The sequence below is a fragment of the Hippocampus bargibanti genome, linkage group LG01 (genome assembly GCF_051943395.1).
Source record: "Hippocampus bargibanti isolate YZ-2025 linkage group LG01, ASM5194339v1, whole genome shotgun sequence".
Classification (NCBI taxonomy): Eukaryota; Metazoa; Chordata; class Actinopteri; order Syngnathiformes; family Syngnathidae; genus Hippocampus; species Hippocampus bargibanti.
The window spans coordinates 7,684,791-7,738,709 of NC_142734.1; the positions used below are offsets into that span (position 1 = coordinate 7,684,791).

The window sequence follows — 53,919 nt, forward strand, 5'->3', positions numbered from 1 at the left end:
AACATGGAGCCTTTTCACCCTTTCGATCCTTTAATCCAGTTTTACTTTAAAATTGGCTTGAAATACAAAGATATAAAATCCGTTCTTGAGATTAAACACGGCTTACTAATAAGTGAAAGACATTTGAAGCGAGTGGTGAACAAAAGTGTACTATTTCGCCGAAAAACGTTCGATGACTTGGGCGTCTTGGTTGACTTTATTCACAACCAGTTGCAGAATTCCGGACAACTATACGGTTACAGGTGGATGTACAGTAAGTGCAGAGAACATGGGCTTCTTGTCAGGAAAGAGGATGTTCGTCTGGTCCTGAAAGAGTTGGATCCGAGAGGAGTGTCTTTAAGGCAAGCAAGACGTCTGAGACGACGAAACTACTTCTCGAAAGGGCCGAATTTTATTTGGCATATGGATTCATATGACAAACTGAAACCGTTTGGAATTTGCATCAATGGGGCTATTGATGGCTTTTCAAGGAAAATAATGTGGCTCGATGCCTACACAACAAGTAGTGACCCGAAGTTAATTGGAGGTTACTACATTAAAGTTGTGCACCGTTTGGGAGGTTGTCCTCGAATCGTTCGAGCTGATTTGGGGACTGAAAATGGTCATGTTAAAGGCTTCCAGCGTTTCCTGGTGCCCATACCGCCAGGCAGCACCCTTGACAGTTACTTGGATGGAGCCAGCACCGCCAATCAAAGAATTGAATATTGGTGGGGGTTTCTTCGCAGCCAATGCATGGAATTCTGGTTATCACTCTTCAAAGACCTCAGAGACAATGGCTTCTTTGATGGTGGATTTCTGGACAAAAGCATCCTGCAATTTTGTTGCATGGGACTTATTCAGGTGAGTTCATATATTCTGTAGCTCCATTTATGAAATATGTATTTTTGTATTTGAGAGGGTGTTGATGGGACACAAAAGCAGGTAAATAATCGGATAGTGGAAAGAAGATAGTGGTCTGTGTGTGTGGGGACATAGGGTGAAGGTGAAATGATCAAGGAAAAGATGAAGGAAAAGTGGGGATGGGCAGAGTAATAAACATGAGTGACGAGTTTAAGGTAGAAAGGAGGGAGCAGGGAGAGAAAAGCAGTCTAATTCTATAATTTCTTGCTCATAAGAGCTGCTATGACTGTGCAACTCTTCCTAAATCTGTCTGTATATCACACCAAATCCAGCAGGCATTTAAACAACTTCTTCCCTCAAGCAATTAACTCTCTAAAAAGTAACCCCAATAGAACTGTATAGTGCCTCCATTTTTTGATGAGACTAGTGCAGCTACAGGAGACAATTTCCTTGTGTGTACTACATACTTGGCAAAAAAAGATGATTCTGATTCTGATATTATTCTCAACAGGATGAGTTGGATGATACTGCCCGTGTTTGGAACAGCCATCTCATCAGGCCCTCAAAGAACATAAATGTCCCCAGTGGTCGGCCCAACGTGATGTATTCTTTACCTGAACTTTATGGCACAAGGGACTTCCTCTCCACAGTTGACAATGAACAAGTTCAACTATGCAAAAGCCAGTGTGTCTTCCGTTTAACTATGCCTTGTGATCCGGATGTATTTGTATTGTGTGCTTCCTTAATGGCCCAGTCTGGTCTGATGCCACCAAAAGAGCCGTATCAGGCTGTGAACTTGTACTTGCACCTCAGAGAGGCCCTTACTGCAATTCTAAATTAGAAGCATGATGTTTTCAGGGGTCAGAGACATTAACCTTTGGTGAAAGCATTTTTGTTTCCGTATACCAGTCATACTGGAATTATATTACATTAAAATTTAAACATGAATTACTCAAAGCAATAACCATATATTTTTTGGTGTGTGTTTGGGTGAAACCATTTTATGGCTCCTCAACTGGTTCGAAGTAACATTTAATGAAGGCTGAATCCGACGACCATTGCCATTTCTTCAACCCTTTGTTCATCATTTCTTTTATCACTTCACTTTAAATGGATTATTGGGATACATTTGAGGACGAATAATATATAGCAATCACAATTTAAATAATTTTTTGTCTGCTGTTTTTGTTACTGTATAAGGAAAGCATATTTGATCAATATGAAATGTTCATTTGTCAAATCATTCTGGGTGTCAATAAATATACTGTCTTGGTTGCTGATTTTAACCACAAATACTTAACCAATGTGGATCTGAATAGTATTCCTGCACCCCAGTACACAATCACTTGCCTGTAAATGATAACATAATTGTCACTCTTCAATTTCGTCAGCAGGTGGTGTCTTGTGTTTAAAAAAAACATGAATTATTTGGAACAAATTTTATTAACATTGACAAATTGGTATGAACAGCAATCACAAACATATAAATGGAATACAATATCAAGTACAAAAAGAATTGCTTTTGTTTGAACAGTGCAAATATTTGCAACATTACATGACATATCAACTTCAAACCTTTAGGTCAAACTGAAAGTGGCACCATATCCGAAACCATTAGAATAAGTGATATGGAAAATTGAATGAATGAATAATAACCATGAAATCAATTGTAGACACAAAAGGAAAATACAACTGTAGACTGCCCTACGCAAGGTTGACCATGACAGATGTTTTACATCTCAAAGTACAAATAATGAAATGCTCCTAAACTGATGTGTGTGCATGTGTGTGTAGACATAAGAGAGTCAATCAATCAATTGCGCACTTTCTCCCACCATGTTGGTGACAGATGAATGAGCTTCACTGCATTCATCCAAATGAGATGTTGGAGTATTTTCTTTTGTGCCAATGTAAAATCTTAACAGTTTCAATTTGTTTTTTTCATAGAGTCTGCCAATTGTTTCATCTAAAGCAATGTGGTTTCTTTTGAAATCACAGACCTCAAAAGTAAAGTCTTCAACAGGTCCTTTGGTTTAGCTTCCATCTGGGAAAAATAGCCCTTTTCCCAGCTCCAAAATTTGAGCGACAGTTGCTGTTTTTTTCCAGGATGGCATACCTTGTTCCTCCACCTTTGCTTGTCCTCACTTGATGGTAATCGTTGCCATAAATCTTCCTTTGAGTCTTTTCTGCAGAAACATTGTTATGTCTTGCCATCCCATCAACATGGTTTTGGAGTACTCCCGAAGTCTCAGCCAGTACACCTTTTTTCCTTGATCTTATTTTGCCTCTTAATTTTTGGAGGAGCAGTTCATTATCACCACTGGACATTTTCTGATGACAAAAGCAAAGGACAGCTATTCGATCACCATAAGAAGTGATATATTTGCCCATTTGCTCTTCGGTCATCATAGCAATTACTGCCATGTCAACCTGCAAAGATAAATTGTGAGAATAAATACTTGACATGTTTATTTAATTATCAATAACTTTTAATACATTTAACATATTCACATGAGTGATGGGACACTACAGTCATCATTATTTGTATTCAGTATTACACGAGAATAGTATATTAGGTAGCGGCAGCCCAATTACTAACTGTAATATCGATTTTAAATTGTGTTAATAACCTCATTATTAAAATAGAATTAACAGTACAGGTAGAGTAGATAGAAATGTTAGCTTCACTTTCACTTTATTGACCTACTACCAATACTACTTCGAAAAAAAATGTCCATGTTTCTCTTGTTTTGCTTATTACATCAGACTTTGTAGCTGTATGCCCACCTTGTCGCTTTTCATACGTGCAATGTCCACGTGAGGGACGTTTCTTGACTGCAAGAAGTGTTCCAAGTCTTCCTCCATGATGCGCCGAGTTGTTGCCTTCTCTCAATAAGCAGCGCGCGCGAGCGTCGACCTGAGCCAAGCTGACCCGGAAGTACAGGAACGCACATTTAAAAAAAAAAAAAGATTGCGAGATCTCGCAATCTTTGCGAGAGAATGCATAGTATTGCGAGGGAATGCAAAGTATTGCGAGGGAACGCAAAGTTTTGCGAGGGAACGCAAAGTATTGCGAGGGAACGCAAAGTTTTGCGAGGGAACGCAAAGTTTTGCGAGGGAACGCAAACTTTTGCGAGGGAACGCAAACTTTTGCGAGGGAACGCAAAGTTTTGCGAGGGAACGCAAAGTTTTGCGAGATCTCGCAAAGTTTTTTTTTTTTTTCTTCGATGTCCCCTTAGGGGCTCCGTAGGTTTTCAACAGACCATGAATCGACATTTATCTCAGCCTTCAAGGACAATACCCCCCCCCCCCTCAAATGACCTCGTTACAGATTACCCTTTGATTGAAATAGCAAGTTTTAACTTCTAATTTCTGTGATGCTACTGTTTTTAACTATATAGTGATCATTCAAATGTGATCGTGTGTTCAACTTTTTTTCCTATCAAACATAAACACAGAAAGTCGCAAAAATGTTGATGGACTCCATTTGATTTATGGCGATTGAGTTATGAACTACGATTTGCTGCCCTCTAACGGTGGAATGATGACAACAATTCAATACAATAATTGAAATACATACGGCAAACCCATCAGTTCCTGTTTGACCTTTGTGAAAGTGTCCCAAATGGAAGAAATAATGCTTAAGATTGAATTTTTAACAATAATATTAGCTGCCTGATAGATAAAATACAACTGGTGAAATGTAGTTGCCCACAATGATAGGAAGTTGGAACAGGATTGAAATGTTTAGTCTGTGGAATACATAGCAAGGTGTGAATATAGAAAACTGAAGAGTGTAAATATCAAATTAGTCAATTGATCACCAGTACCATCCACACTCACACGATGAAACTTGAACTTTGTACATGTCCAATGCGTTGTCAAGAGGTATCTCATGCTCCAGTCATAGAGCAGGCTGACAAGATAGCTGGAGGTGTGTTTGACTTTATTACTCTTCATGTTTGGTTTGATGTTGATGCAGTGTGTGTATCATGGCTTTTGGTGTCTTCTGGCGCCCTGGTGCTGAATTTAGAGCCTGCATACGGAGGTCAAAGGTGAGAGGAGGCCAGGCAAACAGCAGTCGATTTGCACTTCCCTTTATCATGTGCCTGTACATGTGTGTGCGTGTGTGTGTGTGTGTGTCATCTTGCGTCCATGACAGATAATTACTACGCTGCATTTAGACCATTGATTATATGCATAGGAAATCTCCACAGGTGCAGTTTGTTCCCAGGGGTAATGACGGCTGTGACCAAAAGAGCCATGGGAAAAAAATTATGAGATCATCACGTTGTCTGCCATTTCGGGTTCATTTTTATTTTTGGTGCCACTAAAACGTTCTTAACAAAAACTTGGAATGGTGAAATGCACCATTGACAGTACAATACAGATACAATGATACCTCAGCTCACGAGCGTAATTGGTTCCCAAAAAGTGTGTGTAAGGCGAAAAGTTTGTCTGCCGAACATTTATTTCCCATAAGAAACCATGAAAAATTAGAATAATCCGTTCCTAGGTCCCCATAAAACACAATTTTCGACGAAATAAGCCTTAACACTACACAAAATATACCTTATTTTATGTATAATAAATGTGCTTTTGTATTGTAATTAAATAAATAAACTGTACTGTATAATAATGTCGTTTTATTTACTTTTGTGATGGTCGTTGACGTAGTTACCTCTTGATGTTATCCGAGTGAAGTTGCTGCACTTTCTCTGCAATAATACCCTCACTCACACTGTCCCCTGCTGGCTGCTTTTCGTTAATCCTAATCAACAGAAGTTTTTCAAACTCTTCTATTACCTGAGACCATTGTGTAGACAACACAGAAACACCCTTAGCCATACGTAGCAATAGTCGACTTAGCGTATTGGTACTGGGACGCTAATTCACACAAACGCACACCTTGTTCATGTTTTTTAATGATCTTCTTCTGCTTGACCGTAATTTTCTTTTGTGTCCTCTTCGGCTGAACACTAGCCTGTGGTGGCGTTTTTTTCGGTCTCATAATAGCAAAAGTACTACACTCGATAACAAACCATATCTGCACTCAAAGAAAGGGGTGACAAAAACTAGTCCACCAGCCACCGTGGCGCTCTGTGGTTTGGTTCGTCCGCCGAAAAACCAGTTTGTCTGCCAAGATTATATGCTCGTGAATTTAATGTTCGTAGGGCGAAAAGTTCATGAGCTAAAGCGTTCGTAAGCTGAGGTATAACTATATTGATATAAATGGAATATACTGGTGTGCTGAATTTGCTCAATTTTAGGTTAGCAAGTGGTGAGACAAAATAAAACCATCTGGTTTTAGATACATTTATAAGTAAAAAAAAACAAACATATTTTTCTCTTATAAATGATTTTGGTTAATGTCAAGAAAACCTTTGGAAAATATCACAGTCTGTGTTTCATTTTAACTTGTATGTGCTGTTTTTGTTGTTGTTTTTAGTTCGTAATATTATGATTATTTCTTCACCAAAGTGTGGCCACAAAACGACACAGGATGGAATGCATTGTTTAAGAAAAATGGATGTGTGCGATGTGTACTTTAGTGGGTGTGAGTCTGCTCTGAGAAGAAGAATGTTGAAGTTGACTGTCACACCCTAACACCTTCATGCCATTTTTACGACCACACTGGAGAACAGGGCATCTTTCTTCAGCAATTCAATTTGGATCACAGGTTTGCCCTAAATTATTTTCAAGTTCAGATATTCAACTCAGGGCAACAATTGTTACACCCATACGAATAAATCATAATGTAAAAATCATGGTGATGTAGCACACTGGTGTCATAGATCTTACGTAATGTAATTCAGCCTGTAAATATCTCCCACACATGTACTCACTGTCTGCACATGCTTCTATCGTGGTGACGGATTATTAGATTTTCACCATTCAGAATAATTCAGAATAGGAGCGTCAGCGCAAAGCGCCTATAATAATAATAATAATAATAATAATAATATTAATAATAATAATAATAATAATAATAATAATAATAATAATAATAATAATAATACATTCAATTTAGAAGTGTCTTTCAAAACTCTCAAGGACACTTTACAGTCACAGGATAAGAACAAAAATGTTTTTCTGCGGATGAGCAGTGGAAGCCAGACGCACCAGCGTTCACTCAACCCGGAAGTAACGCACACACTTTTAACTCAGAATTCCGACTTTTAACTCAGAATTCCAACCTCTAACTCAGAATTCTGACTTTTAACTCAGAATTCCGACTTTTAACTCATAATTCCGACTTAACTCAGAATTCCGACTTTTAACTCAGAATTCTGGCTTTTAACTCAGAATTCCGACTTTTAACTCAGAATTCTGGCTTTTAACTCAGAATTCCGACTTTTAACTCAGAATTCTGACCTCTAACTCAGAATTCTGACTATTAACTCAGAATTACGACTTTTAACTCAGAATTCCGACATCTACGTCAGAATTCCGACTTTTAACTCAGAATTTCAACTGTTTACTCATAATTCCGCCTTTTAACTCATAATTCCGACTTTCAATTCAGAATTCTGACTTTTAATTCAGAATTCTGACCTTTAACTCAGAATTCCGACTTTCACATTAAACTGCAGGAGGGTGCTCTAGGCCTGTGTTGATAAATCGACAATGAGTCTGATTTTTGAAAATGCTGCATCTTCTACCTCTGGAGTTTGCGGAGAAGTGAAAAAAAGGTTGTAGATTTCATAGGCTTGATTTACTTTTCATGGAATGGAGTGACATTTATTTTTTTGTGGTATACTTTTGAGCATGTTCTTTTTGCTTTAATTATCTGAATATCTCGTAATCTATCTTCTTTCATCTCAAACTGCTTGAAATAACAAAACATATGATTGATGATAATACTAGTGCAGCGTGTTCGACCGGAAACAAATTCCTTGTGTGTTCTACATACTTGGCAATAAAGATGATTCTGATTCTGATTCTGATATGACAAAAGTGGTTAGCTTTGCCTGTGTTTATTATTTGACTGTATGTTAACTGTTTTGGTAAGCTCTTTGTTCCTGCTGCAGCTGTTGTGAAAGCGCTATATACATCAGGATGTATTGTATTGTATTGTATTGTATTGTATTGTATTGTATAATCATAATTGTTTGCTGGTGATATTCGTGCCTACACGCTCCAGCATTTTTCTTCCCTTTTTCTGAACATTACATTACACTGGGAACACAAATTTGTGTCCTGACATCACAATGCAAAATGAAGAGCTTGCATAGCTTGGCAAATCGTGCAGAGAACTGTATGTCGACTTGAGCCGAAAATATTAGCACTTATGTGTCTGCATTGATTGTATTAAGTTAATATACATTGCCCGCACTACATTCAAGCAAAAAAAAAACAAAAAAAAAAAACTAATTGCAATGCATGACCAAAGGCTGCATCAATTGTAGATCAAGCGGACGTTTACGTGAGCGTGGAAAATATTCCTTTCCTACCTGCAGCCCACATTGATTGCCCCTCTGCTGCACTTTATGAGCCAGTCAAATCTCCAACACCGTAGAGTCACACTGAGATGCACCTAACTTGTCCGGGGAACTGTTTCTTGCATGAAACTAGTCAACACACACTTGTTATCATTCTTTTGGAAATGTTTGAAGGCCGACACAAGGGGAGTAAACGCTCACCCCTACGGTGATAATGTACAGGACGTAGAGGTGGCGGTGGGCAGACAAAGACCACAAATGTTGGCGCTATCACCTGCCCTCCCTCACTTTTTTTGCAGCACTGTGCGAAAAAATCTACAGCAGGAGAGGCTATGGCAAGCGGTAGATGAAGAAGAAGGGAGCAGGCTGAGGTAGTCTGCAGTAGTTGGGGCCACTGTCCGGGAGGAGAGTAAACATCAAATGTCACTGAGGTCAAGAGGAGGAATATGGAAGGTAGATGACTGGCTGTGAAGTGCAAAACACAAATTCTAACTCTACTTGACATTTCTTATAAAACAGAACAATGACTGAATACTAAAAAGAAGCCTCAGTCTCATCATACAAAATGAGGTTGTCAACAGTATCGCTGTAAGGATTTTCTCTGGCAGAAGCTCGTTTCCAAATACAGTATATTAAGTTCACCTTTCGTTTAAATTACTGTATTTCCAGTGTATAAGGTGCACCCAAAAGAGGTGCGTCTTTTATGTGAAGTAACATTGCGCCACAACAATTACTGTTAGAAGTAGTGCGTAACCCAGGCATCTACTGTAGCGCCTTATACTGGAATGTGGTGTGCCTTATATTTGGAAAACGTTTATGTATTCATATACAGTAAAGTCTCGTTATATTGATATTCTCGGGAGTCGGAAAAAATATTGATATATCCGGACTATCGACATATCCGATCCTGCGGCATGTAAATTTTCCCTTTGCGTTCATAGAAATAGTATCGTAATAAGCAGTACTATCGATATAAACGATATTGTTTTAACGAGACTTTACTGTATTATATTTCGACGTTTTTTTTTCGTTCATTGAAGGTGCCTTGCATATAGAAAAAGTTTGAAAATACACCATTCATTGGAGTGCGCCTTACACTGCCTTATACAGTGGAACATACGGTATTGGGTCATGAAAAATACTGCATTTGAGCTCACAATTTACTATTGTTTTTTTTTTTTTTTTTTTCAGAAACGGCATGACTTCTGTCCATAAAAAGAAGAAAATTTGTGTTTCTCTTGTTAGTTGCGCTCTCTGTTGGAGAGCCGAATCACTACAAGCAGGCGGGAAAATGGCCCTTAAAGGACAAGCGATGTCTCCGGACAAGTTGTGTCCATAATTTGTAGAATGGCTTCAAATGACTTTACTGAGCGTATTATACAAAGATTCCACCGCATATAGCTATATTTTACGTTTTAAGACTCGCGCTGAATATTTCGGAAGTCTTGTTTTTGAGTTGGTGACGAGTCTTCACCCTACGTCACTGAAGGAACGCCCCTCAGCGAGAAAGGACATACCTTGCATCACCTCAATGCATTTTGCAATACTTTGTTTGGTCTGAAAACTTCGTGTTGATCTGTGTTGATGGCGAAATTTGAAGGAAAACACATAAATAACGCGATGGTGAATCCTTGTGTGTGGCACCGAGCATCTATTTGATATTCACTGACAAAAATTGTAAGGAATTAATCAGCCCGTTTCCACGGAGCTTTCCACGGTGCTTTGTCGCCCTCTTCTACCTCTTCGGTGCATTTCCCCCCTCAAAATGACACGAAATAAATTCTTTCATCGATTGCAAACATGTATGCTTTCTAGTTGCATTAGGTTCATCCTGTCTAGGCGTAGACGCCAAAACATGTCGCCGAAACATGTCAGGTATTTGAACACTGACAATACACTGTCTGTAAGATAAGAATCTGTTTAAAATTAAAAATAGGTATGCTTTCTCTTCAGAACTATTTGAATCATATTCATAACTGGATGAGTAACAAGAAAGCATGTTCTCTGAATCTGAAGCCATTGTTTTGATTCTCGAGCAAGGCAAGACGTCTTGCCGTGACACCGCGAACATGGGGGCGGGACCTTCTGACACTGGCCACTTCCGGTTTCAAATTCAAATTTAGACACTTTACGTCATTTTTATTGTTGTGTTGCATTTGACTAAAAATATACTGCGTATTTTGGGTATTTTAGATGTTATAAAACGTTTTTCTGATGTCAGTTAGGAAACAAAAAAGTGACGTCGGTTGTCCTTTAAAAATGTACAGTTGTCACTGAGAAACATCTTCTCATCCATTGTATGTAGACTGTATTATATTTTTACTTCTCATCATCTGAACACTTTCGGGACAAATATATACAAAATGAAATGCATACATCTACCCAAAAATACCAGAAAAAAAAGTCATCTGCGACCCTTGTGATGAATTGAGTTGGCTGAAGCTCATCTTAACCACGCCCACTCAATCATCAGTGTTAATTGAAAAGTCATGTGAAGTGGCCAAATGTCACCTAGGGGAGTTTGTATGTGTCTCAGTTGGACGTGGGCACCTGAGTTTGGATGAAATCAACTCTTCTTTTGGACAGATGTCCAGCATAGAAGTTCTAATGGGTCGTCTTAACTCTTACGATGTCATGTACAGCAGTAATTTACGGGAGCAAACTTTTGCTGACTGGCCCTTTCGTGAAGATTGCAACTGTACACCTGAAAAGGTAAGATAGCTTATTGTTCTCATGATGTTGTCACTTGAAAAGGAATATCATACCTGTCAACTTATACGTTTTGACTGTATTTCACACGTTTTATCATTTCAAATATTGTACGGTGTACTAGAACGTTTTTACGGAGGAAAAAAAATATGGATCCATATTACAAAGATCATTTTGGCTCAAACCAGCAAAAGTAATCAACTGTATAGAGTATGTATTTTTTTATTGCTGCGTACGGTCGGTTTGATAAAAGCATAACGTGTGCATGCGCTGCAAACTGTATTTCCGCTTGTTAGCGTTTTTTTTTTATATTTTCAAATGTACGCCGTGCTCCAACCTTCATACGGGAATTATAATAATTTATAAGAGCGGCTATTAGCCAAGGTTGACAGAAATTTAACTTGAAAATGCTTCTCGGGAGTTTATGAATCCAATGCAAATTGTGTCTTTCGTTGTTACAGAAGGATTGTATATCTGAGTGACACTGCAGTTTAATATATGTACATGATCAAATTAATTGCAGTAAAAGTACTTTATACATGGTGAAAACCGCATGTGATTTGCTACAGCGCAGGTACCAGATTTGGTTTCACTCCAAGAGGAGTCGAGTGCGGAAGGTCATGTGCCTGTCCACATCTCCTGATTGATGGGCTGGATTCGCATTCTGACACTCGACATGGCATTCAGATTTCATAATTGAAATTTTTATTTCAAAAAATATAATATAATTGAACTGTTACTTGAATTCGTTATGGCATAAGCCTACTTTGCAATTTCATCTCTGACTCATGAGTAGGAACAAAAGTGGAAAAGCAAACAAGCAAAATACCTGCCCTTTTATCATACTCTTATCAAACAGCGTCATCTAGTGGAGGTTTGCCAGAGTTACATAATAAACAACACCTCCGTTAATGTTTTACTATTACGACTGTAGTTTTTTTTTGTGAGCAGATGGCCAAGGCTGGCTTTGTTCACTGCCCCGGCGACAATGAGCCAGATGTGGTTTGCTGCTTCTTCTGTCTGATTGAGCTGGAGGGCTGGGAGCCTGACGATGACCCCTGGTATGTCCTACAGCGAATTCTGATTGGCTCGAGATGTACATACACTTGTCACTTTCGGATCAGTTTTGCAATGCACATTAATATCCGCATGGATTATATCTTCAAATTTTAGCAAGCACCGGACTAAAACATTTCACGTTTCAGTGAAACCTATCATAGCTGATACAAGAGTTAAGGAATCTGTATGGTCACTGTTGAAGGTATTTGATAAGTTTGCAGTTGTTTTATTTAATTTGTAGGAATTCCCTATGATTGACAGTAGGGCATGCTAAATATCCGTAATGGAAAAAAAAATACCACTTCGGCCCCACATAGTCTTTTAATTGAATTTACAAAAAAACACACCAGCTGATATTTTATACAGGTTATCATGCCCATGAAGACGTAAATGGTCATAAAGTTGGGGCTGCTCATTGTTTTACAATTTACATTTTTTAATGCTTTTGAATTACCTGTGTAATGCTTTTCTAAAAGGTCTTTTCAGATCTCAAATGTTTATTTGAATCCCAGGTTTGAGCACATAAAACGCTCACCTAAGTGTGCATTCCTCCACCTGAAGAGACACTTTCCTGAGCTGACATTGGCTGAGATGTTCCACTTGGAGAGTGAGAGACTCAAGATCTTTGTGGTGAGCGATTGTGAGAATTGATGTCTGACTCATCTTAAGGCCGCGCAGTGTTTCACTGACTGCTTTTTACCCCCCAACTGTAGAGAAAAGTTTGCCACAAGAAGATGGAACATATGCGGGAAGCGATGGACAAGGTCCTTGTAGGCTTTCGATCACAATTGGATTGCATATGACCATTTTCCATGATTTGTATTTATTTTTAAGTTTGACTATGTGCTGAATAATGTTTGACATATAAATAAATGTTATATTGTGGTGGTATTTGGTGTGACTACAAAAGATGTTTTTCAGCTTCACATTTACATGTGACAAACAATTGGAGCTCCCTAACTCAACAAATATTTAACAAAACCAATCCTAAATGAAAGCATACATTGAGTCGGTTTGACAATGTAGTCTATATTACCTCCTTTCAAACCCATACTTAGCATATTCGTGAACATGTAGCCATCTTTAACATCCCTTTTCAAAGCTTGACCCTGGACAGATGGTGCAAAACCCCTCCCTTCCAAGACCAACTGTTGCCTAAGTAACATCTGTTACATATGGAAAGACCGCGTACTGAACGGACCCGTCACAGCACTCGCCGAACACTACCGGGAGCACTTAGCATGATGACGCTAACGTTGCAAATGACAAGCATGCTCATGTTAATACAGTTGCTAATCTTCATTGCTATGTTGCAGCTCTCAATTTAGAATGTGGGATTGTCAAATTTTATCAACTTTTTTAAAGCGGTTGTCTTCTGATCAAGCCTGACTGTCGCTCACTGCGGCAGGGTTGACCAAAAAGGATTAAAGCAACACTATATCTCTTCTCTGACCTTCACTTTTCTGGATGGATGTCTAATGTAACACTGGCCACTCAGCCCAGACCAGATGCTTAATTCCCTTTTATCTGCTTTGACATGGGCAAATTTAAAATGTTTTTTTTTTTTTTTTGGGTGGCGGTGGGAGGGATTCCAGTTGACAATTGTTACGGTGGAAGTAAAGTCTGTGTAAACTCTCTCGTACAGGAGTGGTCCATCGATGAAAATGTTTCTTCGGACTCTGCTATGATAGCAGAGTCCGGCACCGCCATGTCTGGACAGTAGGGCCTAAACTACCAGTAAGACTTTAGTTTGCTGATGAAGTTTCTTGTATAAGAAGCCAAACGTACGACACCTTCAAAGAAGTACAGATGACGGCTGAAGAAACCTTTTCATCGATGGTGGAAGTACAGTGAGACCTCAACTTACGAACTTAATTGGTTCCCAGACAGAGTGTGTAAGGTGAAAAGTGTGTATCTAAAAAAAAAAATTCCCATAGGAAACCATTAAAATGGGAATAATCCATTCCCGGGTTTCCATAAAATATACTTTTCAACTAAATAAGCCTTAAAACTACACACAACATACCTTATTCTATGTATAATAAATTGTATTGTAATGAAAGAAATAGACTGCATTGTATCATAAAGTCACTTGGCGTTGGAGGTCAAAGGGAATTGCTGTTTGGAAAGAGAGACGCATTACATGACGACTGTAATTGAAGAAATAAACTGTGCTGTAAAATAAAGTTTTATTTACCTTTTTGATGGTCGATGGCTTATGGAAGAAGAGTCACCTTCCATAAGGACTGTTGGTAACTTAACCTCTGGTGCTGTTCGGTCGTGTGCTTCCGCCGAAGATCACTCCGCCAGCCGTGGTGGGTGTGTATTATGAAAATAGTGCTTATTATAAGGTTTAATTTTCATAAATTTGACGTTTGTAAGACAAAAAGTTTGTAAGTTGAGGTCTCACTGTAAAGTCAAAAAACGATTTCAAGTAGATGCTAAAAAATCGGACTTTTGGGACTGATCACGGAGTTTGGGGGATTATCACTGATATCACTGAGGCAATAAATCGAAGAAACGTGCATGTTTACTCTGTATTGGGCCTCTGCCATTTGCCGAATGATCGGCCCCGGCATGCACATTGCAAAAATAAACAACACTGACACCAGTTTAAATTAAATCAATTGAGGAAAAAAATAATTCTAAGAAATACATACATCCCCACGGAGATTCATGTGGCGGATGAAAAATGCATGCATGGCCAGACAATCAGATGCAAAGGGATTTTGCTAATACTGTATCTACTTTGTTCATCAACCATAAATGCTTGCGAAATGCTTGCCGGCAGTAACCTCAACTTCCTGTCTCCACATATTGCTCCTTTATTGTCACACACCGGAAGCGAGCTATGTTGTACAAGTGATGATGATTAATTTGTCCGCTTTTTAAATGTAAAGAATGTCACCTGTGCCTGCCGTAGTCGGGTCCAGTGTAGCTCTACAAATTCAGCCTCACCTACGTAAACTGTTTTCATTAGCTCCAGTTGCAGTAGGCATGGCTGCAGTGTATTTGTCATGTTTGCTGAGCGCGCGCGCGCTCGTGTGTGTGTACGTGCGCACGCGTACGCGCGGCCACAAGTTCACAGTGACGTTGCATATTCGTGATTATTCCCGAAACCTACGGGGAGGAGATGGTCATTTTCACTTCTGCTCATCGCCTTTACTTTTTTTCGCCACTGTGAACGGGGAAACCACTCGCACACAGGATCTCATTGTTTACAGCCGAGACCGGCTGCTAGCATGGCGAGCTAATGGCGAGCTATCGGCCGCCACACATGATTCTGATTCTCATTAATGTATTTCTGAAAATTAACACATTACTAGAGTTTGTATGGCATAGTATATAGAGCAACGGTGAGCAAATCTTTTTGAATTTTAAGAGGCGGGTCAGGTCGGCACAAGATACAGTAGATATAAAAAATAATGAGAACAGTGAAACAACCGCTAAGATTTTAACCTCATTGTCGTCAAATGAGTGGTTGCTAGCTTTTAGGTGCAAATGTACTGCCGATTGAGGCCCACTAGTATTATCCCTGCGATGTTGATAAAGTCTTTTTTTGAGAATTTGTTGAGTCTCCCCAATGTACTGCTCTTTACAATTTTCATTCTTACATTGTATGGAATAAACTACATTACTTTGTTTTTCATTTGGTAGCCTATCTTTTGGATGCACTAATTTTTGCCTTAACGTGTTTATCGGTTTGAAATAAGTAGGAATTTTATGTTGCCAAAGGACTCTTTGTAATTTTTCAGAAACTCCTGCAATGTATGGTACTGCTACTCCTCTCCTTTTAGAATCTGGAGAATTATTGGTTTCGTTCGCTATTCTTTCTTTCTGACATTTGTTGAATGATCACTGAGGGTACCCACAGTTAGTGAGTGCTCTCCTGATATGTTTTGACTCCTTTTCTCGACCTTCAGTGCTAGTTGGTATTAGTTTAGCAGCTGTGTTATGGCACTGTATGTTTTCTGTAAGTTAATGTGTGGAAAGATAGTGCAACAATATATTTTTGGGTCACTCCATAAGACATTCTATGACTGTTCTGGCCTCAGCCATTCATTCTGGCAGAGCCAGCCTCTCAGCACAGGACGAAGAGATATAGAACTGACTGGTCAGGAGGACCACCTCTGTTCTGGGCTGCTTCCTGGACACTTTGGAAGAGGTGGGCAATGGGAGAATGCTAGCCAAGCTAAAAGCTATAGGATGGAAAGACCCTCAAAGGCCACCATGACACCTCCTTCAGCCATACACTGATGCACCCACGCTGCAAGAAGGAGAGGTACTGCTACCTGTTGTGACGATGGCTGTCAGGCTATTGAATCGTCAAACCTGAAAACCCAAACTCACCCCACTCACCAATTTTTAATCTGCTTACACTTTATAATTTATAGACTTTTGTTTTTTCTATTTCTTCTTTATATAATTTTGCTGCTGTAAATTTCTCTTGTGAGATCAGTACAGTAAAGGGTTTCTGATCTTACAGTATATATTTTTTTTCTTCCATAGAATGGTATTGTGACTTTTTAACCATGGCAATCATATAACTTGGAAAACTATTTTGTACTGAATGGTTGAGGGCATGGACGAGGAATTTCTGCCTCCGGTTCAAAGGCCTTTTGCTCACAGAATGTGTTGCTCACATATAAAATGGGCTACTCTCAGTGCTTTCACGTCGTGATATGAGGCTTTTTTTCCTGTAAATACATAAATTGCAGATCTGAATATCGATTGATCAGGCAAGTTTCATTAGCCGATTATCGATTTTTGCATACACAGCAAAATATCTGCTGATCCAATTCAGGCAATTAGATCTCTGCAGATTCTAATGACAATGCTCTGTGCCCACCTGAGTCTAAACATAATCTGATTAAATGTCACATTTATAGAATATACCAACCAACTAACTAACAACCCGTTTGTATTCATTTCAGGGTGCACCTATAATTTTGCCAACACCTGCTGAAAATGACATCCGTTGCCAGGCGGGCTCAGCTTGCGTACATCACAGAACCAAACCCAGTATACAGGTGAGTTGTGATTGGTTGTATTGTGAGTCCTTGGGCACTGTGACGTATTTTTCTTTTAATTGATAGCAACCATCAAAATGGGTGCCGCCTGAGAGTGATAAAAATGGTTGTCTTATATGGTTAATACTGTATTCTGCAATAGCCCTATCAATCAGAGTACCACGTTTAAACCAGTGGGGGGTGCTTAAAACAAAGGTAAATTTTGACTGGACTTTTAAATGTTGAATTTCCATTGGTCTTATTTCCTTCATATCCTCAACCAATGAACCCACTGTTCTTTGGCCAATGAGTTTGGCTGATGCTGACATGGTCAAGTGAAACAAATACAAGGCTGACGTCTGGACATAGAGGCACCTCATGACAGGAGAATTCCCACGCATGGATCATGCAATATGTTTACAATGATTGTGAATGTGACACTAATCTGTCTGTGAAAATCTATTTTTCATGAGGGTGCCCATGGCGTTATTTGGGGCAGCACAGATGTTGAATGACGGGCTTATCTGGCCATGGGAATACCGCAAACGTGTTAAATCGTTTGGGTCATCACCGATCCTCAGATGCCTGCCTGTTTCAGGTTTGCATTTTTTAAAATTTGGGGGTGAGGAAGGATTCTGTGTGAGGAAAGACTATTTACAATTACTACAGCAAAATATTGTCTCCAGCACCTATTTTGCACAATTCTCCTAGCACACCAAGAAAACTCTCTAAAGCTTGACTGAAATGATTTCTTCTCACGTTACTCACAAATGTACTTCCTGTGTAATATGAACCTGTTTAATTGAATACAAAGCAGTATTATTGTGATGTATGAATGACATCATTACAGGTGAATTTGACCTTCTGACATCTAACGGAAGATCCTGTTCTCAATTACAGTTTTCAAATGACCGATTGATTTCTTTTTCCACTGTTGCTTCTCGAGCTGAGCTAAAAGTTGCTGTGAACCGCGAATACGATTAACCTCCTCCAAAAATAAATAAATAACAAAATAAAACTTGTCCACTCAGCCACATGTATGCGGTTTCTCATCTCATCAAGTGTATCAGCAGCTGTGTTAGATTTGTCATTGACAGCCAGCAGAAGAGGAGATGCCTACAGTAGATGATGTTGTACATGTCCAACGGAATTCACAGTTAAACATGGCTGAAATTACCTGTGACGTGGCGTCATTGAGGAGTGGGAGGTCAGCGAAAACCCACTGTTTTACACAAAACTTCAACCATAGAATCATTCTTCAGAGAATAGCTTGCAAGGCTGATGAACAATGCTGCAAAAAAAAAGAAAACTAAACAACCCAGCGTTCTTGCAAAATGCAAGGACAAAGTATACACGGATAAACAGTAGCTTGTCAATAAATAGACATAGTGTTCCGTTTAGTTGAGTGATTAGCATGCCAACTTCACAGTGCAGAAGTCGCAAGTTCGAGTCCCGCTCCGGCTTCCCTTTGTGGATTTTGCATGCTCTACCCGTGCTTGCGTGAGGTTTCTCCGGGTCCTCCGGTTTCCTTCTACATTCCATAAACATGCTTAGTGGGCTGATTGAACACTCAAAACTTGTCCCTAGGTGTGAGTGTCAGCACGAGTGCTTGTTTGTTTCTGTGTCCCCTTCGATTGACTGGACACCAGTTCAAGGTGTTCCCTGCCTACTGCCCAAAGACAGCGTGGATAGGCTCCAGCACCCACTCATCCACATTGTGATAGCGGATTGGAAAATGAATGAATAAATAGATAAGAAAAAAACATGTCTGATACAGAAAAAACATCACAAAATGAAAAGAAAGAATTCAATAGTTGGAGGCAGGCCCATGAATTATCCGACTGACATGACAATTGAGAAGCCCTTAAATCACAGGTCGGGAACCTATGGCTTTTTTGATGATTGCATCTGGCTTGCCGATAAAACTAAATACATATTCTCGCTTTTTCGCTGTTCATTTCCTGTTTGGGTGGCAGTTGGCAGAAAGCGCAATTTTGATTGGATGATACTGGCCGTTGTCGAAACAGGTAAACACCCCTTTTAAATAAGCCCGACGAGTAAAAAAAATGACAAGCATCGTACACTACACAGGATTCGCCTTTGTGGAGAGATATGGTTCTGATTCTAATGATGAATTAAACAATACCATCGATGAAACAGTCGATTGTCAGTGGCACTTTGACAAGCCGCATGCTAACATTAGCATCAATATACTTCTGCGGGAGACAGCAGAAAGCAAGTGCGGAAGCTAATGATCCGTGTGCAGGCTAGCTAGCAGTACCTTCGCGTATGGACCCGGCAAGTTCACTTTCATTCCGATCATTTAGCTCACAGGTGTCAAAGTCAAGGCCCGCGGGCCAAATCCGGCCCGCCACATCATGTTTTTCGGCCCGCGAAAGCAAATCAAACTAGTTAAAGTCCATGATGATTGCTAGAATCTGAGCCAAAATGTCATATTTTTGGATGTCAACCACAATAAAAGTCATTATTCTTGACTTCAGATTTGAAAACGAGTTATTCATTAATTTGCTGTGTGCTCTATATGTAATATTTGAAGGGATTTAAACATTGTAATGGGTTCCCCAAATTCATAACGGCCCTCGAGAGGAAACCATAACTACAATGTGGCCCGCGGCAAAAAATGACTTTGACACCCCTGATTTAGCTAGATTTTTACCAATCATGAAGAACGGAAAACCATTCGTGTTAATGGTGAGTACTATCACAAAGTTATTTTAAAGGACAACCGACATCACTTTTTTTATTCCTAACTGACATCAGAAAAACGTTTTATAGCGTCTAAAACACGCAGTATGATATTTTTAGTCAAATGCAAAACACCAATAAAAATGACTTAAAGTGTCCAAAAACTACTTCAAATTGAACCCGGAAGTGGCCAGTTTCAGAGGGTCCCGCTCCCTTGTTCCTGGTGTAACGCCAAGACGCAAATAGTTCTGAAGAGGAAAGCATACATGTTTGCAATCGATTAAAGAATTTATTCCGGTCATTTTGATGCATCTGGAGAGAAATGTAGTGACAAACTCTTTAGTATTCACAGTACCGAAAAGAGGCAGAAGAGGGTGACAAAGTTCCGTGGAAATTGTATCCTGGGATGTTTTGTAAGCAAACATCAAATGCACAGTAGAAGTCTTGGCGCAACACACAACAATTCACTATCATGTTATTTATGTGTTTTCCTTCTAATTCCGCCATCAACACGGATCAACCTGAAGTTTTCAGACCAAATAAAGTACCACAAAATGCATTGAGGTGATGCAAGGTATGGCCTTTCTCGGTGAGGGGCGTTCCTTCAGTGACGTAGGGTGAGGACTCGTCACCACCTCAAAAACAAGACTTCCAGAATATTCAGCGCGAGTCTTAAAATGTAAAATATAGCTATAAGCGGTGGAATCTTTGTAAAATACGCTCAGTAGAAGTCATTTGAAGCGATTTTACAAATTATGGACACAACTTGTCCGGAGATGTCGGTTGTCCTTTAAATAATACATTCTGACATTTTGTTGAAAAGTGTCCGCGGCTGCGTGCATGCGTGTTTGCATGCATGTGCGTGCGTGTCTGTGCGTGTGTGTGTGCATGTGTGTGGCTCTCACAAAAATATGTATACAGTAAAGTCTCGTTATATCGATATTCAAGGGAGTCCGAAAAAATATCGATATAACCGGGACTATCGATATATCTGACCCTGTTTGCATGTAATTTTCTCCGTGCGTGCATAGAAATAGTATCGATATAACCGGGACTATCGATATATCCGATATCGGTATAACGAGACTTTACTGTATATATATATTACTTTTATGGCTCTCTTAGTCAAAAAGGTTGCCGACCCCTGCCTTAAATAGTAGTCGTTAGATTAATATTTGGCAGCAGGTGTGCATTCTGGAGGGCAGCCCCCTGCTGGAGACACACAAGAACAAACGTATGACACAAAACCAAGCCAATAGATGCATTTCATTTGGAACAACCCGCAGGTCAGACAACCAAAAAGATGAATAACTCGTTTTTATAATTTCGGTGACAATGTCTTTTAATGTACAGTACCCAAGGAAGATAGATGTTTTTTTTTCTGGTGAGGCCTTTAGTGCCACCTTTGTCTGAGGTATGTCTTTTTGCTTTCAGTGACCACTGCAACCATTTTAATTTCATCTCACTCATCTTATTTTACCACTTCAAATGAAGTACAAGATGAAAGGAACCAGCGCAACATGATTTGATCACCATCATGCACAGTAAGTTCAGACTTTTTTTGCACAATCCTATTTTATGTCATGTCTTGAGTTTATTATTTTACTTTGTTCACTGTTTTGTTAAGTGCTATGGACCAGCTTCAGCTGTTGTGAAAGCACTATATAAATCAGGATATATTGTATATTGTATCTTTTAGAACATTTGAGAAAGTAGTCGGCATCATACAGTACACACTATCGTGGGAACCATTGCTCAACTTTTACATGGGGCACAAAAGCAAATGGTGCACATAAAATTGTGGCAGCTAAGATGGGGTTTTGAGGTTTGACAACAACATTTGAAATAATGAATTGGCCTTAATGAAAGGATTCATACATTATGCAAAATGGAGGCCTCCTATCTCCGATGTTATATTAGGTGAGGTTCAACCTTTAAGAGACACCACACTGCGTGATTTGTATCTGCTTTGTGATTGATGCTTGAAAGACTGCAACTTTTGGAATTAAATTGAAATACCTCTATTTACTTGTGGATTGTTTCCCCTCTGCTCTTCCAAAGCAACAGCATGCAATGTACATTGCACCACTGTGAAAAGAGCCCCCCGTGTCGGCCACAATTCATTAGTAGCCATAAATGTGATTTAATAATACTGGCTGTGCACACATTAAACTGGCAGCGGTTTTAGTTCTTCCTGTTATAATTGATATGCAGTGACAAAAGAACTGCGCAAATGGCTCAGAGTGCCGTTTTTCCTAATTAATCACTCGCGCTAAACAAACGAAACAGTAATAGTGCAGCAGATGGACAAACGGACAGATGTTGCCGGCTGAAAGTTTACAACCTGGGCCTGCCGTCAGGTCCATCTGTTGCTGATGAAGCGGGTTCCTCCCTCTCCCCTCCTCCGCCGCCTGTGTTTTCCTATTCTCCTGCTTCTCTCATCAGCATCTATCACTGCACCCTTCTTCTCCCGAGCGGCCCCATTTAACCTCCCGCCTGACCTGCTTTAACCCTTGCCAGACAATTAGCCGCTTATTGTCACTTGTGAGCACGAGCTCAATTATCTTACAATTTGACACTATCCTTGCGTCTCAATAGATTTTATTGATATGGAGTACAGTACTGTATATATACCAGATGATGGTTCTGCGCTTGAATCCAAATCAAAGCAGCATTATGATCATGCTTTGAAGAATAATTCTTACACTTTATGTTACCATCTTACAAAAGGGTACCATTTTAAAGCTGCGGTTCTCAACCTGGGTTAAGATTTAAATTCAGTTTTCTTCGTTGTCAACATGTGACTGTTGTGATAATATGTCATACAATAAAAATAAGTATAATAAAATGAATGAATGAATACACATACCTTTCTCTTGAAATGGTATTTACTTTTTTCTGTTTTCAATGAATATCTTTTCTTAAATTGTATACATTTATTTTTTACTCATGAATGGTTATTGTGCATATTAACTGGTTACGTTGGGTACCTCTAAAAAGGTTAAGAACGACTGCTCTAAAGTGTTTAAACTGCAATAATTACGTATGCTAAAGCAGCAGTTGCCGAATAACAAATACCTTGCTCTCCAAATGCAACCTTCATCACCAAGATCAGTAGCTGAGTCCGCAGTACCATTGTAAGCCAGTTTAACATGAATTGCATTTTGAACATTCACACTTCACTTACATAATGTTGCAAGAAAAATTCTTGAAGGATAGATTCAACTGTAATAGACTGAAAAGTTAAATAAAAAACAAAATGAAAAAAGAAACAGTTCCTGAAGATACACATCAAAATGCAAGGCAGTACTCCCCTTAAGAGAAAACTGCAATTAATTTGCTTGCCTTTTTGAGTGAAAAAATTCCAATACACCTGCTGCTAGGTCAAACATTATCACAAACCAGCGAAAATACTAAATAATGCAGCACTTCAACTAGTCCATGAAAAAATCAGTCACACGACAGAATTTGCAACGGTCATTTAAAATACATATTGGTAGATATAATAATAGATTACAAACACCAAACCATTTCATTGTTGTGAATATTGTGAAATCTGTTAACACCGAATTCTGCTGACTGCTCACTGCAGTCAGGCAAGTTCCCGAAACACTTCAAATGTGATTCCATTAATCTCCATGGAAAAAAAGAACATTGTATGTCTTTTTGTATGAGCAAATTAGAGTCCCACTTAGAGTTGAGTGTGTTTTTTTTTTGTTTTATCAACTGATGTTGAACTTGACTCCCAAAGGCCTGAACACTGCTGCAGGGAGGGTGTCAGTTCTAGTCTTGTTAGATCTCAGCGCAGCATTTCAACAAATTTCTCCATAACATACTGTTGGACAGGTTGGAAATGTAGGTGGGATTAAATAAAACAGTCAAAAGGTCTGAGTCCTTAATGGCAGCAAATGAGTCTCTTTGTAACCATTGGAAATTTGATAAAATGGCCATGGCACGTGGGGTCTTGTACACCAGAAAATACAGTACAGTGATACCTCGGTTTACAAACTTAATTGGTTCCCAGAAAGTGTGTGTAAGGCGAAAAGTTTGTCTGCCAAACATTTATTTCCCAAAGGAAACCATTAAAAATTAGAATGATCCGTTCCCAGGTCCCCATAAAACATAATTTTCTACTAAATAAGCCTTAAAACTAAACAAAATATACCTTATTTTATGTAGAATAAATGTGCTATTGTGTTGTAATTAAAGAAATAAACTGTACTCTATAATAAAGGCGTTTTATTTACCTTTACTAATAATACACTGTGGTGTATGGGGTGTATGGGAGAGGTAGTACCTTTGAGGGAGATACGGTCGCAGCTGTATTGCTGATGCTTTATAGCTGGTTGATCCCTAACTGGTCCTCACCATCACCCAGCTCCTGTCTATGGCTCCAAGTATCAGAGGTTCTGCGGCCACACCATGGCAAACTGCTTCGACCGGCAGGCTAAACGAGACAAGGGTAACCAGGGGGGCTCCGGAACTCCTGGTGAAGATCTTGGAGAGGAGATAGGCACCACCAAGTTTAATTGCCTACTGAAATGTCATGATGTACAAACAGTCAGGATCACTCATGCCGGATCGGCCGAGGCCCGGAAAAACAACGACCGCGCTACCCACGACGACCGAGAGCGCTGGAGATCTCTGACTGCCCAGACGTCCATCATGGCACCCCTACGGCCTTCTAGGCCATGGGATGAAGTGAAGTGAAGTGAAGTGAATAATACACTTCATTTATAACCGTCGTTGAAAACTCTCAAGGACACTTTACAGTCACAGGATATTTTCTACGGGTGAGCAGCGCCAGCGTTCACTCAACCCGGAAGTAACAAAGTAAAAAAAATATATATATATATATATATATAACATATAATGTGACAACACAAAGATACAGAGAAGACACACAGAAAGTGCTCATTCTTCAGCACTTTCTGTCCCCTCTTTGTGACCTGAAGCAATTCTAGATGGAGGAGAGGATCCTTTGTGATGGTCGTTAATATCGTTGCCTCTTGATTATATCTGAGTGAAGTTGCTGTGCTTTCTCGACGATAATACCCTGACTCACAATGTCCCCTGCTAGCTGCTTTTCATTAATCCAAATCAACAGAAGTCTTTGAACCTCTTCTGTTGCTTCCTTGTAACTTCCTTGTAATAACTTCCTTGTTCTTAAGGATGGTAACAATGGTCGACTTAGCGTACTGGTACTGGGGCGCTAGGTCACACAAACGCACACCTCATTCGTGTTTTCCGATGATCTCCTTCTTCTGCTCAACCGTAATTTTCTTTTGTGTCCTCTTCGGCTTAACGCTAATCTGTGGTGGGGTCTTTTTCGGTCCCATAATAGCAAAAGTACTCCACGCAATAGCAAACCACGTCTGCAGTCAAAGGGGGGGTGGAAAACTAGTCCGCCAGCCACGGTAGCGCTGTTCGACCGTGTGGTTTGGTGTTCATCCGCCAAAAACTAGTCTGCCAGCCACTGTGGCACTGTGTGGTTTGGTTCGTCCGCCGGAAGCTAGTTTGGATTGGATTTGCCTTTATTAGTCTCACAGTGGAGAAATTTGTATGCCAATATTATATTCTCGCGAATTTAATGTTCGTAAATCGAAACGTTTGTGAGCTGAAGCGTTTGTAGACCAAGGTATCACTGTATATCAATGTCTCCGAACAACATCAGTTCATGTGATTGTATTGTGTCACTAAGTAGAGTAAACGATCACCTCGATGAGCTCAAATTTATTTGGGTTCTTAATATGTGAAGCTACTTTTCTGTTTGGGAGTATGTGTAGTGTGGATTGGGTTGGATTGGATTGGATTGGATTTGCCTTTATTAGTCTCGCAGTGTATATAGTGTACGTGTAGTTCATGCAGTGTAAATGTGCTCCACAAATCAAACTGATTTGCTTGATTTATGAGCAACAGGCAACTGGTTACTGCTACGTCTACTTCAAGCACCACAAGATTCAAGCAGATGACGCCTGCCTTCCTGTTTGGGTGTTCTCCCCTTAGCCCTCTCTCCACCCCCCACTCCTTTTTTCAACTTCTCCCACATCGCTTGCACTTGCTCAGCCTCTCAGACACCCTGGCCCTCCTACATTCGTGGTTTTTGTGCCCTAGTCCAAAAGAGACCTCCATCTGTCCCCACACTCGGCCTATTGTGAAGTGCCAAAGCCCGGCAACTTCCACAATGCAGTGGGCGGGCTATGGGGGGGGCTCAGGGTAAACACGACAGCATCCAGATCCCATTAGAAGCTCTTTAACTTCCACACGCTACTGCTGTGGGAGAACCCTGGGTGGAGAAGGCCCACCCCATGTCCTCTTGCACACAATGTCACTTTTTGCATCCACCCAGAGGTAATGAGTCTGCATGTGAGCTTCTTAGGATTATCCACGAGCTGCTCTCAAATATCTTTCCTTTATGAATATGACATAAAACCAAGGGCAAAGTATGCGTTCCTCTTCCAAATTGTAATGTCACCATCATGTCTTCAGTCTTTCGTCCACTGCCTGTGTCGAAAACTTCTCAATTTCGGGGTTATACGCCCTCACATCCCACTTGCGTGCAAGCGTGTGACCCAAGAGGAGGGAGGGGGATCACTGTGTTGGGCCCAGTTTAAAGTCTGAGGGATTACTCGCGCACAGACACTGATTAAAGCCTTCCAGCCTCCTATGGCCCCATTAATACAATCTTAATCACAATGCTTTATCCCTCAATCTAGCTCCTATGGATCAGGGTCTTTTCATTTCAGTGGGCAGCCACTGTTGTTTGGCTCATGGATTAAGTATGCGAGGCACACGCAAACTCAGATATAAGCACAAAAGATGAATAGCAAGCTTTGTGACCAACTTGGCGAAGAGTTGAAATTTGAATGGTTGCTTTTGAAATGTTACAGCTTCAAGTAGAAGATTTGGGAGTTGGGGTAATAAGCGTTTGAGATTTTCATGAACAGTTGATTTAATTTAATTTCATTTGGACTTTTGTTGTTTCATTCCATTAGAAGTCCAAGATGGCACCCGGGTAGGCAGCCGTCAGCAAGTGTTCTCACGAGCCTTGCTTTTTTGTTTGTTGTTGTCGTTTTTATGTTTTGTTTTGTCACTTTGAGTTGTCATGCAGAATGGATACAGATTTTTTTTCAGAATTTTTGGCAATGACATTTAGTAAGGAGGACACTCTGCTGAGCGGTTGCGCCTTTTTGACAGCACTAATATGTCAGCACCGTTTTTGATTGGGCGGAATGTAATGGGCAGCATTTTCACAGCCCCTCTTTGTTCAGCGGAAAGGTCAGTGCTGTTGGACAGTCTTCAGCTGGATGGATGCATGGTTTGAGGAGCCCGCAATGGAAGAAAGGAGCGTCAGTGCAGAGCGCCGGTGCGTTTGTGGAACTGCCGCGGCTTGGAATTGAAGCGGATTTACATGTGACAGGAGATATCAGACACTCTCTTTTTGTCAATGGATGCTACACCTTTGTGTTTGTTTTAGGTTGTAGTAGACGTGCACATTCCACCATGACGTCCCTGATCCATTGGTGAAAAGGATGCCTTGATCCTCTCCTCTTTTATCTAGAACTGCTTCCTATGACAAAGAGGGTGCAGAAAGTGCTTCAGATTGAATGACTGTCTGAGTCTTTTGTGTTGTGTCACATTATTTGTCATTTGGGTTTTTTTTTGGCGGGGGGTGTTTTAACTTCAAGATGGCGCCACAAGAGTGGCTGCCTTGACAGCACGTCCTGTATTTTGTCTTTCTACTTCTTTCTTTCCTTTCCTCTTCCTTTCATCACTTTGCTGCTGTGAAATGTAAATGTCTCCACTTTGAGATGAATAAAGGCTAATCCAATCCAATCCCGTATGTTTTAAGAGTGAGTAGTTTTATTTATTTTTAATGGAGAATTTGCTGAGTTCAAGTTTAAAATAAAAGGATGAAATGTTTGTAATAAAGTTAGGTAAATTACAACTGCTCAACCTTCCCTTGTCTGTACAGACCTACAGGAATACCAAAATCAATACATTTAAAGTGAACCCCAAAAGCTCATGGATGACATTAAACAAAAGAGCCAAAGTGTTTGGTATAATTGCAGTTTCGTTAACATAAAATGTCTTTTTTTTAATTGCATTTTTATTTTGATTTATCCATTCATTTGTATTTGTTCGTTTTGGTGAATCGTAACAACCTTGCTATGAGCAGATATCTGACATGACATGACCCAATCCTTTTCGTAGTCTGAGCCACAGGTTGCCCTCTGCTGTCACCACAGCTGAGGAGCTTTAGAGAAGCTTGCTTTCCCCTCCGATTAGGATGCACAAGTTCAACCTGTATGCGAGGTCACACACGAGGAGTTATTATGTACTAAAGAGAGCATTATATTACATTGTTGGTAATTCAATGCATAGCATCGACATATGATTCATACAAAATGCCATAAGCGAACGACATTAATTGGCACATATGCCAAGTTGTTGGAGGCTTTTGCACAACATATTTGACATTTTTTTTCTTCTACTTGTGGATATGCAAGTGAAAAAAAACATTTGTCTGAAGGCTTCTTGGAAACAAAATGACGCTTATATCGTCTTAACACCTTGGACTTTGTCTCGGTCACCATGGTAATCAAAGATGTTTTGAGCAGTGGCTCATTTGCATGAGATGGCACCGCCCCCTGAAAACCAAGTGGTTTCAAGTGTGCTGTAATTCGTATTCTTTTGTCTAACACTTGGAAATAGTTTTAAATTGTGAACAAATGTCTCTTTGAATAATTGTATTTGGTCAAACGCACGACTGACTCCTCAGTGTTCTAATCTTCTTCTGCTTCTTCTAATGTTCTAATGAACAACTTTTACATACATTGTGACTGTAAAGTGACCTTGAGACTTTTGAAAGGCGCTTATAAATGAAATGTATTATTATTGTTATTATTTATTATTATTATTATTATTATTATTATTATTATTATTATTATTGTGACAAACACATTTGGAAAGGGGTGCATGGATCTTAATGCTATTAATTTTTCTTGTATTTTCATGTACAGCATTTGACATTTGCACATAAAAATCATTGAACCATTTTAAAGTCATCAGTTCCCATATTTTAGTAAAACCAGTGTGCAATTATTATATATTATATAGGTCAGTAACAGTGGTTCAAGTGAGTACAGAGCTAGAGCTACAATGATTATAACTGGATGCTGTTCCACAGGGTTGTGCAAAATCGCAAAGAAACACGATCCAGTTATACAGTGACACCTCAGCTTATGGACGCTTTAGCTCACAAACTTTTCGCTTCACAAACATTAAATTCGCAAGCATATAGTATTGACTAACGAACTAGTTTTCGGCGGATGAACCAAACCACACGGTCGTACAGCGCCACTGTGGCTGACGGACTAGTTTTCACCACCTTTGTTTGAGTGCAGACGTGGTTTCCTATTGAGTGGAGTACCATTTGCAGTTATGGGACCGAAATAGACCCCACCACGGGCTAATGTTAAGCCGAACAGAACACAAAAGAAAATTACGGTCGAGCAGAAGGAGATCAACGAACAATACGAACGAGGTGTGCGTTTGTGTGACTTAGCACCCCAGTACCAGTACGCTAAGTCGACCATTGCTACGTGTAGCTAAAGGTGTTTCTAGGTTGTCTTAGCAACGGTCTCAGGCAATAGAAGAGGTTGAAAAACTTCTGTTGATTTACATTAACAAAAAGCAGCTAGCAGGGGACAGTGTGAGCGAGAGTATTATCGCCGAGAAAGCACGGCAACTTCACTCGGATATCACATAGAGGCAACTACATAAACGACCATCACAAAGGTAAATAAAACGACTTTATTATACAGTACAGTTTATTTCTTCAATTACAATAAATTGGCACATTTATTATGCGTAAAACAAGGTATATTTTCTGTAGTTTTAAGGCTTATTTAGTAGAAACTTATGTTTTATGGGGACTTAAGAACAGATTATTCTCATTTGTAATGGTTTCTTATGGGAAATAAATGTTCGGCAGACGAACCTTTCGCCTTACACACACACTTTCTGGGAACCAATTAAGTTTGTGAGCTGAGGTATCACTGTGTTTGGGTTGCTTATTAGAGAGTAAATGCTAGGGGGAAGGAACAGTTTAAATGCTAGATTTTGGTGCGCATGGATCTGTAGCGCCTGCCTGAGAGGAGTAGCTGGAAGAGGTGGTGGGCAGGGTGCGGAGGGTCCAGTAGGATTTTCCATGCCCTTGTTTTGATTGTTGCAGTGTGCAAGTCCTCGAGAGTGGGAAGGGCGGAGCTATTTATTCATTTCCACTGTCCTAAATGTCCGTTGAAGTCGTATTTTCTCTATTTTTGTGGCGGTCCCGAACCAAACCGTGATGGAAGATCACAGAATGGATTCAATGACTGCCGTGTAGAACGGTCGGAGATGCAGGCCTTGGAGATGCAAACTCATTGTTGCTAAAATCAACTTTCCTATGGGAAGATGATTTCCATGCTCCATGCACATTCTACTGTCAAGGTTTCTTCCAATCGATCTGATCGTGCTGTATATCCGCATTTGAAGGACTAATCCATTCATGCGGCAAAACAGCACAAAGAGGGTGTGCGCCAACTGACTCTCTCAGTACTTTCTCACAGACCAAATATCAGCCCGTGTGTGCAGCTATGTGTCCCTCCTATATGCCAAGACTGACACACAGGAGCCGAGAGGACAAAGTTGTGAATGAAGAGCAAGGACCCCGGTCACCTCTCGTGCCCTCGGCCTCCCTTTCCCCTTCTACGTTTTTCCCTCAGCACACTGCTCCCCTTTTCTCTTCGCCAGCCCGCTCGCATGCTCTCACTCTCCTCTTTCTCCCTTCCCAAATTGGCCCAGCTGTCCATCACCCCCCCCCCCCCTCTCCAACCCGTAGTTCCCCCAGCTGTCTGCTCTCCCCAAACGAGAGAACCCCGCAACAATAGAGGTCACAGGTCAAGAGAAAGAACAGGCTGCACTCACAATAGACCAGTGGCGCCCTGTAAAACAATCATTCCTTTTTCCTCCCGCAGCCTTTCAGTCCTGTTGCCAAACTGGAAAAGACAAACCTTTGGAGAGCAATCTGAAGAGGGGGAACATTCTTTTCGACAACGGCCTTCGAGGCACCTTCCCCGTCAACAGTCACTTGAAGGAACGCAAGTATCAACACTGTCGAACGCAGCGAGCGCGACGCAGCTGCACTCTGCCACCACGTTCTTTGTTCACCTCAAGAGCCATCAAGTGCCTCGCCGTGCTCATTAAAGTCAAAACTCAGCCTTTTGACATTAGAGAAGTGATATAAGTGTGTTCGGAACTCAGCCAGATCATGCACGGCAGGTCTAAAAGTACAAATCAGGATGCTGCAGACTAAAGTCTCTTGACTTTGCGCTCTTTGGGTGCCATTCCGTCCAATATGGAAAAAATATTATATATATATATATATATATATGTGTGTGTGTGTGTGTGTGTGTGTGTGTGTGTGTGTGTGTGTGTGTGTGTGTGTGTGTGTGTGTGTGTGTGTGTGTGTGTTTTTGCAGCTGAATTTTTGCCCCAAAGTGTTTTGGCAGGAGTTAGATGGGAAAATGGGACATGTGCGAGAAATGGCGAAAAAAGCCTGCATGTGCCATATTCACCTGTTCCACTTGCGTTGTTTCCCATGGCCCACAACAGGGTCCCGTGTGACCCTCTACTCACTGCAGAATGAGACAGTCAAGCATATCGGGCACACTCACACATCCTACGGCAGATATCCTGTTTGAACTCCACTAAATACGTATATTAATATATATTTTTAAAGTATGGTGAAATATGAGAAACAGCAATACAACGGGAAAGTCAGGGTGCTGCATTTGTTACCGCCACAAAATGGTGGGTGGTTTGTTTTCAGCTGTAGCAAAATTGTAAATTAGCTTTATTTAGTTTAATAGCAAAAGGATAACATCATATATCAAATGGTCAGACGGTACATTTATGTATCGTACTTGTGAAAATACATTTTCATTTGAAATCCCTTTTTCAGAAGTGAATATATCAGCATTTTTATAAATGGTTGTGAGTGAATTTCATTTGTGGGAGAAGACTCAATCAAAGAAAATTACACGTGGACGAACACAATATTGCTGTGGAAATGCCATGTAAGACAGTATAAGAATATTTATTCAATTAAGTGCGAAACAGTCAAATATGTACAACAATGACACCCCAAATTAGAGAAACCCCAATGAACGAGCACCCCAAAAAATAAATTACTTAAATACCGTATAGCTGCCAGTGACTTTCTAATAACAAACCAAGAAGACAATTAAACAAAACAGAAAACAGTGCTGAGTGAATGCATTGTTTTCTTTTAACAAGACGGTAACCAAATAAATATTAAATACAAATATAAATAAATGCACTGCTTTGCTTATGCCGAGGTGGTCAAGGCCTCAGTGCACAAGTCAAAAAGCATTAAAAGTTGGTTGTTTTGGTACCATTTCTTCTGACTGTAACTTTCAACAGTGCTGATCATCCACAATTCAGCCGTAGAACTAAACCGAATAAATAAAATATAAAAGATGGAAATCTATCAGGTAGATGAATGTAAGTTGATGGGTCTATCTGTGAAAGATGGCAAACCAATGCAGTCTTTATAACCAGGGATGGACAACTGGCAACAATACTCTGAATAGCCCCTTGAATTATTTTCCACCCACCCAACCCCCAGAAAAAAAACCAAAATGAATCTTCCCAAAATCGTGACAAATGAGAATATCCAAGTGATTAAAAAGAATAATTTTTAAGGGGAAAAAATTAAAGGGAATAAAATCCCAAAATTTTAATATGCAGAGTTGAGTGTATTTTTAGGTTGTAATATCACAAGCCACCACAAGATGGCATATGTCTCTTAGTTGTGTTTATATGGGGTCTCTACTATTGTGTGAGTAGGCCTGATCTTTTTGAAAATTCAAAATGAGATGAAGTACACACAAAGGCACTTCATTAATATAAAAAAATGAAGAAAACATTTTTTTTTTACATTTTTGGATTTTTACACACAAGTCCCCAAGGGAAAAAGCTAAGTTTGTCATCATTTGTTGTTGAGTGAGGAGAGATGCAAACATTTTATGAAAGCAGTGATGAATGAAGAGCACATATTTTGCACATTGCCATATTTAGAAAATAGCTTTTTTTGTCGTTAGGAAGTGCGCGGTCTTATGCCTCACCAGGAGCACTGATAAAAAAAATCGGGGCCCCAACCAGCATTGAAATTGCCCATCCCTGCTCTGTACAGTCATTGAAGGCCATGGAGAGACTGCTTTCACAGCAATGGTCCACCTGGGTCTTTTCACACGGCACCCATCTGAGAGGCCAGAAGATGCGAGGAAGTGAAGGAGTCAAAGGCCATGTCCAGGGGCAGCTCATAACGGGACGCCTGAAAGAGCGGATGGCCCTGATGCCCGCCATGTAGGCCGGCACTTGTAGACGCGGCGTAATGCTGGGATGGCAGGTAATGGGTGTGGTGGCCCGTGTGGCCGCTGTAGTTCCTCTCGGAGTCCTGCGGCGAAGGCTCCTGCTTCAGGACAAAGTTTCCACTGATGCTGAGGGGCGGCGTGAGGGGCCCGTCATACGGCGGGGTGCCGCTGCTGCACTCGTTAGGGGAGGGGTTGTCAAACGCCTGGCCCGCCTTGAATCCCTTCATGTGGAGGAGGTGGGATGCCTCCAGGGAGCCGTAAGGGGGGCTGGGGAGGCCCGGGGACGGGTAGCTGAGGGCATGGCCGACCTGACCCCCCGCCCCGCCCAAGCCGGGGCCTCCGCACTTGTCCTCCAGCTTGTTGATGAGTAGCGGAGCGGGTCCCAACTGCACGCAGCCGGCCACCAAGTTGCTGGTGGGCTGCGACAGACCCTTGCAAAGCATTTCCATGAAGCCGTGGCTCTCTGGGGACTGGCCGTTCTCCAAAACCTCCGACAGCGCCCAGATGTAGTTGCGGGCCAGCCGCAGCGTTTCGATCTTGGACAGCTTCTGTGTTTTGGAGTAGCAGGGCATCACTCGACGCAAATTGTCCAGAGCGTCATTCAGCCCATGCATGCGGGAGCGTTCCCTGGCGTTGGCCTTCATGCGGCGGGCGCGGAACCTCTCCTGGCGAGCTTTGGTCATCTTCTTCTTCTTGGGGCCCCTTCTTTTAGGAGCCATTTCTCCATTCGGCCCGCTCACTTCCTCCTCCTCCTCTTCTTCTTCTTCTTCCATGTCCTCACTGCCCAGCTCAGAGCAGGAGTGTCGGCCCGCCTCCATCAGAACGTGGTGCCCCCTCATCTCGGGGCTTTCCTCGCTATCCTGCGAGCTGCCGTCATCCTCCAGCCAGGTGAGGGAGCTCACCAGGTCGCTCATCTCGCCACTCTTTCTAAATGGCTTGGTCATCATTTTTACTCTGAGCAAAGACAGAAAAGTACACGCAATTAGTCTGTGAATCCACAACAACTTGGAATCACAATCAGAATATCTGCTTGGGTCCTTATTTCAGCACCACGCTGTGAACAGCTCTTTCATCTCTCGAAACGGCTGTCTGCGAATCACTCCAATTCCCGTTTTGAGAGGTTTTTGCATTGTAGTATGTTGAGATTAGTGTGGAAAGATGTGCTTTAAAAGCAGGAGGACATGTTTTTGCTGGGGTCGGCGAAGGGACGCTGTTAATCTGGGACACGACAGGATTTAGCCAGCAAATAACACCCAATGATTAAACGGGACAACATGAAAATCAACACGCCTCGACACATGTTGACCACTGTCTCAAAAACTCTATGTCAAGAATATATTTTGGTAGAATTTTTCTGCCAATGTATTTTGATTTTTGTCGCTGATTGACTACTTAGCATGTAATACAGTAAAGTCTCGTTATATCGATATCGGATATATCGATAGTCACGGTTATATCGATACCATTTCTATGCACGCACGGAGAAAATTACATGCAAACAGGGTCGGATATATCGATAGTCCCAGTTATATCGATATTTTTTCGGACTCCCTTGAATATCGATATAACGAGACTTTACTGTATTCAGTATTTTTTCTTCTCATTCCTTAATGCCAATATTACAGAAATTTGTTGCAATGGCTTTTGATTGGAATCCTCCAGATAATAACACACTAATGTGTAAAAATGAGACCGATTACTGAAACTCAATTGATACTGCAGATATTTACAATGACATTTTACACTTTGTTGATGACCTTTTATGGATTGCTGTAGGTAAATTATGTTATCCCTAAAATATTCACTGCACTCTTTCAGTATTTTAAGATCAAACTTGGTGGTTAAACAGAATTAAAAGGAACTCACCTGTTTGGATTCACGCTGTTCAGGTCAAGCAAAAATAGAAGAAATAAAAAAGAAAAGTCCAACTTTAGCGCGTTTGACTCGTGCGTGTGCTTGGCACTGTCCCAAACTTAGCGGGTCGTGGGGGAGCATGTAGACTTTGTCCCAAAATGACTCGAGCGGGATGAGATTTGTTGCCCTAAATCCCATAAGTCCCTCCCTCCGACGCCACACCCTCATCCCAATGAAACGCGTGGCAGTCTGGGGGCTAGGAGTTTGACAATATTGAGGAGAAGAGTGTGTGAGAGAGAATGATGAGAGAGAGAGAGAGGGAGAGAGAGAGAGAGAGAGAGAGGGGGGGGGTGTAGTTACAGGGGAGAGTGAAAAAGAGAAGAGAACTTGAGAGAGAGAGATTGAGAGAGAAAGCGTGAGAGACAGACAGAGAGAGAGAGAGAAATTGAAAGAGATAGACAGAGAGAAATGGAGAGAGAGAGAGAGAGAGAGAGAGAGAGAGAGAGAGAGAGAGAGAGAGAGAGAGAGAGAGAGAGAGAGAGAGAGAGAGAGAGAGAGAGAGAGAGAGAGAGAGAGACGCACAGACGGAAAGACAGAGATTGAGAGAGAGAGGCAGAGGCAGAGAATGAGAGGCAGTGAGAGAGAGAAATTGAAAGAGATTGAGGCAGAAAGAGAGAGAGAGAGAGAGAGAGACAGACAGACAGAGATGGAGAGAGACAGTGACACAGAGAGAGGGAGACAGAGAGAGAGAGAAAGAGATAGACGGAGAGAAATTGAGAGAGAGAGAGAGAGAGAGAGAGAGAGAGAGAGAGAGAGAGAGAGAGAGAGAGAGAGAGAGAGAGAGAGAGAGAGAGAGAGAGAGAGAGAGAGAGAGAGAGAGAGAGAGAGAGAGAGAGAGAGAGAGAGAGAGAGAGAGAGAGAGAGAGAGAGAGAGAGAGAGAGAGCACGTACACCACTGATATCTGTTTTAAATGCGAAGGACACGAAGAAAACACACAGAATTACCATGAGCAACTCACAAACTGCCGAACGTGACAATTAGTAGGAAACCAACTCGTGCAAGCAACATGCACGTCAACAGGAGAGAGAGAAATATTAACCGGTATTTATGTAACCTCGGTTGTTCAAAATATTGTTTGGGTGGAAATTCGAATTGGAAAACGAATTATTCCAAACACAAATAAGATATAAATTGCATTTAAAAATGCATTCCGTTTTTACGTATGAGAAATTGCCACTCCATTTTCATTACATATCTGCATGCGTTTAATACGCGACAATTTTTTTTGAATCAAATTATAATTTCAAGGCATTGTGTTAAGACTAATTTGTGATAAAGAGTTAACGGGGTACAAATTGCTTTCAGTGGCGTGGTGTATCGCTTAAGCATTTTTAATCGATTGTCTATCTCATCATTAGTCGGGTGGATTAGGAATTTTCCACTTCATTAGGCACACTGTGCGCGGCTGCTTGTGGCCGAGCGAGGAGACGCTCCTCCACGCGTGTGCATTTAAGTGCTTGTGACAGCTTGATGCGGGGAGAGCAGGTGTGTGCGTCATTTGCCTCGTCCTTGGATTGTTTTCTTCCACGTACAGTTTGGCAACACAAATAGCCCATATTTATTGTAGCCTTTTTTCTCCGTGTGTGTGTATGCGTGTGTGTGTTAAGACTTTTTGGGGGATGTTGAAATTAGGTCATTTTGATGATTGGATTTTTCCGAATTTGATACCGAATGTGCAAATGGTGTCCTTGACAGTTTTGAAAGGCCCTTATAAATGAAATGTATTATTATTATTATTATTAATTAATTGACACGTAGCCCGCCCAATCTGAGTGGCCCCTCGATTAATTAAAAAAAGTATATTATGAACATATTTCCCATCTAACATCCCTGACACTCTGACGAAGGCGGAAGTAGTCGCCGAAACATGTCAGCTATTTGAACACCTACACTGTCTGTAAGTAAAGAATCTGCTTAAAATTATATATTTCCCATCTACTTCGGCTCCACGGATATATCTAGCCACAGATTGTTTTTTTTTAATGTCTATAAATGTAGTAATTTAAAAGTGTGTGTGCGCGCGTGTGTGTGTGTGTGCGCGCGTGTGTGTGTGCGTGCGTGATCGCGTGTGTGCGTGTGTGTGTATATATATATATACTTTTTTAACCAATAGTGCTGAATTTTGTCATTGTAGTCGATATTTAAAAGGGTTTCTTTGGACATATTTCTGTCTTTTTTCTATTGCTATATTTTGTTCAGCATTTCGCAACAAAGATAACGAGCTACAAAACAGTTGTGGGTTTCATTAAACCTCAATTTAAAGATTCGAGTAAAACAAAATAATTAGTTTCTACACAGTCACCATAAAGGAAAACTGTTTTTATATTGAAGTTTTTCCCAACATGAATTGCAAATTAACATAAGTTGTGGGTTGAAGAGTGCAGTGGCACGAATGAACAATTATGGTACCCGCTATTATTTAAATTGTCCATCGAAGTGTCATAAAATGATTGCACTTTGAGAATTTGCGTTTGAAAGGTTGCATAGTTTCGCTTAAAAAAAGCACCGCAAGCTTATATGGCGTGACAGTAAAGCAGCATGTTGTTTTTTACACTCTCCATATTGAAGAGTTTTCACAGTTTGTGGTGGCACAATAAAGGCCCAGCGGCCTAGTGCGTGGCGAGCCTCAGCCCAGTGGGGGTCCACATTGTCCTCTCGGGGGTCTCGCGCCTCGCACGTGCCCCCATATTGATCGCTTTGTGTGCGAGTGGAGAGTAGAGGGGGTGGGAGTGCGGGGATCTCAACTTTGCCAACTGCGCGCTGCAGGGCCCCGCGCACGCGAGAAGTTTGTACTGGGATAACTTGAAGAGGGTCACGTGACTCGCGGCCATGTAGAGGGGCAGCTCGGCTCATCTAACGAACGATTTATTGAACGGAGCCTGACAGATGGCTGGCTTTGGTTGAGCTGCGGATTGGGGGAGGGGGTTGGTCGGGGCAATCTGTTGCTTGGATGCTCACGCGTCACTCGCTTGTCCGCGGATGATGTCTCGTGCTCAAGCAGTATTTAGACATCCGCTAACGGCCCCAAGCGCGCTGGCCAGTGCGCCGGCCATGGAGGCATGTGGACAAAGGGGGACGCCATTTGTGCACGTGTATCTCTGTGTGAGTGAATGTGTGTGCGCGCGTGTGCGTTTGAGCGTGTGTGTGTGTGTGTGCGCGCGCGCGTGTGTGTGTGCGTGTGTGTCAGAATCAGAATCAGAAATCCTTTACAAAAGAACAAAAGATAAAACAACGTTTTCTATGCCCCATATAAAATGTCAGGTGACTGAAATGTACAACTCTACAAAAAAGTTTCATAAAAAGAACTGTACAAACACACATACACAGTGCAAAGTATAAAAATATATCAAAGTATAAAAAGCATATTTGATATATGTAACTGTGTTGACTTCAATATAAAGTGGCTGTGCTATATTTACAATACATCGGTCCAGGGTTTATTTTTTTATTTTTTTCACATGTGTTCTACCGGAAACAAATTCCTTGTGTGTTCTACATACTTGGCAATAAAGATGATTCTGATTCTGATAAAACCTTGAGGTACGTATTTCATTCAATCCTTTTCCCATGCACCAAAATGAATGGAAATGCACATTATGTTGTATTTCAGTATACTTTGTCATATTGTACTTAACAAAAACTGTCTAAAAAAGTGTCTCGTTGCATGAATAGAGTGCTATAGTTGCAAATTTCCCCATTGTGGGAGTATTCAAGGCTTTCTGATTCAGATTCTGATTGTAAAAATAATAAATCGCACAATCTCATGTGGCAGCAACACTAGCGGTCAGTTTTAGATTTTCTTTGTCAACACAAACATTTGTTGTTATATCTTGTCTTACACAATGAGAGGTTTTAAAATATATAGCGATGGAAAAAATACACAAAGACTTCAGACAGGCATGTGAGTGCTGTGCAAAATGCATTTGAGTGGAGATTTAGGTCCCATGAAACTTCATCAGCAAGACTGGATTGCTGATGCGAAAATAAATGGGTAATCCGAAGAGCTCAAAGCCCTTTCTTGAATGGCCATTGTCCCGCTCCTTCTGGTGTAACCACCTTAGTCCCACGGGCACAGTATAAGACTCATCGACAGATATACTGTTCATTGAGATATCTCACTGATACTTAGTCGTTCCATGAGAGGATGAAGATTAAACTGCATGTCTGTCAATATTTTTATCCTGGCTGCTACATATGTAACTGCACAGTTTGCATAGAATAATCCTTTGCATAAATGGTTAACGCATTGCAATGAAGATGTTTGGGGTTAGCATTAAATTATTGGACGGAAAGACTGTGTGTTGTTTCAAATGTGCATTGTGTAATTTTGTTGAACTCATTGACTGCCAGACGTGCAAAAATGTGTCCACTCCCGTGCCAGGGTTTTTGTCATTGTCACTCGAATTTTAGGACCCACAGAATATTGACTTTTAAGACTAGATAAACATTCAAAGCAGCGTAAAAAAACCTTGGACTCTCTTCTTTCATCAGTAAAAAATAATATAATTCCTAAATTGTATGGGTCTGGAGTTATCTGAGCTTCAAATAGGGGTGGTTGTCCAAAATACAAAGCAATACATACATATTGACTTATATAGTGATTTAACAACAGCCGAAGCTGTAACAAAGCGCTGAATGCTGCACCCTTGTGGAAGGCAAAAAAACATTGCCAGAGGACTGACCAGCACTTTATCGGCACTCAAGCAAGAAAAAACAAAACTCGAACAAATTCAGGAATGGCGCTCTACATCATATTTTCAATAACCGTATAAATTTGTGGCAGTGAATGAGTTTTAATTTTGCTTCACGTTTAGTTTGACAGGAAACTTTAAAGGACAACCGACGTCTCCAGACAAGTTGTGTCCATAATTTGTAAAATCGCTTCAAATGACTTCTACTGAGCGTCTTTTACAAAGATTCCACCGCATATAGCTATATTTTACGTTTTAAGACTCACGCTGAATATACCGGAAGTCTTGTTTTTGAGTTGGTGACGAGTCCGCACCCTACGTCACTGAAGGAACGCCCCTCACTGAGAAAGGACATACCTTGCATCACCTCAATGCATTTTGCGGTACTTTGTTTGGTCTGAAAACTTCGTGTTGATCCGTGTTGATGGCGAAATTAGAAGGAAAACATAAATAATGCGATGGTCAATCGTTGTGTGTTGCGCCAAGACTTCTACAGTGTATTTGATGTTCGCTTACAAAACGTCCCAGGAGACAATTTACACGGAGCTTTTGCCCTCTTCTGCCTTCTTTGTGTACTGTGAGTACTAAAGCGTTTGTCACTACATTTCTCTCCAGATGCATCAAAATGACCGGAATAAATTCTTTAATCGATTGCAAACATGTATGCTTTCCGCTTCAGAACTATTTGAATCATATTCATAACTCGATGAGTAATAAGAAAGCATATTTTCTGAATCTGAAGCCATTGTTTTGATTCTCCAGCAAGGCAAGACGTCTTGGGGTGACACCACGAACAAGGGGGCGGGACCTTCTGAAACTGCCCACAATTTGAAGTAGTTTTTGGACACTTTAAGTCGTTTTTATTGGTGTTTTGCATGTGACTAAAAATATCATACGTGTTTTGGGTATTTTAAATGCTATAAAACGTGTTTCTGATGTCAGTTAGGAAACAAAAAAGTGATGTCGGTTGTCCATTAAGGCTGAATGACCGTCTTGAAATATGTTTTCTGAAGAATTGTTCACAAATTGCACCATCCACCTCATCGTACTCACATCTTAACTCTGCAATGGCAATTTCAGGAAAACTAGTAAATGAACTTATACTCTTATCTCTCGGTATTGCTGTAGGTACATTATTGGTTAAACTGATGAGCCAACAGCCACCTTTCTGCTGGAACTATGGAGAGTTCGGCTCACCTCTCCGCGGAAACTACTGAACTGAAAGGCTCTGCCTTGTTGCATAAGCAATGCCGGGCACTCTGTCTTCATATGATCCGTGTGTGCGGGTCGGAGAGTACAAAAATACACAGAGTGCCACCCACCCATCCCATTTCTAGACCGCCACCTCCTCATTAGTCGCAGGGAGTGCTGGAGCCTATACCAGCCGTCTTCGGGCACTAGGCGGGGGACACCCTGAATTGGTTGACAGCCAATCACAGGGCACACAGACAAACAACCATCCACGCTCACACTCAGACCTAGGGAGAATTTAGAGTGTTCCACCAGCCTGCCATGCATGTTTTTGGAATGTAGGGGGGAAACCGGAGGACTCCGAGAAAACCCACGCAGGCCCGGGGAAAACATGCAAACCCCACACGTGACGGAGGTCGGACCGGGTCTTGAACTCATGACCTCTGCACTGTGAAGTCGGCATGCTAACGACTCGACTACCGGGCCGCCCGCAGAGTCCCAAATGTCGTTTCTTCTTCTTGAAATCAGAATAATGTTCAAATAGCATATTTTGTGTTTCCATCAAAAAAAGAGCAGCACACTATAAAGAGTGATCTGCCCATACTGACAAGTCGATGCACAAAGGCTCCTGACAGGAGTACAAAGTCAGACACTTGGTAGTTACTCCAAAAACAGCATGATAAGGAATATAATGCTCTTTACATATGAAACTGATATTGGGGAGGAAAAAAGGAAATTGGCCCAATCAGACAGCGCACTCGTGGCCTTCTCGCCCCCAATAAAGAGTTCAGCGAGGTTGCATGTCAGTATACAATGTGTGTGAGTGCTCCCCAGGTAGATGCACCCCTGTTCCCCTACATCCCACACCCTCCCTTATGTCCCATGAGTAAGCGTCGACTTCATCACACCTGCAGCCTACACAGGGAATTGGAAGCTCATCATCTCCCACAATCCCCAATGAATGTCAGTCCAACGTAATGGGAACTGCATCCAGTTCCCATTTGCACTAACACAGAAAGTCAGCCTCCTGGAAGAGGTCATGGTGCATGGGTGCATGCATCTGATCTAAAACGGCCTCAATTATTAGTCCTTTTCAGGATTATTTAATAATTACCAGGACATTTGGGTACTTTACTGTATCAGTCCAAAATTATCGTTAACCAAAACAATAGAAACGGCATGAATCTGTTCCAGGGGAAAAATGTTAATGTTCTAGGGATAAATATCATTGTATGATGTGGTGCATTTTTAACAAATACAAACGCTTCCGTACTTACGAACATTCGAGTTACGAGCAATGGTAAATACGAAAATTTTTATAGGAACATACAGTATATAGTATTGGATTTGATTCGATTTGCCTTTATTAGTCTCACAGTGGGGACATTTACATTTCACAGCAGCAAAGTTATGAAAGGAATGAAAGTAGAAAAACAAAATCCAGGAGCTGCTGGAAAGGCAGCCACTCTCGCGGCCCCGTCTTAAAGGACTCCTTGTAGTCTCTCCAGTTGTGCTTGTACATATCTTCAAATAGCATATATTTTATTAAATGTTTATTTTTTCAGTCCAAACCAATACAGGTTACTTATATAAGCCTTAACATACTTACAACCAACATCACTTTTTTGTTTTTTTAACTGACATCATTTTATAGCATCTAAAATACCCAAATATGATATTTTTATTCAAATGCAAAACACCAATAAAATGACTTAAAGTGTCCAAAATATGCAAAACGTTAAGCTGCGAATTGGGCATTTTCAGAAAGTCCCGCCCCCAGTTCGTGACGTCATTCCAAGATGTTTTGCATTGCTGGAGAATCAAAACAATGGCTTCAGATTCGGAGAATATGTTTTCTTGTTACACATCCAGTTATGAATATGATTCAAATAGTTCTGAAGAGGAAAGCATACATGTTTGCAATCGATTAAATAATTTATTTCGTGCCATTTTGAGGCAACATTGGAGGTAAATGTCTCACCCAAAAATGGCCATCGAGCTGTTGTGAGGAATGAATCAGCCCGTTTCCACAGGCTGATAAATTCCTTCCATGGAACTTGGACGCCCTCTTCTGGCAGCTTTTGGGTGCAACACAAGGTTTTCGGACCAAACAAATACAGCAAAAGACATTGACGTGATGGAAGGACTGCTACAATGTGTCTTTTTTTCGGTCAGGGGCGTTCCTTTAGTGACGTCAAGTACGGACTCGTCACCAACTCAAAAACAAGACTTCTTGAATATTCAGCACGAGTCTTAAAACGTAAAATATAGCTATATGCGATGGAATCTTTGTAAAATACGCTCAGTAGAAGTCATTTGAAGCGATTTTACAAATTATGGACACAACTTGTCCGCAGACGTCGGTTGTCTTTTAAACATACATTCCATACAAAATATAGCACTGAAGCAACTTATGAATGAATTCACCTTCCGGACGACCGTTCAGAACATATCTCGTTCTTAAGTTGGGGAGCGTCTGTACAGGAATAACGAAAGTGCTTGTGGATCATGATTTATTCATTATTGTGCGGCTCTTTCTGGTGTACATGTGTTTGCTATATGGTACACTATGATGCAGACATCTGGGTTAACACGGACATGGATGAGATGGTTACTAGGATGCAATATGAATTGTTTTTTCTTCTCTGAGGAAACATCTGTGTTGAAGTATCCGTTGCTTAACGAGTTACATAACACCGCATCACCGATGCTCTTAGTTAACCCATTTATGGATTTTTGTTCGCTAGTATTTCAGCATTAAGCTCAGCAGTTTCCAAATGCAAACCGATGTATTTTTTTTCAATGCACAACCTGTAATTGTTTTACATTTAAATTTACTTCAAAGGCAGATTTGACATTAGATTGAAGCCTCTGACTTGAAAAGTATTTCAACTCAGTGCCAAACTACTATTTGATGGAAAATGAGTTGCGTTCACTGCCACCGTAAAAATGCTCCTATCTCATATTTCTGCTCTCATGTCAAATGCTCTTAAACCAGATGACCATTCGAATCTTGAAGTTTCTGTCAGGTGACTCATATCTCAAGACAGCGCTGTATTTGATTTTCTTTTCAGAAATTGTATGCAATATCTTCGTTTGCGACCAACGGGTGGCACTGTAATGCCCCACCTGCAGCTGCACAGGCGTTTTAATCAGTGGCAGTTAAAAAGACTCACGGCCCGACCATTCGTTGTCGGGTCAATGTTTGTTTCACCCTGTCAGGTTTGTTTCATTTTGTCACGTTTGACTCATGGTTTTGTTTGCTACTTTGGACCTTTTTTGTTCTGATGACTTTGTTGTTCATGATTTTGTTCCGGGAAACTATAATACAATTTGTCAAATGCACCCTTTTCGTCCTTCCTGCCTGCTTTTTCGGGGGTCCACCACCACCTTGCAAAGCGTGTCATTCTATACATCTATACAATTCTCATTTTTCTACTTTTGAGTTGTTTTTAAAAAAATGTCAAACCAGGGGAACTCGTCTAACTATTTATTGACGGTTGTTACTCATAATGAAGATAACCCCCTTCCTTATGAGAAAAAAAAAATCAAAAAGGAAAGGAAGAATCAGTGCCACAAGTGAGTTGTCTCTCACTCCTGTCTCCAAGGGGCTCGGAGTGAAATGGGAGGGATCCTTGCTCTGTGCTGACAGATGGGTCCTTGTTCCTGGCTTTTTTTCTTCATCTCCCTCTTTTGCTAAAACACAGTCACACTCACACACAGCAAGACTGCACGAACACAATGGGAATTAAAGCTCTCCACACATATGCACCCTGCTCTGCTGCTGAAAGCTGAACCCCTTGTAGACATCATAAAAGATGACGCGGGCGGGGTGGGCCCTGCGAAGGGGTGGGCTGCATGCATGGCACAGGGTGAGGAGGGCCGCATGATGTAAAGGCCCCGTTTTGCACTCTGAAGGAAAGGTGTTGGCAGCAAATTTGTACGCATGGCTGAAAAACCTTGCACACTTCGACTGTCATTTGGGAACAATATTGTATGCACAGTATGTTTTATGTATGTTTAGAAGTGCCTTGGTAGCGTTTTCTCTATAGGATGACTATCATATAGCCAAAATGAGGCTGTCTGATTTATATACCATATTTTCCGGTGTATAAAGTGCATCTTAGTATAAGGCGCACCCCTAATGAATGGTAGATTTTCAAACTTTTTCCATATATAAGGCGCAACAGAGTTTAAGCCACACTTTCAATGAATAAAAAAGTTTTCCAAATATAATATATATATTACTATAAAAGTTTTCAAAAAATAAAGCACACCACATTATAAGGTACTACAGTAGAGGCTGAGATTCGGCACTACTTTTTCTACAGGGGGAAATGGAGTCGGTGGGTGCTGAAATTAGTTGCGAGACCCATTGAGGCTCAATTTTACTTCACATAAGGCGCACCTGCTTATCAGGAGCAGGGTCATCTTTCGAAGAAAATCAAGACTTTTTGGTGCATCTCATACGTAAAATACGGTAACTCATTTTCTACATATTTCAAAATCAGAATCAGAATCATTTTTATTGCCAAGTATGTAGAACACACAAGGAATTTGTTTCCGGTAGAACAAGTCGCACTCGTATCATCATCAAAAAATTGCTAAGTGGCACTATACAGTTCCATTTGGGCTACTGTTGAACTAGTAAGAGTAAAGTAAGTTGATACAAGCAAACGATCACCACCTAAAAGCATTTACAAAAAAAAAGCTAAAATGTTTTGCAGCCAAAATAAAGAAAACACATGTAGCTTAATCAAAAATACTTGAACAAGAAACACTGAGAATATTTTCAATGCATTTAGAAGCAAAAGTGTTTAAGGCATTTAAATACAAAGTACTCAAATTACGGTATTTTTCAGTGTATAAGGTGCAACCAAAAGCCTTCGTTTTCTCCAAAAGATGATCCTGCGCCTTATACGCAGGTACACCTTATATGTGAAGTAATATTGAACCACAACAGGTCTCTCAACTATACTGAGAGCAGCCACCAACTCCATTTCCTCCTGTAAAAATAAGTAGTGCGTAATCTTAGCCTCTACTGTAGCCTTAATAATTTGCTTTGCCTTATATTTGGGAAAATTTTCTATATTTAGATATTATTTTGGGATAACTTTTTTCATTCATTGAAGGTGCGCCTTATACTCCGGTGTGCCTTATACGTATATGGAAAAAGTTTGAAAGTACACCATTCATTGCAGGTGCGCCTTATACTCCAATGTGCCTTATACACCGGAACATACGGTAAATGCAGCTTTCTAAAAAAAATGCACTGAAATTGATTTTAAATGCCTTCGATATGCGTGGTTGTATAAGCTGAATTCAAAATCATTTACACTTTAGACGTTCTTGAAGGTGAAATTGATCTCAAGCACACACACGCACACACACACACAAACACACACACACACAAACACACACACAAACACACACATTCGCGTGAGTGATCATACACGTGAATGAATCCACACAAGCCCAAAACGTTTGCTGCATACCGCAGCAAGTTACACCAAGTCCGTCTGTTGAAGTGTGCAATAGCAAAGTGCAGCTCACCAAAACATCCACATATGCGGTCTGCAACTCTAGCACTTTAATAAGATTCTTCAAAGTGTGTTTTGGTAAGATCCTTCACGATCCGGGGCAATATGAGCAGATTGTTTGCAGCTTATACCATCTTCCTTTGGGCTAATGGATTTGGAAAACATTCCAGTCGCACAGATAGCAACAGAATGGGAATCTGGCTTGAGGGCAATCCTCACTAAGTGGGGAGAGAGCCATTCAACAAAGGTGCCTGTGGTTTCATATTCAGGATACTTTACAGCCTCCGTCCCAGGACATCAACAGTGTTTTTGGGTGTGCTGTTGAAGGGGGGCAAAAGAGGGGGAGGAGGATCCATCTGCCACGCTACCGGTCCTGAGGGAGACGGGCATATCCCAGGGGTGTTTTGGAGAGAGGGGGCTGAAAGGATTACACCCAAGCACTAATCAACGGCGGTAATCTGCAGGCCCCTATACAAAAGCCGATCCAAACAACAGTTTGGGACAAAGCATCATCGCTGGGTGAATGCGTGCTGTACGTTCGCTCAAATATGGAGGTATGCATATTGCGTTGTATGCGCACCATGTTCAATGGGTAGGCTCGGTCCACCGTGGAGGTGTGATTGGCAAAGGACCCACAGCGTGTCTGTGATCAGGTGCGAGTATCGCACAAGTGGCCCCGTCTGATTCCCAGTGTGACCATTATGCAAATGTGGCAACACGACAGGCTGGCAACATGAATTAGACTAACCGACAATAGCACCTGACTAATGCGTTCATATTGTCCTGTCGTTTACATTAAGGTGTTTATGCCAATAGCCGGGGAAAAAATGGCCCAAAAATGAAAGTGATGGCCGTTGAAGCAGTAGTTTTCATGCCGCAGTTCCGGCAAAACAGTTGTCACTGTCTTTGTCACAGCAGGCGGCAACTAAGGTGCATATGCTTGGCTTTTGTCTTGGCACAAAGCAGGATATCACTTTGCAACTTGTTTCACGCTCCCTTGGCAGGATGGTTTTGATGTCTCGGGCTCGTGGATGGGGTTCGAGACTCTTTGCGGTGGCTTTAAAGCTTCACTGCTGGCTAAGATGCTGCTTAATAATAATGCCAGTCCTCAGGGGCACAGGGAACTGGAGCACTCTGGCCTGCAACGACTCTACCTCCTGCAGGATGCCCATTGGCAAGCCTGCCGCTAAGCTCCCGATCCCATTGCCTCATTGTTTAGCAGACTCCGCACTGCCAATATTAAGCCCGGCTAATGTGATCTAGAGGCAGCTGGAGCAGCCCCGATTATTACCATGACACAGCCAACCGAGGGGTGTAATATCATTAAAAATAAATCAGGTGGTTTGGAGATTTGCTTGAGCATGGGGGTGGTCGGGGAGGGGGGCTTTGAATGGCATTAGGTGGGAGAACTGCCATAATTTCATTAGCCAGTGGGAATATCTCAGAGGATCTGTTGAAACGTTTCCTCCAAGTTACACTAATTTAATTTCTCTTTGCACTCAACACATACTGAATAAAGAGGAATTTGTGATGGTACCTTTCCGAATGAACTGTCGAGTAATGCGGCTAAATATCACAACAGGATTAAAATTCAATTTGCCAATTAAAACAGAGTGGTGATCGTTCTGAGACCCGGCATGCGATACTGTCATTGATGTTACTAGCTTCCTGTGTTGGATTATTGAGACGACAGGAAAAAAAATGTGAGGCTGGGCTGTTAATCTTCCTAAAGTGCTTGACACTGAGCTGTCTGCTCGGCAGACTCTACACAATCAGATGGCCAATGAATAGACATCAATACCCGGCTTATCTACACCCTGACCTCCATGTGTTTTATGTTATATTTCATTATTTGAAATTGGGGTGGTTCATAGTAATTTTCTTTCCTCATTTTACCACAGTATTGTTGTTTATATTTATACAGGACACAATTGCCAGGTCACAACAAATGACATTAGGCTCACAGCGTGGCTTTGCTGTTGCCTTTGTTTGGGATTCAGCACATATAAATACAGTAATTTTAAGACCCATTTAGTATGCGATTTATTGCGCCCTAAAGGGACGCTCGTCTTCATTAGACAGATGGAGAAAATGCAGTTATTTTCAACCACTGTGCCGCAGCACACTATATATACAGTAAAGTCTCGTTATATCGATATCGGTTATATCGATAGTACCGCTTATTACGATACTATTTCTATGAACGCAATGAGAAAATTACATGCGCGCAGGGTCGGATATATTGATAGTCCGGTTATATCGATATTTTTTCGGACTCCCGAGAATATCGATATAACGAGACTTTACTGTATATATATAGGGTGCCGTGAGAGATTGTCAGGTGTGCCGTGATACACGAGAGGTCGTGGTGACGGCCATGGATACGTGGTGACGGCCATGGATACGTTTTTGTTTTTTAAAAAAGGACAACTGCAAACTGCAACTGCAAAGATTCTGACCCGGATGAAGCTTGCTGAAAGATTAAAGTTAAAAACACACACACAAAAACACAAAGGTAAATGAGAAAGCGCCAAAAGCTAGTTACCTCGTAGTTTCACGCTGACTAAGTATCAATAAATTGCGAAATTGGATTGTAATTAAATATACTGTTCATAGTGTCATTTAATAACATTTTTGGTTTGTGGTGTCCCGCAAACGTTTTCCAATGTAAAAAACGTACCTTGGCATGGGGATGGATACGTAGTGAGAATGACTGGTTTAAGTTTGTTCCTGCAACACAACAGTGATCTCTCGAGGTAACATTTTGAATTACAATCTTTGAGCGCTGCGCCCTCTGGCAGTGTTCTTTTTTCATGACTGTATTTGTACGGATCATAAAAAAATCGGGCTCACCACCAAACATAAATGTCACAAAACGTGGATGTACAAATTAGCTATGAGCCATGTGTCATCAAGTGGAACAATATCATTTTACTCTACCTCTCACTATATTTCACTGACATGGGGAAATAAAGATATTAATAATAAATCATTTTGAACTTGTTGAATGAAATTTGATAATTTCCCAACTGGCACTTCCTGATTTCTGTTGCATAAAGTGTCACGGCACATGGTTGGGAATCACTGGAATATATTATGTGAATAGCGAACTACACATGGCAACATACAGTACAAGACAATTCATATTGACAGATTTTTTCCAAATATTTATTTATAATATTGCTTTTTTTTATAAATGCTTTTTTTGTATTTGTATTTAGAGTTTTTTTCCCAGGCGGGGGGGGGGGGGGCAAAACTCCCTTTGGAGGTATATCAGTGTTATTGGAGGTATATCAGCATTCTTAGAAGAAAATGGGGAGAGGGGTATATCATTTTCCCCCCACCACACAGACATGCTACCAGTCATGTGAAAAAACTGCAAGTACCTCAGCTGCTTTGTTTGTAGTGTCATAGCTTTAAAAGGCTCATCGAGGCCATTATCATACCAAGACGGGATACTGGCAGAAATTCAAAGTCGGGCCTCAGTTGTGCATTGAATCATTTAGCCACCAGAACCCCAGGGAGCATGCGGCGAGGAACCCCACTAGATGTGGGGTTAGGTACTGAGCTCAACTGTGAATGGCCCCGTTCCGCAAATCAGTGATGCCCCCTTAAAAGTGATTATAATTCCTTAGACTAAATGGAGTGCATTTACAGTACAGTACATATAGATCTTTATCCACACCATCATAGTCTCTCTCTCTCTCTCTCTCTCTCTCTCTCTCTCTCTCTCACTCGCTCTCACACACACACACACACACACACACACACACACACACACACACACACACACACACACACACACACACACACACACACACACACACACTAATCTGCAGCTGCTGCTATCCAAGGCGTTGCCAGGCCCACTGGGAGCAAATTAGGGTTTAATATCTCGCCCAAGGACACCTTGACAGTGGACAGTCAAGTTGTGATTGGATGTGCGTGTGTCGGGGGACCTTGTGCATACTTCACTGTTTCTGCAATTTTGTGTGGAAATCCGGGCTAACACTAGTACCAAGAACAACACTCAGCCTATTTTTAAATGACATAAAAAGACCTGTGTCAAAACAAGACACAGAACCAAGCAACGCCTTTATTCACAGCCTTTATTCGAGCCTTTATTCACAGTGTCCGAACAAACATTTCTGACAAATATTGACAAAACTATGAGTTTCTCTTCTCAGCCTTATTCCAAATCTACGCTCTGACTCACTCCCTCTCTCTCACTTGTTCCACGTATCCACCCCTGCAGTCCCTGAGCATCACACATCATCACCTGTTCTTTTCCCTTAACCCAGTTCTCCGTCACACTGACATCTTTTAGTCAGTCGCTTCTCTCATACAGTCCAGGCAGCCGGGAACAAATGACGAATGGCTCTAAAAAGAGAAACCTCTACAAAGAACTCACCTTTGCCAGTGGTCCAGCCCAAACTGAGCCTACCTTTTCCTATCCTACCTGCAACTCCTGCAGCATCAAAAGCAACCCCGCAGATGAGATTTAGAATGGTGCGGCCATTAGATTTACCATTTGACCCCAGTACTTTGGAGGTGAGTAATCTTAATCATGCACCTGTCTGAGGAGTAGATAATACACTCTTCATAGAAAGAATCAATAGATGTGGTATACACATAATGTAATTATTTGTAATCTAACATATGACGGATGAAGATGGCAGCCGCGACCTGTGCTAAAATCAGAACTAGGACAACAGGAGTGATGCCATCAGTGTCTTTTGAGGCTGTTTCTGTCACAGTAATACAGTATGTGTTATCTCTTTTATCGGGCAGGCAATGCTATGAGATTAATCTTGTATTTCTCTTTTTTTGTGACAAATAGGAACACAAAATAATGTAAAATAATAACATTACTGTCTTAGAAATTCATATCAGATTTTTTCCAATGGAAAAAGGGTGACATACTGTGTCTGACTGACAGTGCAGCATATCCCCCTTCAAATATTAAAATATATCTTTGGCCCCATTTTATTGTATCTTAATGCCAATGAACTACAGTATGTTTACATTACAAAATAATCTCCATTTAGTACACGCATTGGATGGAGCAATAGGGGAAAAAAAGACCTTTGCCATCTTCATGAAGGCGGTTCCAAACCTCCTGGTTGGCTGGGGTTATCAATTACTCACTGATTTTCACTAGCAAGGAAATAGTATTTTAGCTCTTATTCTGTCTGCGTTTGAAAAAGTACCCTAAGTAATGTGATGGGTAAATGGAATGCAATGTTACTGCACTTCTATATATATGCTTTAAATACAGTGCATGATGTTTGTTTTGTCATACTGGCTGTATGGTGTGACAATAAATAATCCACCGCTACTCATGACGCACCTGCTTTGCAACTGCTCGATGTCATATGGCTGTCATGTTTGCATGACCATCTCCTACATTGAAATTCCATATATGTATTTACATGCTGAAATTTTATTGGAGAAAATGAAATCATGTATATGCCTGTGCCAGTGTTGATAGATGAAAATAAAGACTTCTTATTCTGTGCATTATAATTTATAGTACTGTAAAATTTATTGGCCATTTCTTTAAACTTAAATTGATGTTAACCGTTCCCTGCACAGGGGTAATTGTCAAGTTATTTTAAGTATGTACACTGCTTCACAACTTGAAAGACTTCACATTCGTTCTCAGATTATTTTGTCTGAATTTTATTCAATGATCAAACATTTGTTTATTGTCTTTCTGTTACTCTACACTCGTTTAATAATTTAAGAATACAATCACACCGAGGGGACAGTTAAATTGTTAACATGCCATGTATGTTTTTTGGAATGTGGCACCAAAAACGGAGCACCCTGTCACCAATTACAATCATCAATTTATTTTCAGAATCAGAATCAGAATCATCTTTATTGCCAAGTATGTAGAACACACAAGGAATTTGTTTCCGGTAGAACACGCTGCACTAGTATCGTTGTCAAAAAAACTGCTAAGTGGCACTATACAGTTCCATTTTGGCTACTGTTGAAAGAGTTCAAAGAGTTAATGGCTTGGGGGAAGAAGCTGTTTAAATGTCTGCTGGATTTGGTGCGCATGGATCGGTAGAGCCTGCCTGAGGGGAGTAGCTGGAAAAGGTGGTGGGCAGGGTGCGGAGGGTCCAGTAGGATTTTCCGCGCCCTAGTTTGGATTCTTGCAGTGTGCAAGTCCTCGAGAGTGGGTAGGGCGGTGCCAATGATTTTTTCCGCCGTCCTAACTGTCCGTTGAAGTCGGATTTTGTCCATTTTTGTGGCGGCCCCGAACCAAACGGTGATGGAAGAACACAGGATGGATTCGATGACAGCCGTGTAGAAATGTTGCAGCACCTCCTGTGGCAGGCCATGCTTCTTTAGCAGCCTCAGGAAGTACATTCTCTGTTGGGCCTTTTTCAGGATAGAGTTGGTGTTTCATTTATGATTGCATTTTAGTTTTTATAATTGTAGTTTATTTATTTGGCAAATCAGAACACAAATTGGTTTGTACTCACTGTGGGAAGACATTCTATAGTCTTCAATGCATCTATTTTGGGAAATTAATTACATGCTTTGAAGATAAAATATTATATTTTTATTAAGGGAATTAAGACAAATGTGTATTAATGGGGCAAAATGTCACATGTCATGTGTCTTTTTGGTTGTTTACTTTACATTCGTCTCGAATAATTGGAGGTCCCAATCTGGGAAAAAGTGCACCCATGCATTTGCTAATCAGATCATCCTGATAAGGGTCGAGGGCGTTCTGGAGCCGATCCCAGATGATGTTTGGGTAAAATGTTAACTGGTTGCTTACTAATCATAGGGGGCACATAGATGGACAATGAACAACTCACACTCACACTGAACACCAGAGAAAAGACTATATAGACACTGGGGCAATATGCAAACTCAACACAGGAAGACCGGAGCTGGGATCGAACCCTGCACCTCAGCACTGTACGGCCGATGTGCAAGCGTGTACTTCCCGTTTATGGAGAGTCATTACAAAATCAGAATCATATTTATTGCCAATTATGTAGAACACACAAGGAATTTGTTTCCGGTAGAACACGCTGCACTAGTATCATCACCAAAAAAATGCAAAGAAGCACTAGACGATTCTATTTGTACTGTTTCTATTTGTTCTATTTGGGTTACTGTTTAAAGAGTTAATGGCTTGGTTTACCTGTTTTACTGTTTGAGATCCTCCACATAAATGATTCAAACCATCCAGCACGCTCTAAAGAAGCCTGAAACCACCATTATCAATCGAATCAAGTGCGTTGATGGGTTGAAATAGGGAAAGCTCCAAAACATGCAGGATAAAAACCGGAATTCCCGACCCTTAAAGGACAACCAACGTCACTTTTTTATTTCTTAACCGACATCA

The 53,919-nt window shown here is 40.9% G+C and overlaps 2 protein-coding genes across 2 annotated transcripts; one reads left to right on the forward strand and one right to left on the reverse strand.

The window, feature by feature from the left end:
* Positions 1–10,868: 10,868 nt before the first annotated feature.
* On the forward strand, positions 10,869–12,929 carry birc5b (baculoviral IAP repeat containing 5b). The gene is made up of 4 exons (XM_088993250.1): positions 10,869–10,994; positions 11,943–12,052; positions 12,563–12,680; positions 12,764–12,929. Exons 1-4 carry the CDS (start codon positions 10,869–10,871, stop codon positions 12,851–12,853), a joined length of 444 nt encoding a protein of 147 aa, XP_088849376.1. The 3' UTR covers positions 12,854–12,929.
* An 18,751-nt stretch (positions 12,930–31,680) lies between these two features.
* Positions 31,681–35,250, reverse strand: neurod4 (neuronal differentiation 4). The gene is made up of 2 exons (XM_088990927.1): positions 35,074–35,250; positions 31,681–34,161 (listed from the first exon to the last, which is right to left on the reverse strand). Exon 2 carries the CDS (start codon positions 34,152–34,154, stop codon positions 33,081–33,083), a length of 1,074 nt encoding a protein of 357 aa, XP_088847053.1. The 5' UTR covers positions 34,155–34,161; positions 35,074–35,250; the 3' UTR covers positions 31,681–33,080.
* Positions 35,251–53,919: the final 18,669 nt, after the last annotated feature.

Coding starts and splice junctions, on each gene's coding strand:
- birc5b (XM_088993250.1), top strand. CDS start 10,869: ATGTCCAGCATAGAAGTTCTAATGGGTCGTCTTAACTCTTACGATGTC. Junction 10,995..11,942: donor GCAACTGTACACCTGAAAAG/GTAAGATAGCTT, acceptor TTTTGTGAGCAG/ATGGCCAAGGCTGGCTTTGT. Junction 12,053..12,562: donor GAGCCTGACGATGACCCCTG/GTATGTCCTACA, acceptor TTTGAATCCCAG/GTTTGAGCACATAAAACGCT.
- neurod4 (XM_088990927.1), bottom strand. CDS start 34,154: ATGATGACCAAGCCATTTAGAAAGAGTGGCGAGATGAGCGACCTGGTG.